This window comes from Triticum aestivum, chromosome 5D, assembly GCF_018294505.1.
Source record: "Triticum aestivum cultivar Chinese Spring chromosome 5D, IWGSC CS RefSeq v2.1, whole genome shotgun sequence".
Taxonomy (NCBI): Eukaryota; Viridiplantae; Streptophyta; class Magnoliopsida; order Poales; family Poaceae; genus Triticum; species Triticum aestivum.
The window spans coordinates 51,528,421-51,600,509 of record NC_057808.1 but is presented as its reverse complement, the minus strand read 5'-3'; the positions used below and the strand labels follow the sequence as shown (position 1 = coordinate 51,600,509).

General features: G+C 44.9%; 1 long non-coding RNA gene and 1 pseudogene across 3 annotated transcripts; both read left to right on the top strand.

The window, feature by feature from the left end:
* The first annotated feature begins 23,023 nt into the window (after positions 1 to 23,023).
* On the top strand, positions 23,024 to 41,198 carry LOC123119390 (uncharacterized). 3 transcript variants are annotated; one of them, XR_006458637.1, is made up of 5 exons: positions 23,024 to 23,424; positions 23,973 to 24,145; positions 24,216 to 24,266; positions 24,340 to 24,421; positions 40,889 to 41,198. It is a non-coding gene; the product is annotated as an uncharacterized lncRNA (long non-coding RNA). The 3 variants fall into 3 exon arrangements; XR_006458638.1 differs by lacking the exon at positions 40,889 to 41,198 and adding an exon at positions 33,454 to 33,906; XR_006458636.1 differs by lacking the exon at positions 40,889 to 41,198 and having other exon boundaries at positions 24,340 to 31,267.
* Positions 41,199 to 41,357: 159 nt separating this feature from the next.
* Positions 41,358 to 45,388, top strand: LOC123120235 (4-hydroxybenzoate polyprenyltransferase, mitochondrial-like; annotated as a pseudogene).
* Positions 45,389 to 72,089: the final 26,701 nt, after the last annotated feature.

The following is a 72,089-nucleotide window of genomic DNA, read 5'->3' as shown; positions in this document are numbered from 1 at the left end:
CAACGTGCTTCCGTTGTGGAGGAGCACCACACCCTGATGGGTGTGGTGGTTGAAAAGGTTCAGTCCGCCAAGAGTGGGCTAAACGAGGCCTTCACTAGCCTGCTAACAGGCTTTGAGGTATGTTATGTAATATTCCTGACCACTTTTCATATGAAAAATATGCATGTATATAGATAGTAGCCCCTGAGACTCTGTTCTCTTTTGAAAAAGGGCGAACAGAGGATCGATAATATTTGCAGGAGATAATGTACTTTTATATGTTGAGAAGCAGGCTTCACTGTTAGCGGCAACCGCCCAGGCCGCCGAAGTATCCGAGCTTAAGCGTAGCTGGGGCTGGCCGATGAGGATCTCGTCCGCTTCAACAAGAGGTTTGAGAAGCACAAGGTATGTTTCGGAATATTTCGTTCATGCCTATATTAATATGTGGATTCTGAGTCGAAGCTCATGCGCTGTTATGTGTATGATTGCAGGCAGTGTTGCTGCAGTCGAGGCCCTTAGGGGTGAACTTGCCAAGGCCAAGGAGCAGGCAATGGTGAACAAAGTGGCCGCTGATAAAGAGGCCGAGGGCTTGGAGTCCGAGCAGGTCATCCGCCGCCGATACGAGGAGCGGGTGACCGAAGTGGAGCAAACGCTCAAGGACGCCGCCAGCAAGTGCGAGTCCCTAGAGGAGAAGAATAAAGCCTAGAAGACCGACCTTCCCAAGGCCCTTCAAGAGGCCGAGGAGGCGCGGGCCGAATCCTGAGCGTCGCGCGAGGAGATCAAGCAGGCCGGACAGATAGCGGCTGGTAAGCCCTTTCTCTTACAGAGTAAATTCGGCAATCAGAAGTATGTCTTGCTTACTCGACTGTGGAGTGCTCCAGATGCCTTTGCGGATCTTCCAAAGAGTGCCACCGACGCCGCACAGTTCTTCCGGGCCCAGGAGGGGCATACGAGAAGCTATTCTGGTCACAGTTCGCGGCACAGGAGCGCGCAACGCTGTGGAATGACTAGATGGTGCAGTTGGCTGAGCTGCATATGATGTCCGGACTAGCCATGAGGAACCTCATAGTCCGGCTGTGGACAGCCGAACCTGTCCCAAGCAGCTATTTTAGCCTGGTGCAGCGACTCGTTGACGTGCTTCCCCGAATTGACGCGGTCAAGCGGTCGTCATGTATACAAGGTGCGCGGCTGGCCTTTGCCCGTGTCAAGATGCACTGGGCGAAAATGAAGGCCGCCGTCGTGGCAGTTGAGGGTCCACCCAGAGGCAAGAACCACCACAAGCTGAAGAGCTATTTTGAAGACGTCCTGGAGGGTGCCCGCTTGATAGAGGGCCAGTGCTCGAAGGACATCATGGCTGAAGCAGCACAAGACAGACATCGTCAATCTCAAGTGGGATTCTAATAGCATCTCCAATAGATGATGTAAAATGGATGTAAAATTAACATCACCAAAAACCACCTGACTACAACAGATGAGGTAAAAACTGTTGACTCTGAACTTAACTGTCGAAACTGAAATTTACTGTGGAATCTGAATGCTACTGTCGAAACTGAACGCAATGGTAGCAGAGAGGCACTTGACATGTAGTTTAGGGAGGGCCTGCAGTTCATCTTAAACCTGCACCCCCCTGAGCCGCTAGCCACCACCGGCCGAACCACCGGCCCCAGCGCCGCCTCGCCGCCCCGAAACAACTCACCACCGCTGCCTCGGCCAGCCCTCTAGGCCCCCCGCCCCCCACCCTGAACCCTAAGATAGATAGTGGGGTACCTCTCCGGCGAGCCCCCGTCCCTGCTGCGGGTGGTTCTTCCTTAACTCCGGCGAGCCCCCCCAACCCCTGAAAATTGACTGACCCAAAAGTCGATTCAGTCGACTTAAGTGTGGCTTAATCGGAGTAGAGCAGCAGCATGAACGAGGGGGAGAGCAGCAGCAGCAGCTGGGCGAGCAAGCGGTCGAGCGAGAGCCAGAGCAGCAGCAGCAGATCCGGCTGGTATGGCCGTCGCCGCCGAAGGGGCCTCGCACTGGGGGAGAGCCGCCGTGGAGATGTCGCCCGCGGCACCGGCTTCAAGGTAGCCGCTCCATGGGGGTGCGGGATGGAGCACCGTCGGCGCCGGGAGGTCGAGTTAAGGAAAAGGTGCGATGCGATGAGTGTACAACCTCTTTGGTGGCGCCGAGTAGGCCTCGGCTTCGTCCGAGGAGTCGGTGAGGATGCTGCGGTTCCGGTGGAGCAGGTTAAGGAGGCGCTGTGGGGATGGAGCAGCCGTGATAGACGAGGCGATCGTCGGAGCAGCTCCTTGGAGGTGGAGGACGGGGCGGCTGAACCGGCGATGACGGATCCTCATCCGGGGAGGTGGACGAGGGACGTCGAGCTGTTCCGGTGGACGACGTCGTCGGGGAAGAGGCTCCGGCTGGGCAGCGGTGATGTGGCGGACGGAGGAGGGTGGGGTTTCGCGGCTGGAGCGGAGAGGTTATGCCGGCCTGGGATTTCGAATGGCGAAAAGGGGGCGATGGGAGGGGTGAAGCATGACTTAGGGACGCGCTTGTCCAAAATGTAGGGTGTGTTACAAATGTACCCCCCACTGATTTGAACTGGCGGCCCTTTCGGCTCAGGTTTAGAAGGGGGATTTCGCGTGTCGGGATTTGGCAGCTGGAGGGAGTTTTCGAGCGCGTTGTAATTTTGGGATAGCAAGGCGCGGGTTGTGAAGGCGCCAGTTTTGGGAGCACGATATCTGAATTTTTGGGATATAACAAGACGCGGGTTGAATTTTAGGGACAAGACTAACATGTAGTAATATTGTACTTGTACGTACCAAATCAATTCGCACTTCCCTCAACCAAAAAGAAAAGAAAAAAAAATAAAACTATTCACACCACACAAAGAGAGAGTCTTGCCCCGTTTTACTATACAAATGCTATTCAAAGCTACTCCCTCCTTCCATCTATATAGGGCCTAATGCGTTTTTCGATGCTAACTTTGACCAAATATTAGAGCAATGATATATGACATGCAACTTACACAAAGCACACCGTTAAATTCGTCTGTGAAAGGTTCTTTCAATGATATAATTTTCACATTGTGCATGTCATGTACTATTAATCTTGTCAATAGTCAAAGGCGGCCTTAAAAATCTCATTACGCCCTATGTAGATGGAAGGAGGGAGTATGAATCCATGTTATGTCCGATTAAATTTTTTCGCTTGCTGTATAATGCATGTAACCTACTCATACCAACATTTTAATGCATTCCAAATGTCTATACTACCGCTGCAATTCGAACTAAATTTGAATTCGTTTCTCTATTTCAATAAGAATCTACAATCATGATTGTTGCCAACTTCAACCATCATAGTTTCCTTGCTATCCGCCAGATATAAATCGGACGGCCTATAATGCAGGATGGCAAGCACACCATCATCGACAGCTCCGTTTTTTTATAAGAGTAGAGATAAAATATATTAAATGTAGTATAACATGTTCATAACCACACCATGTGTATCACCGTTATGTATATTCACACATGCGTCGGTTTGAAACACTATGATAAATTCTTCAAATATCCGAATTCGCTTTTTATAATGAAGTATATATGATCTCTATTCGTCTTTTACACCCACACAACCCTCTTATCTTTGTAGCTAGCGCTAACTTTCTCTTGTGCATGCACACGCCCGCATCCTTCTCACCCTCGCTCAGCATTCTCTAGCTCCATCGCGCAAATTCGTCTTTTCACTTTAGGTCGTTCACCCACGGTGTGTGTAGGCCCCCCAGCTCCTTCTTTACGGCACACATCGATCGATATGCCTCTCTAGCCAGGTGTGCCTAGCACAAACACAAGCTTCCCCTCTTCTCTTGTCACCGTCCATGCCTCACTCCCACCACTCTTTTCATCGTTCTCGTACTCGCACACTCCTCCCCCTCAATATAGTATGTCTCTCGTACCACCTCCTACATGCATCCCTCTCTCTCTATCCTTCTCCTCGTGCCTCATTTGCTTCTAACACACACATGCATGTATACCAATCGATCTCCCAACATATACCTAGATAGACTTTAACTACCCCCCCCATCGATCGACGTACCTCACAAGTTATGTCTCTCCTTTCTCTAACAAAGGGCGATTGATCTTCCTATGTAGTTACGTCTGCTTACCACAGCCACATCGTCCCCCCTCATCATTCGTGCATGCCTCCTGACCGGTCTCTCACACGCACGTGCACAGACAACAAGCAGCCATCTCCTCTCTTATTGATATTGCGGGCGTGCCCTCCGTTTGTCTAGCAAGCCTATCCCACCATTTGTTAGAAGCAACTCCACTACCACCCCCTCCAACACTCTAGCTCTGTCTCTCTCCCAACCTTATTCCTCTCCTGCACATATGCATGGATGCCGATCGATCTCCCTTAATACATGAGGCAGATCGATCTCCTTAATACATGAGGTAGGCCTCTCTCCTCCTCCACAGATATACCAGCCATTGTACCTCTATAGTTAATTGGGCCTCCCTCTTCCCCCACCACACACCAATAGTCGAGCGCTGCAAGTAGGTATCCGTGCCACAGAGACAAACTGCACATGTCTCATCTCATGTTCCAGTAGGCTAGCAACTCTATATCTTTGACGTGGGCACACACAAATTCGATGGCACTCTTTATCGATCGCGTGCGCACACACACACATCATCCCTCTCTTCGATTCTATGGAAACCTCAAGCCGATGATACCTCCACTCTCTTCTCGTGGATCGCCCCCTCTATATGTATGTTATATCCAGGACTCTATTTCACACACATTGCATGTGTTACATTTTTTGATTGACCCCCCCCCCCAAAAACTCTCAAGAACCCACACACTATATCTCTCTAGGTTTGTATCTCTCTCACACAACCCCACGTAGGTGGTGTACGTATACAAGAAGAGAATAGGTGCACCGTGCACGTACTCACGCTTCGTGCCCAGCCACACCCGCGCGGGTACAGGTGGAGCTCATTTCTTTACGAAATGGCAGCTCACGTGCTAATTTGAACGCCTGTAGAGGTTGTTTACCTAGGGAGGTCGTGTACCACGCGTGCACGAAACAAAGTTCGACTTGACGCGTTGCCGTGTTATTTTTAAATAAAGTTATAGCACTCAATGGCACGTACACAGAATATAAAACGATTTTTATGGAGAAAAAGGTAGTCCGCTCACTATATACAATGGAGCCTGCCTGCCTGGTTTGTCGCTCTTCAGAGTATCTCACACAAGGCTGCGGTGGCCTCTCTCTCTCACCATTGGTCACTGATCCGGCCGCATCCCATCTGCCGGGGGAAAGGGAGTGCGGTGGCCTCGCTCTCTCTCACTGTTGGTCACTGATCCGGCCGCATCCCGTCCGACGGGGGAAAGGGAGTGCGGTGGCCTCTCTCTCTCTCTCACCGTTGGTCACTGATCCGGCCACATCTCGTCCGCCGGGGGAAAGGGAGGAAGTGCATCGTTTCTCCGTTTGACGGCGCTGAGGCAGCAAGTCCCGATCTGCGGTACACACCGTTCTCTCTGACCATGCTCCGGCGCGGCAGGGCCTACGCCACCTGCTCGCAGATTCCGCCCGCCGCCGCTCACCTAGTTACATCCCGACGACCTCTAGGTATCCTCTCCGGCCTTGCTCCACTGCCCGTCTTCCCACGTTGCTGCATGTGGATCTTCCATAGTTCTTTGCCCAAAACATAGCTCGTCCGGCGTACTTTCCATATTGCATTCTCGTCCTCACACCGTTTTAGACAAACACAACCGTGTTGTTATCTTCCCTTAGGACAAGGAATACGCTTCTTTTTTGTCGTCGCATGTGTCATCAACTGTTATTGGCTAGTAATTGTTTCCTTTCTACTCGTTGCTATTGCGACCTTTTGGTGAACTGCACAAATCACTTTTTTCTTAAGATTGTTTTGTGCAGTTGTACTAAAATGTCACACGGGCAACGTCTCTACATTTCAGTGCGACTGCACAAAGGGAGATTGGTTTTGCTCTATCCTCCTCATCCAACTCCGAGCCTAATCTTCTCCAACTAGTTAGTCTTAAGAGAGACTGGAAAGGTGACCGGCTTCTATTTGTGTGTTTATTGTTTCATCAGCAGTCCTCTATTATCGTAATCACACTTAATATCTTTGGAACATGGACGCTCAGCTCTATTTTAGTGGAACTGCACAAAATGATCGGAATGTTGCATGCTCCAGACAGCTACTTTTTTCCCAACATGCCTTGTTGATTTAGACAGAGCTGGGGGGACGTTGCTGCCAATGAAAGCATGGATCAATTTTAATTTAACACCTTCTCACAACTCTGTCTTCAGTTGTGATGTAATTATTAGCTCTGATCTGCTAATAATTGACATGCATTAGCAAGGAAGTTAGTTTTTTATTGTTTCCGAAAGAGCATCGATGGCAAGACACGCGAAACAAAAGCTGAAAGCTCACACCATTGTACAATTTCATGTCGCTGGAAAATTATTTGTATAGTACGTCAATTATGTAAACAAATGATGGAAGCTTGATAGCATTGCCAGAAGCCTCTTCATCATCCGGGTCCATGTGCCATGCACAAAATTATACTCCTTCGTTCCTAAATATTTGTCTTTTTACAAATTTCAAACGGGCATATTTTAGAGTGTAGATTCACTCATTTTGCTTCGTATGTGTACTCCCTCCGTTCCTAAATATTCTATTCGTCTTTCTAGAGATTTCAACAAGTGACTACATACGGAGCAAAATGAGTGAATCTACACTCTAAAATATGTCTATATACATCCGTATGTGCCAGTCCATTTGAAATCTCTAAAAAGACAAATATTTGAGTAGTCACTCGTTGAAATCTCTAGAAAGACAAATACTCCGGAGTATATTTAAGAACCGAGGGGGTAGTGCACAACCGCATGGGAGACTCAGCCCGGTCGTTGCGCCGCATTAATAGTGAGTAATGAGCAGTCAAATCATAAGCCCCACCTTTCCCACTGTAAGTTGCTCTGAAGAAGCAACCATCAATACGCTCTTCTTTGAATCCGCTCATACTACTCCATCCGTCACTGTTTATACAGCGCGCTTCAGAAAAAAGAAAAAAAATCTGTGGGACCAAGGCGACTAGCGATCGGCCTGAAAAATAGCATTGGTAGTTATAGCACGGCGTCTATTACTAGAGGGAATAATGCGTACACACATGCATGCAGTGCTTCCACCCCGGGTACACACATGCATGCACTTACTCCACTCCGTAGTAGTACAGTACATGGAGAGAAAATTGTGGACTTGATTGCGGTTACCACGCCCTAATTAATTGAGCATTAAACCAAACGCGTCTAAAGTCTCTCTGGTGGTGGAAATGCATTGAGAGAAATGCATCATAATGAAGCGCGCCCTGTAAACTGTGACGGAGGGAGGAGTAGTATGAAGGTGCAAAACCAAGTACGCGTATGGCCAGTCGGTCAACGCACCTCCTCTTGGCATATCACTGACATGTGGGACAGGAGTGTGAGCAAACCGATCTCAATTGACGGCAAAGAGCCAACCCGCCGTTCCTTGAGAGAGACGAGGAGCGAGAACACACAGACGGGCTCGCACGGAGGCCAAGATATATTCGAGCATGGTTGGTTGATCGATATCATTCATTACATGTTGGGCTGCCGTTTTCCGCCCTTCTCCGGAATAAACGTGTACTTTATCAGAGATAAAAAAATAAGAGTACAGACGCTCCACCATGCGGTTCTAGTAGTAGTACTACTCGTACTACTGCGCTTGGCTCTTCGCCTCTTCGTGAAGTCGAACAATGATGGTACTCCGCATGTTGGGTACTACAGTGTATGCCTCTGACAATCTGACACCGAATGGACTGATGCATGTCCACCGAGGGTAGGTTGCATTAGTCAAAAGGCGTAAGCGAGCTTCACCTTGTCCTGCAAGCTTCTCCTCGTTCTGCGAGTTGACGGGACACACCAAAAAGTAGTGCTAGTCCATACTCCCTCCTTTCCGGTTAATATGGCTTAATCTTTTTTGCGGGTAAATGAGAGAGCTTTATTCATATATAAGCATTCTTAGGACGATCAGCCAAGACACTGGTCACTAGGAAGCGAGGTACCCCGCAAAAAAGAAGTAGGAAGCGAGGTGTTTCATCAAGCCAGCTCTCGGCCACATTCAAAGTGCAGCAAGCACGGTTCGCACGAAGATGCGCCGCACGGTTCGCACGAAGATGCGCCGCAAGGTTTGCTGACCTGTTTACTTTGCGCTTGGCTGTTCGCCTATTCGGGAAGTCGAACAATAATAGCACTAGTAGTATAGTGTATGCTTCTGGCAATCTGACACCGAATTAACTGTTGCACGTCCACCGCCTGAGCGAGGGAGAGCTTGCATTAGTCAAAAGTTTCTCCTTGTCCTGCGAGCCACCGCGCGCAAGCTTCTCCCGTCCTGCAACCTTCTCCTCGTTCGGCAAGTTGACGGGACACAGCAAAGTAATGCTAGTCCATACTGCCTCCTCTCCGGTTAATATTGTCTTAATTTCAAACGAGATAAATACACTGTCTGTCACTGTATATTTGTAAAAATACGGTCAGTGGACTTCATAATACGCTCATTGCGCTCAATATATATATTTTCCGGTGTTTATACGGTCACTAGCTCACCCTGACTGAGTATGTGTGTGCATGCACGTGTAGGTTGAGCACTTGAGCGTGACCGTGTGTGTTCCGTCGTGTGCTCGGACATGCATGCATTAGGGCGTCGCGCGCGTTTTTGCGTCCATGTGTACGTGTGACTGTTGCATACACGTAGGGGGAGTACGTGTAGGGGCCACTAAGGAGCAGTCAAATCACACAGTAAGTTAGTCGGAAGAAGCAACCATCATTTCACTCTTGAATGACACGTACGCAATATAAAATGGTTGATATGGAGAGAAAAAGAAAACCACTATATATACACTAGCAGGAGCCTAAGCTACAAGCCTGCTTGCTTAGGTTGCTCTCTTCACAAGCATAGAACGACGGGCCTGATCCCGCAGCTGGGGGAAGGGAACAATGTTCTGCGTAGACGCGGTCGACATCGGCGAGGGAGAAAACCCACAGTCGGTGCGTCCCAATCGGGGGTCACCGCGGTATGGGCCGATGCCGCGTCCCAACCGCCCTTCTAGCTACAGCCCGACGTCCCAGGTAGTCCATCTTCCTTTTGGAGCCGGCTTGCTCCACTGCCGTAGCTCCATCTCCATGTCGATCTTTCTCTACTTCTACCGGCTTCTACTTGTGATGAGTTTATGTCTCATGAACTAGTGCCAGTACTATTATTCTAATCACACTTCTTCAATATCTTTGCCATCAGGGATGCTCAGGTCGATTTTAGTGGAACTGCACAAAAGCATCGTATGATCCGAGGGTGCCAGCCGTCTTTCCTTCGACAGGTTCTACCTGGCCAGGAAATTAAATCATGTTTAGGGTTTAGGGTTTAAGTCGTAGTGACCCCATCAGTAGTTTTTCTTTCGTACACGCTCTCACAACTTTTTTCTTTAGTTGTGAAGTAAATATTGGCTATGATCTGTGAATCATTGAGATGCATCAGCATGCGTGTTAGTTTTCCTTTGTATTTGATGGAATGTTGTAACGGGGCAACCTTGGAATAGGAATGAAAATGGAGTGGAAAGTTTCCGTTTTTCCGGAGAAAAAATGGAAACGGAGAGAAACCAACGTTTCGTTTCGTTGGATCGCGCCATCGAGCAAAACCAACGTTTAAATCACGTCTGTCGTGTTCGTGTCTCACCCTCCTCCACGGCTCGACCCCACACGGTCGCTCGGCATGCCACTCACCGCAAACCGAGTATACGATAACTTTCCCGCCTGCTTGTCGATGGATCGCGCCATGGAGTACTAGCACTACTGGAAGAGATTGACGAGTTGGGGGAGGACAGCTAGCTGTAGCACGGACTCCCAAGAACTTTTTACATGCATGTTGTAGCCGGCTATTGCGACCTTTGAACGCGGAGCAGCCGCGTGCACCCGGAAGCGGCGCGGGCGACGCTCTCTCGGCCGGCGCGCCGCTTCAATGCCGGCGCCAGTGAGAGGTCGCGTCCGCTCTGGCCGGGCATGAATGCGGCACTGACCGTTTCGGGCGGGAAGCACGCGCGGGTGATGAAGAGGGTTCGGGTTGGTCAGGACCGGCCGTGGCAGCGGTCCGGACGTGCGCAAACAAGAGATGTGTACGTTAATATTGCTGCGTATATAATTAACAACGTAAATAATGTGCCAGTTGGACAAATATGATTGGAGATGGAGATGGAAATGGAATTTTACGTAAACACGGATATGCATGTCTATGTCTATGTGTGTGTGCGCGACGACTCTCGCGACCTGGAAGCGGGGGCGTGTTTTTGATCGAGTTTTCTTTCTTGGTACGTTAGAAAAATTGTCCGCCAGTTTTCGTTTCTTTTTTCCGGGAACGCGCGTATTCTATTTAAAACCACTGCTATGGAGAGATTTTTTTACTCCATTATAGCCTCTTGTTTGATAGAGTTTCTCGCGTCTCGCTCTCTCACCCTCTCCATATCAAAACAAGATGACAGTGTCCACTCTATCTCTCTCCTCACCGGTGGTCACAGATCCGGCCGAATCCCGTCCGCTGCGGGAGGTGAGGAGGTGCAGCGTTGACGTTGTCGCCGTCGGCGACGGAGGAAGCCGATGCGCACCGTCCTCTCGGAGCCGGCGCTGGCGCGGACGAAGATCCTCCGCGCCCTTGTTCGCTGCCGTCGTGTGGGCAGATCCCGCCCGCCCGCCTAAACGACATCTCGCCCACCTGAGGTATAACTTCTTGTACTGGTCCAGCTCCCCAGGTCGCTGCGTGCGGGTTTTCTTCTATGCGACTACTCCCCAGCTCCCCATGCATAGTAGCTAGGGTTCGTCGGCTGGTCCAACATCACCTACTAGTACTATTATAGAGGAAATGCCACTCGAAAAGTTGTCCTGATTTATGCCTCGGTGGAGGTATACATGTTGTTTCGACAAAAAGTACATGGTGGTTGTGCGGTCATTGTCCATATGGTGGTAGTACTATCACTGGTTAAATGAAGAAATGCTTTTTTCTCGGGTATCCTGGTTTAGTTCCCATCAAGATAATTATGATGCTTCTGTTTGTTGGTGTACTTTTCATTAATTCTTATTGACAATTGAGATGTCGTTGCTAACCCTTTTTTATATTTTTGGAAACAGCGATGCGTGTCTCCATACCCGGGCATGTCTTCCTCAATTTTAGTGGAACTGCACAAAATTGGATGGCCATTGTTGTTCCGCCTCACTGTCCTCTGCCACGTGGTTCTTCCTTCCTCGAGCTTGATTACTGAGAAGAAACAGACCACAGTGAGGATTTGTCGAACTTCATAGGTGCCTCACCCAAACTTGATGCCAAATGGATGATGCATCACCACGATGACCTATCGATGCTCATGGTTGCGCCTCATGGTTGCGTCGGCTGGTGAAGCTGATCGATTTTCAATGAAAAACAACCTGTCTTCCATCAGTGCTCTTTGCTTGTTACGCACAAAGATGATATCCTTCGTCAGTTCACCTTGGTTGCGTTGGAGACGCAGTCGTCTTTCACGTTGGTGCAATTTTATCACACAATTGGCTATGAACCAAATGTTTCCTCGAAGAAGGATCGACGTTGGTACTAAGAGCATAAGTTTTGTATTGATTTCTAAGCCTTCTCACAACTTTGTCTCCAGCTCCCCTGTAATTTTATTTGTCCAGCTATTAACTTTGATTTAAAAAATGGTGTGGACTAAAAACCCGGATGGACGTAGTAGCCCTCCATTTTTATTTACTCCGCATATTAGATTTGACTGAAGTCAAACTTTGTAATACTCTCAAACCTTTCCGATAATTGAAATTAAAATTCTTTATTTGTACACACTCTCACACGTTTCCGATAATTTGGCGCATGTGTGGTTGTTCACTTAAGGGAGGGTAGTGTACCACACGTGAAGGACAGGAAGTGCGACCAGGACGCGTGGGCGTGGATCGTTAGTTCATCGGAAGTAGTACTAGTTTTCTTCACTGTACATTAAATAAAGAGTTTCGTTTCGTACTTACACAATTTAAAACGATTGTTATGGAGAGAATAAGAAAACCACTCCACTATATATTAGTCGTATACACGAGAGTACTATATGGACGCAGCTTCATTGACTTAGTGCACCTGCCTTTGGATTTATGACAGGTGGGCCCAAAATGTGGCTGGCTCACCTGTCATACAGCCAAAAGCAGGTGCAGTGAAGGCACCGGAGCTCAGTCCGTACTACAGTAGTATATATATAAGCGGGAGCCTCAGCGCTTGTTCGCTAGGGTTTGCACTCTCCACACGCTCGCCGCACTACATATATGTTACACGCTGGAGGCTCAGCGTTCATTTGCTAGGGTTTGCTATATTCACAGTCTCTCACCCTCTCTTCACCAGATCTAAACAAGACTGCGTTGGCCTCTTGTCTCTCTCTCCCCCCTCACAGCTGGTGAAGGAGGCGTCCGTATCCCGTCGCACCGGGAAGGGGAGGAGGTGCAGCGTTCACTCTATCGCCTTCGGCGAGGGAGGCAATCCACTGCCGGCTGCGCTGTTCTCTTTCACCCAGCGCCTGTGCGGGAGGGCCACCGACCCCTTCTTCCTCGCTGCCGTACGTAGTGTGGGCAGATCCGGCCTCCCGCCGCACGCCTTGCCACATCCCGACGACCCTAAGGTATAAGTTTCTTTGAAACCGTCGTTGCTCTAGCTGCATGTGGATCTTTTTCGATCTGTAGTCGAATCTAGGTCTTGGTTCAAAGAGGAAAGAAGGGTGCGGTGGGCTGGAGCAAGAATCTAGGACGTGGTTCAATGAGGAAAGGAGGGGCGGAAAGTAGTATAGACTGGCTATCCAGCCGCTTTGTAGGTCGAAAAGGGAAAAAGGGGGTAACCCAGTACACACATCTGTAAGGAACCGATCTCTTTGTTGAAAAGGGAAAGAAACTGGGGGGTCGGGTAGTTTGTGCAGGACTAGATTTGCTGCCCTCACATAGGAAGAAGGTTCAAAGAGAACAAATATGGGACCAGCGCATATATGCTGCTTGGCTACATACTCTGCATCACCCATTTATACGTGTGGACGCACATGGTGCTGGCATGTCCCATACAGCTATTTTGCTGTTGTTAATCTAAGAATGCCGCCGGAAAATTGAAGCAATGCCACTGTTAAAAGTAAATTACATTTTTTAACGAATGTTGTTTCAAGAGAATGTCTCTGTTAATATGAATCAATGCAACCGTTTTAGAAATGCTACTGTCCTACTTTGTTTTCCATCCAAGATAAGTTAGATGCTTCTTTCTGTCACCGTTTGTTTCATCCTCCTTTATCGGCAAGTAATTGTTTCCTTTTTTGCCTCTGTTAAAACAGGGCTATCGATTCAACTTGTTGCTATTGCGACATTTTGCTTCGCTACTCGAAACACTTATGTTTTAAGAGTGTTTTGTGCAGTTCAACTTGAATGTCACACCGGTGACTTTGCTTAATTTTGGTGGAACTGCACAAAAGGAGATCGAGATTCGTATTTTACCTTTGTCGGTCTCATGAAAGGTCAGTACAGGCCTTCATCCACATGATTGTGCAGTGTGCTTTGAGATGTTGTGCTACTTGTATTGGTACTGTTTTAAATAAATGTTGAATTGAAGCTATTGTATTGCTGTCTTTTCCCATTAAGTAGTGAACAAAAATGGGACCAACCCAGACATGATGCTTGTTGCTTTGTTACAACAAACTCTGCATCACCCCCTTTATAAGTAGATGGAAGCACATACTGTTGTTGCGCCCACTCTCCCCTGGAACTGTTTATGCTTTTCGTTAATCTAATGCCGCTGGTAAAATTAAGCAATGCCACTCTCAGAATTAATTAACTACTGAATCTTAGTTCAAAACTGCAACACTTGTTAGGAATGGTACTATCCTGCTTTGTAGTTCTTTCTACATGTTTAACCAAGGTATTGTTAAGATAATGTCTCTGTTAAAATGAATCAGTTGCATTGTTTTAGGAATGGTACTTTTCTGCTTTGTCGTTCTTTATACATGTTGAAACAAGGCATTGTTAAGATAATGTCTCAGTCAATATGAATGAATCACACTGATGGAGAATTGCTACTCTCCTGCTTTGTTTCCCATTAAGATAAAGTAGATCAGTAGATGCTTTTCTTCTGGGAGTACAAGTCATCAACCGTTATTTCTCAGTAATTGTTTCCCTTATACCTATTGTTGCTTACAGGGATATCAAAATTAAAGCTCGGTTTTATTCCGACTTCGATTTTAGTTGAACTGCACAAAAGGAGCCAATGTGTCCAAGGCAAACTGCTGCATTACTGGGTCCAGTTGGTCGTTCCACTTTGCAGAAAGAAGCAGTCACTGTTTGCGCTACATTACAGAAGGAATGACCGAGAAGCTTTACAGAGTATTATTAGACACCGGTGACATGACTAGTCTGCAGAGACCATTGGCAATTTAACAACACGTGGAGTGCCCTGGGCAAAAAGTGCCCAAACAAGTACAAGAAGCTACGACAGGACTCCACGATCATAGGCATTACATATTTTGAATGGGAAAAGCTTGTCAAAGTTTAATCATTGATGTTAGCAAGAAGACGTTAGTTTAATATATTGGAATTGGAAAACCTTGTCAAAATTTGCTCATTGATGTTAGCCAGAAGACATGCATTTGATATTTTTGAGTGGGACGCCCTTGCTGTGAGCAGCGTCGAGTGTTTTTTCCTATTCCTGTGTTCAGTTTAGAAGTAAATAGTTACTCTGCTGAGATATTCTTGTGTTAAGAGTTTGTTCTGAATATTGTCTATGTAATGCCAGGCCTTGTGTTTGATTGCAAAGTTGAGCTTGGAATGTTGTGGCATGCGGCATCACGAGCTGTTCACCGTGCCTCCTGAGAATAATGCTTCGTATTGTTTTGCATGTCGATCTAATGCCAGTGATTTGCTTGTTAAGAAGATCATCCTCTTCTGTTGTTTCCGTGCTTAAGAAGTTCATCGTCTGATGTTTCATTCATAGCCTATACGACAAGTCGGGTAGGTTAGACGTGAAACCATATGATCTTCCGACCAACTCATGATATTAGGCCGTGATTGGATCGTCGTTTTCCAACCAAAACCGCTTGTAAAACTGACGCTTGTAAATTAAAGCAGATGGTCTCGGGCGAAGGCGCTTGGTTGGTCGATTTCGACTAGTAAAATATCGGAAGTACTTCACACACGATAAAAACGCTGAACGACACTCGGACGATTGCTAATCCAGCCGTTAGCTGCTGTTTCAGCCTTGCCCATGGATGGCATGATACGCACGTCGTGCATGTATCGTCTGGTAATGTCGTCCATATAGCAGTGCTCGTAAAATATACACTGGTCTCTCAAATTACACGCGTAACCCGCCGGTTTTACTTACAGACCTCGGGCCCTCGGTTTCATTACGCCTGTATTTTACGCGTTGTTTCCGATGACGAGTAAATTACACTTGTATGTTAATACAGGTTTGAAATAAACCAGAGCTCCCAAGCGCGGCCTTACCGTTTCATGCCGTCTCAGTTTCTCGAAGGTGCTCATAGGTGTCCGATGATCCTGGCTTCCTGAATGAGCAGCGGGCGCTGTATCAGACCATCCGTAGGGCCCGCGAGGCCCTCTCCGTTGTCCTTCGAGTTGTTGCGCTCGCCGTGGCGCCGAGCATTGTTAACATCGTCAACGAACATGAGGATTCAGGAGATGACTTTATTTTGACTGGATGACACTAGGGACCCACTAGGGCCATAGCCGTACGTACGCAAGTGCCTCCTTATTATGTACAACTATATTTTTTTTGCTTTCTCCTGGTTTCCTGACATCACGGTCCCACACCATTGTCAACCTATGTAGTCAATATAAACGAGAGAATTGCACAAGGTGCGGCCGACAGCTGGGACCAAGCAGCTCGAGCAGTATTTGTGTTTTTGAGGCGTGAGCACTGCAGAGTTTTTCTTGGCGATGATTTCGTTGTTGTTCAGAGGAGAGCAGGGTATTAACTGGGCGGGCTGTGGCCCGTCTAGCCCAGGCCAGATATCCAGCCCAGATACTAATTTTTTCAAGATGAAAATGGCTAGCCCAGCTATACGTCTTTTTGAGGAATACCCAGGCAAGGTCAACTTGTTATTCTCCGCCCCGCTGGGCTGCAAATCTTTCCTAGGAGGGATGCATTAGGCTTAACAGGAAAATGGGCTTTAAAAAATAATAAATGGGATGTAATTATAAAAACTGGGCAGTAACTATAAAAAATGCACCAAACACGAAATTAGTTTATAAAATATTATTTATGGATTTTGAAAATCTTAAATTTTCATTGTTGCGCGCGCAATGTTTCGTTGGATTTTTACGTAATACAAATTTATATTTAATCTGACTAGAAATTTCGGGATAAAAATATTTCGGATCCCATCAAAATGTGGGAAATTTTATTGAATTCTGTCTTCAACGGTTGGTTGAAATTATTAATCGTTGTCCTAGCTAGAAAATGGGTTGTACTTTTAACAAACTGTAAATGGGCTGTTGTAAATTCCATTAGAATTCAAAAATGGGTTGTACATTCTTACAAAACGCAAATGGGCTATAAGTTCTCTGCCACACACTTGTGGGCCTACTAAGTGACGCGTCCCCTAAAAAAATAAGTTGACGCGTATGCAAGGCTTTGTCAACTTATTATAGTCAACACACGGTTCTAGCAGCAGTGGCCGTTGGATGTCTATCCAACGGATGTCGTGCTTCTTCTTCAATCTCGGATATTCTTAGCTTCGGCCGCCCAAAAAATGATTCCTCCCCCTGACATCTGGGGCGCACCGTTTCGGAGGCTGACCTGTGGGCCTACTAAGTTGGAGCGTACCAAGGGCTTTGTCAACTTAGTCAATATAAACGATTCTAGCTTCAGTGACCGTACGATGTCCATCCAACGGCCGTAGTGCTTCTTCAACCTCTGGTCTTCTTGGTCCAGCCGCCCAAAGCAGCGCCGGTCGTGCCGCCTGCTCCTGCCTCCCGTGGCCGGCTGTGCTGCCGCGGAGGCCTCACCGCCCCCATACTACTCCCACCGCTGGCCAGGCCATCCCTCCACTCACCCACACCCCCTGTTATTCTGCGGCGACGGCAGCCTCACACCGCAGCCGAACCAGTGAACCCTCGTACTCCTCTCCGCGCGGGCTTCCACTGCTGCGTCTTCCCCGGCTCCGCGTCGTCCCCTTCCTAGGCCTCGCCGTCGTCCACCGCCCTGGTGCTCTCGGCGCGGCGTGGTCAACGTGGTCAACGACCGACTTCCATCGGAAGAGTACTGTACGTGGAGAGGCTGACAGCTGGGTCCACGGCGGCCGCAAGGAAGTGCCTCCTTATTACGCGCAAAATAATTATTCCTCCACCTGACAGCGGGGACCCACCGGACGGGCCACCAGTATTTTGCGAAAAAAATCGTTTCCCCCTGACTGCTGGGACCCACCGGACGGGCCACCGTATTTCGCGAAAAAAACGTTCCCCCCGCTGTCAGCTCGGACCCACCGGAAGTGCCTCCTTATTACGCACAAAAAAATGAATACTCCCCCGGCTAGCTGGGACCCACCTTGGTGGGAGGCTGACTTGTGGGCCTACTAAGTTGACGGGGACGAAGGGCTTTGTCAACTTAGTCAATATGAACGATTCTAGCTCCAGTGACCGTACGATGTCCATCCAACGGCCGTAGTGCTTCTTCAACCTCTGGTCTTCTTGCTCCAGCCGCCCAAAGCAGCGCCGGTCGTGCCGCATGCTCCTGCCTCCCGTGGCCGGCTGTGCTGCCGCAGAGGCCTCACCGCCCCTACTATTCCCACCGCTGGCCAGGCCCTGCGGCGACGGCAGCCTCACACCGCAGCCGAACCAGTGAACCCTCGTACTCCTCTCCGCGCGGGCTTCCACTGCCGCGTCTTCCCCGGCTCCGCGTCGTCCCCTTCCTAGGCCTCGCCGTCGTCCACCGCCGTGGTGCTCTCCGCGCGGCGTGGTCAACGTGGTCAAGGAACGACTTCCATCGGAAGAGTACTGTACGTGGAGAGGCTGACAGCTGGGTCCACGGCCACAGCCCAGTTTTTTTGTGATTTGCCAAGTAAGTCGCTTTGTCAGGCCTGTTGGGCTGCAAATCTTTCAAGACGAGGAGAGCTTTCATTCGGCTGGCCGAGAAAATGGCCCATCAGTAATGAGAAATGGGCTGTACATTTTTAAAACACATCAAACCGGCAATTAGTTTCAAATATCTTTTTTTCATTTCAAGATTTTAAATTACATTAATTTTTATGCGTGGAGAATTTGTTGGATTTTATATTGATATACATTTATTTTTAAAATCAGTTTGAATGTGAGTCGAAATTTCGGGATTAAAAACAGTTCGGACCGCACCGAAATATGCAAAATTTCGTATAATTTTTTAACCGTGGCCACAATATGGGCTGTAATGCTAACAAAAAGAATATGGGCTCCAAAAAAACCTTAAGAATTAGCAAATGGGCTGTAAATTATTAGAAATAATGGCAGATGGGCTGTATGCTGTTTTCCACAGATTTGAGGCTTTCCTAAAAAAAGGTTGACGCACAAGCACTGACTGTTGGATGTCCATCCAACGGCCGTCGTGCTTCTTCAATCTCTGCTCTTCCTGCTCCAGCCGCTCAAACAAGCGCCGGCGGGACTGCCTGCTCCCTCCTCCCCGCGGCCGGCTGTGCTGCCGCGCAGGCCTCACCGCCCCACCGTACTCCCATCGCTGGCCTAGCCATCCCTCTACTCACCCACACCTGCTGTTATTCTCCGGCGACGGCAGACGAACCAGTAAACCCTCGTACAGTCGTACTCCCCTCCGCGTGGGAAACAACTGCCGAGTCTTCCCTGCCTCCGTGTCGTCCCCTTCCTAGGCCTCGCCATCGTCCACCGCCGTGGTGCTCTCGGCGCGGCGTGGTCAATGTGGTCAACGACCGACTTCCATCGGAAGAGTACTGTGCGTGGAGACGCTGACAGCTGGGTCCATGGCCGCAGCAAGGAAGTGCCTCCTTATTACACGAAAAATAATTATTCCTCCACCTGACAGCGGGGACCCACCGGACGGGCCACCGTATTTCGCGAAAAAAACGTTTCCCCCCTGACTGCTGGGACCCACCAGCTACACCTTCGCACGCAAAGAAGTGCGTCCGGGCAAAAAAACAAAACGATTCGCCCCCCTGACTGCTGGGACCCACCAGCTACATTTTCGCACGCAAGGAAGTGCCTGACAGTCGGGACCCACCTGGTCGAAGCGTACGTAGCGTTGTCATTCTGGTCGCGAACGTATATGTACATATATACTAGTGGATGTAGAGGCGCGCACGTGTCGTAGTAGTGGCGCACACGTAGCATGTACACGTACGTACAGCGGCCAGGGTGCAAGAAAGAAAATACGGCCACGTATGTGTACATACGGGCGGGGTCTCGAACGCCTACTCGCGCATACGTACGGCGAGGGCTCGTTGACATGGCTGGGTCGGAACCGAGAAACAGCGTCGTCGGCGTGTTCATGGGGAGGCAACAGAATGCGTCGTGTTCATGGGGAGCCAACGGAATGCGTCGTGTTCATCGGGAGGCAACGGAATGCGTCGTGTTCATCAGGAGGCAACGGAACGCGTGGGAGCCAACCGGCTGGGTCGGAACGGAATGCGTGGTCGTGTTCATCGGGAGGGCTTGGACGGAACAGGCGATGGAAACGAGGCATGGCGTACCGCACAACGGAGGAAACGGACCTCCTACATTCGGAACGGGGTCCTGTTGATCGGGAGGGGTGTGGCGTACCGCAAAACAGAGGAAACGGACCTCCTACGGTCGAAACGGGGGTCCTGTTGATCGGGAGGGGTTGGCGCACCGCAAAATCGATGAAACGGACCTCCTACAATCGAAACGGGGGTCCTGTTGATCGGGAGGGGTGTGGTGTACCACAAAATGGACGAAACGGACCTCCTACGGTCGAAACGGGGGTCCTGTTCATCGGGAGGGGTGTGGCGTACCGCAAAACGGGACTCCACGTGATACTGTTCATCTCCACCATCGACCTCCTCCAGCCTCCACGGGCTCCTGTTCATCGAGCCTCCACCGCGCGCTACTCCACCGGCTACTGTTCAACCACCCCTCCACGGGCACCCCTGCACCGTCTACTGTTCATCCAGCCCACCACACCACGGGGGTCCTGTTCAACCACCCCTCCACCGTCTACTGTTCATCCAGCCCTCCACACCACGGGGTACTGTTCAACCACCCCTCCACGGGCACCCTTCCACCGTCTACTCTTCATCCAGCCCTCCACCACACCACGGGGTCCTGTTCATCCAAAGGCAACGCCACCGCTCACTGTTCATCCAAACCCCCACGCAATGCTCACTATTCATCCCAAAGGCAGCATCGATCGGCTACAGTTAGCAGCAGTAGCGAAGGAATCGCTCGATCGGGTTCAGTTAATAGCCATCGATCGATCGCTCTGGTTCAGTAACGCGTAGCCTGCAGTGCAATGGCTCGGGTTCAGTTAGAGCCCAACGCCTCACTCGAGTTCAGTTAGAGCCAACGCCTCGCACCCATGCGTGTACGTGTACGAGAGAAACGCGCATCGCTCGGCCCCCGACCTCCCACCGTAACCGGGAACTCCCCGAAATTTTCTTCGCCCTCGCTTTTACCACGGTTTTTTCCGTCATGGACGGCCCAAAGAATGTCATGCAGCTGCGTCTCCGGCCCGCCCAGGACGAAAAGCCCATTTTCTGTCATGATTTTTTGTCATAGAAGTAGGAGCCCACCACATCTATGATGATACCGGGTTTTGTCACAATTATCGTCATAGAAGTGTCATATGTATGACAGAAAAAAATTTCGTTCGGCCCAAAATGTCATGGATGTGTCTTTCTTTTGTAGTGAGGTGCCGTATGTTCGGTACTTGATCGGTTGGATCGCGAAGACATTCGACTACATCAACCGCGTTAACCTAACGCTTCCACTTTCGGTCTACGAGGGTACATGGGCACACTCTCCCCCTCTCGTTGCTATGCATCTCCTAGATAGATCTTGCGTGATCATAGGAATTTTTTTGGAATTGCATGCTACGTTCCCCAACAGATGAAGGGGAAGAAAATTGAGAGAGAGAGAGAGACAAGGAGTCATCTTCAGCTAAAGATAAGCTTGATATGTATGTGGACCATGACAAGGAGCATGGTGCCAACACCGCCCCCACCCCTGCGCGCAAGCTTATGTTCCTCCACGGGAGCGAAAGAAGATAAGGAAATGGGCATCCCCTGCCCTGCGGAGGCAAAACAAAATGATGAGTTAGCAAAAATAATAATAAGAAAATGACTTAGGAGATCATGCATATGCATGAAATCACTTAGAGTGCGTGGGTTTTGAAAAGTTCTGGATTTTTCTAGCAACGCGGTTCGTATATGTCCTTCTCTCCCTAACTTAATCAAAGAAGACAAGTTGTTGGCACCGACAGTGCGACGGCAGCCACGACATGCTCATTAATGTATTTTCATCTACTATTATTGTGTTACAAATTATTTTGCCCTCGTAGCAAGCACGGGCAAATACATAGTTAGAAAAAAATATACTTTTAATTATCTGCAGGTCTAATTAACTGTGCCTGATTAATTAACTAGCAAAAGGTCCCGTGTGTTGCAACGGGAGAAAAAATCATAATCACCAATGGCCATGACCATATTTTGCTGCATCACCGAGATACACGATCGCTCCCAATTTTGTGAAATCATCAACAATTTTTGAAATCATGAACATTTTTATAAACTTGTGCACATATTCGGAATCATGAACATTTTTCAAATACATGCGCACATATTCAAATTTTCAAACATTTTCCAAAACCAATACTTTTTTTTGAATTCGTGATCATTTTATACTATTCCAAACATTTTTTAAAAATTGTGAACAGTTTTATTGAATCGGTGAACATTTTTAGAATCGACGAAACATATTTTTGGAAATTGTCGGAACAATTTTTGAAATTCACGAACATTTTTTTGAATTAACGAACATTTTATGAAATAGATGATCATCTTTTGAATCAGCGAACATTTTATGAATGAATAAACTATTTTGTAAGTTACGAATAGTTTTTAAATAGTTAGGATATTTGTCCATTCATGACCATTTTTTGAATTGCCAAAATTTTGTTCAATTGCAATAACATGTTTTAATACACGAACTTTAAAAAAAATCATGAACATGTTTTGATTTTCCGAACATTTTTTTTCAAAATTTTGCATATTTTTTAAATAAGCAAACATTCTTTTACTAAATCGCAAACATTTTTTGAATTCACAGGCATTTGATGATTTATTAAAAAAAATATTTCAAAATTTTCATTTTCTTAAATTTTTAAAACTTTCTTAAAGTCCCAAATTATTTAAAGTAGAAAAGGCAAAAACGAAAAAAATGAAATTTGGAAACAGGCTACCCAGACATAGGTCGGCCCGAACATGCGCGTTGCATCTTCTCCCAACGTGCAGAGCGCAGTATAGGAGGTCCCTACTACATGGGCCGGCTCAGGCAAGGATTCCCTTGTGTGAAACATTTTTTATGAATTATAGGTGGCAGTGGTGAGTGATATTTTGTAACTTTGAAGGTAATTTTCGTGACGTACCACCAGAAGCAATAACCCTTTATTATATATATATATATATAGAGAGAGAGAGATTATATTATTGACTTGGTTTCCATATCAATTTGGGGTGTAAAAATCTTTATTTAAAATAAACTAATTAATTATATGAGTAATTAATTGTTGGCTAATTAATTGTATTAATGACTTGATTTTTAAATTGAATCGGTGCTTAGCTTCTAAATTATTTTCGCATTAATAGCTAGTGAGAACGACGTCTGTACACGCATTCTCTTTAATAGTATAGATTAATTGTGATAGAACCCACCTCCCTACCTACCAAATTTATTCAAATTTCCACCGCTGGCCAGGTGGCCCACCATGCCAGCCTCGCACGCGGCCATTACAGTTTATCTCGCTAGTCGTCTATAGCTAGCCAGCCTCTCTCTAGTCCTCAACCCATCCCAAATCTTCTTTGGTTCCTCCCGGCGAGAGTTCCAGCCTAGCCCTCTGGCGGCCGCCGCTAGGGCCAGGGCCTGATGGCTACGGTGTGCGCTGGACCCTGCGGCGCGTTGGAGCATGGTGGCCGACAGCCGACAGAAAGAGTGATCGATACCTCCCCGTTATTTACCTTTGATCTTCCGTTTCCCGATCTGGTTCTTCATCCTTTTGTGTTTTTGTTGGATGAATCTAGTCATTGGGTGCTGTTGCTCGCAGGCTGCGGCCATGGAAGATCCTGGAGGAAGATTGACGCCAGCGGATGCCGATCTTGTACAGAGCAATCGAGGATCCCGTCCCACAGGTTTGCAGATCTTAACTTGTGATTCTAGTACATGTTCTAGATCAGAACTTCTGATCTTCAGCAGCTGGTAACGGAAAAACTTGCACGGTTAGTAAGTTTCCATGCCATGTCGAGTTTTACATCGAATCTCCGCCACAAGAGATAAACATGGCCTGGATAATGATTAATGAATACTAACATATTCTAGTACATGGAGTGCTTCTGTAAGGAAACAACGATCGAGTATGGGAAATTAAGAACACCGTTGTAAGGCTGCTTGTTATCAAGTGAGAGGTTGTGGATTCGATTCTAATCATAGGGGATTTAAGTTCAGGAATCAGGAATTCTTCATTCCACTTCAGTTGAAACTTCAACGTTGCTTAGCAACTCTAGCTAGCAGAGTGGTCAGATAACATATGGATGCAATTTTATTTTATTTTGAGAAGTATACATATGCAAATCATGCTACACTATTATTGCTTGCCTATTAATTCACTGTCGTTACAGTTCTAGTTTATTCACTATTATTCAATTTATTACCTACTTACCAAATTTACTCAAATTTCCAGCGCTGACCTGACGGCCTACCCTGTCAGTAGCCTCGCTCATGCGGGCGTTACAGTTCGTCTCGCCCGTCTATACCATGGGATCGGAGGCCAGGACGCCATTTCCAAATTTCCAAGCATGGTGGCTGGAGCGTGATGTAGGCGTTCCAGGTTTCACGTCACTTCTTCATAGACCTGTAAGCTTCCCACCTCACTTCTTCCCGTGCTGCAGTATAAACTTTGACTGATCGGATTGGTTGGGCACAGGGTAGACGGGGAGTAGGAGGAGCAGGAGATGTGGGTTTCGCAGTGGTGATGGTTCGTTTACCTCTGATGTTCTTATTTTTCCCTTTGTCTTTGTGGACACCGTGGTGATTTCTGTTGCTGGCAGGCTGCAGCCATGGGACGTTAGGATGATCTCGGTGGGAGATTGACGCTAGCGCGGATGCCGATCTTCTCTTGAGCCCCATGAGGTTTGCCTTAAACTGTTGGGTCTAGTGCACATTCTATGGTCAGAGCTGCCGCCTTTTAGCAGGTGGAACTGAAACTTGTACCCAAGTTTCCATGTCCATGACAGCACCATACCGTAGTAAACTTTTCTTTTTGATAGCAAGATAGGAGGAATCTGAAGTCGTACTTGAAGCTTGGCGACAAGAGCTAACATGCTTTGGATAACTAATATCATAATATAGTACATGGAATGATTCTGCAATATTCTTGGTAGGTGGCATAGGTACTAGCAAGGCCAAAATGAAGGCAGTTGCCATTAGCAGAGAGACAAGCGTTGTCATGTTCTCTTACATAGGCACTCAATGAAGCTTAATCTTAATTATCAACATACGGGCAGTGTTGCTCGATCATGTGGGCCTAGCTTGTCATGCCTTATCTTCCACACTTCTACGTCGGTGCATGGCATAAGGGGATATGAATGGCCATATGTTCATCTGTGTGGGGGAAAATCCTCATAGGGCTGAAAATTTTAACATCTCTCTGTGGACCCAGGAGAATTCCATGGGGCCTACCCTTGCCTCCAACTGCTCCCATAGCCTACTTTGTTGGTGTGTGATCACTGTCGCTTGCGCTACTCCAAGAGTTGCGATGTCCCGCTGTATAGGACAGGAATACCATGGCATGTGAGCTAATAGCTGGTAAGTCTTGGTGGTATCTAGTCATTTCCAGCGGATGGAGTCTAGCTAGTGACCCTAGATGGGGCATACCAAAATCCCAATATAATTATCGAGCGGTACCTAGTTTCCGAGCGGGTCGGGTCAAACTGGTGTCTCTCAAGGGTAATATTCTGAGGATTCATTTCAGAACCAGAACACAAGTTGTGATGCTTCAGTCATGAGTTGTTCGGTAGCCGACTGGTGTCTTGCTGGAGGCGGAAATTAGCTTCCCGTCACATGCACTATTCGAGTGGTCCTAGACCCCTTGAGGTCAACTATCGGAACCCTCAATCGGCAATACTTGGGTCTCGAGTGCCCAATTCTCGAATGGTTGTCTATTGGAGGCGTATTGTATTTGCATTGATTTTGGTGCGTAGTCGCGAATGTCGCACCCATGAAGGTCAACCATTGAAACCCCAATTCAAACAAGCACAAGGGCGGGAATGGTCATGAGGTCCACGCAGTCTTCGGGCAAACTATTGTGAGGAAGCAGTCATTGAACGATCTCCATGTCTTCAATTGAGCAAGCATTAAGGTGGAATGACGTGTCATTAAAATCACAATGGGATCTATAGTGGAGGGGCCACATTACATCTTTAGTTTTCAGTTTCAAAGGGCCTCAACCCTCAGGAATGAGGTGCGGCATGACATGGGACCACTTGCAGCTTTTTCATGTTTTCATGGTGTGTGGCGAAGTGGATCGCCATCTTGGTTTCCCCCTCTATAAAGTAGAGGGGCGGGGGTAAAAGTAAAAGGTAATTTAGCCAGTTGTCAATTTTGCTTCCACTCGCCATGTGCTCTAGGCAACAAGCTTGTGCGACCAACATACTGACGCTTGGTTTTCTTTCTTTAATTTGTGCCCGCCCTGCCCCATAGAGCCCACTCTCATGTTCCTTCCATTGATTCCAAATCTTCCTAGATCTGGGCCGCCACTATCGAATTCAATCCTTCCTCAATGAAGAGGGAGTGCTTGAGGAGAAGTTTGTGGTGCCATAGTCTTGGCCCAGGAGGAGCTTCAAGCAGTGGCGATGGTGGCATCAATGAAATCCACTATGGCAAAGGAGGCGACAGGAGGGCTTATCCCCAAGGGCATGCTCCAATGGTGAGCTACTCTTGGATGGCTTTCCCCACTCCTGAATGAATGTTCCATTGATTGCACTCATATCTAAAACTCGCGGCTCTAGATCTAGGACGCCATAGTCTGGGACAACAAGGAGGAGCTTCAAGTAGTGGCGATGGCGGAATGGATGAAATCCACTGTGATAGAGCAGGCAACAGGAGTGCTTCTCCCCAAGGGCATGCTCCAGTGGTGAGCTACTCCGGGGTGTCTTTCCCCACCCCCGACACGGATGAGGTTATTGTCCACACACCCATCTTGAATCTTCAACAAGGGCTGGCACACAGAGTTGTTTTACCGCTCCAAGTTACCACCCTCCCTCTCGTGTGGAGAGCGAGCTGGAATGAACTTCTGGGGGATTTGGAAGAGGCTGAATTTCAAGTCGTTCAGGCACATCTCTCACATGTGCTTTAGTAGGGAAACACCAGGGTTGGAATGATCTCAACCTTCATTGATCGGCGGATATAGACCATTAAGCAAAGGATTCACCTAATGTTTGAGCTGACCAGGCTTGATGATATGACTCGAGAGGTAGAAGCCAGATCCTCAAAGGATGCTTTGATACCCTAAGTTAGGAGATTGTTGAAAGCTGACATTGTCATTACCAATGCACCCCATCAGGGCCTTTCCAGTCAGTTATTGTTTTTCTTTTGATATGGACATCAGCAATTTAAGTAGTCGCCGAGTGGAAATCTTCACTTGCCCGCACCTTCTGGTTTCGTAGTTTCTGGAGACCTTCATCTCTAGGCTCCCCTACCCAAAAACAAGGGAAACGGCCAAGGTTCTTAAATGGTGCAAGCACGCAAGGTGTAGGTGCCTCCGGCATTGGTGATAACATAGGCGACGCGGCTCAGGCGAAGGAGAAGTAGAAACATGTAGATGGCTCCCATGTTCAAAGACGGTGCGACTCCTCTATTTGTCTTGCCTGGGTTGTACCAACTGTCGCTAAGATATAGAAAACTAATGCACCACTGGGTAGGATCGGTGCAGCTCTGGTGAAGGGTAATTCCTCAACATCACCAACGACGAAGGTTGCCTCCAAGGTGGCGCGGTCTACCAGGTAAGTTGCCAAGTACAGACCTGGGTCTCGTACTCTGTCATCCATTGGCAGCACGGAATGATACTGGTCTTGTTGTGATTTTGGTAGTCTAGCAAAGAGGGGGGCTCGTACCGACACATTGAGTGACGAATGGTCCAGTCAAGATGTTGGCATGCCAGAGCCAATTGTTATGCCATTGTCATCCCCGAGCCTCTTGAGTTCCTTCTCTACTATGTACCACTCAGCCACACAATAGTTTGTCGAGCTCAAAGGGCTAGGAGAGTGTCCTTAATTCTGATCAGGGCACCAGTGCAAAGGGGTTGGACATCATGCCTCCATCCAATCAGATGGAGAGGTAAGGTACCTAGCCGATCAAGGATTGATGGGATGAACTATAGTTACCTCCATCGCCCAGCAAGTTGGTGGGGCTCTCATCCGTCTAATGTCCAACAGGAAGAAGCACCATTGGCTCTGCCACCGTACCACAAGATGGAAGTGCACACGTGGGACCCCATCGCTCACTCATCAAACAGAAGTGTTGGGAGCATCCCCCTCCACTATAGTAGAGTGGACACAAGATACTGGTGGTAGCTTGCTGGATTCACCCATCATCTTCCCTCGGGGTGATCATTTCAGGATCTTGAAATGAATCAATATGATAGGAGCCGAGTCATGTGGGTGGCGACCAGCGAGGAGGCGAAGCAATTAGAACTCCATCGGCTCACTCCCGATCATGTTGGAGACCGCGAAGGAGTGCACCAACTTGGTGAAGAGAAAGTTCTAGCCTGTCACGGAGGTATGCTCTCTTAGCTTGTATATTTCACACTTGGGCCGCAGAAGATCGCGCGGCAAGCTCGAGGAGGAGTTCGAGTCAATGAGGATGCACAATAGGATCCTTAAGGAAGAGAAGGTTGAGACCGTGAGTGGACTAAAGAAAGCGCAAGAGATTGCCAAAGGTAAGCCCTTTACTCATGTCATGCTTAGCCACGAGTTGCTATGGGTGTTGATCAAAGTTTTGAATAGCTAGCTATCGCCCCACTATAGCAGTCTGAGCAGGGCGCACTAAATAATCGACTATTTGCTTCACGCACAATTGTCCAATAAAGTTACGATATAGCTGATTTGGAGGACCATCGCTATTTGTCATAGCCCACCTTTTAAAACAATGGTGTTCATGGTATGTGAATGTACTTTGTAGAGGCCAACCACGTGATAAAGGTCTTGAATGCGATTGTTGAGATACCTTATGCTCCCCTCTTGGGGGGGCTAAGTGAAATTCGTAGAGATTTTTTGGATCACCTCTAGCAGGTGCTTAGGCGGGTAAAAGAGCTGAAGGACGTGAACCGGGTAGTTTGCAGTGCCCTCTAGGAGCGCGGATCAACGCCTGATTGTGTGGACACGATCATAAGCCTCATGTACTATGGGCCCAAGTAGGTGATGAGGTGAAGAAGCTGTAAAGGGTGGCTTTCGAGAAGGTTCCCACGTGGCGCTTATTGTAGCAAGTCCCACTACCATGCGATCCCGCTGATGGAAATGGTGATGGCTTCACTGTTGAGTTCCCCGAGGAGAATGTCGAGGCCTTGTTGAAGTAGACTAATTCTGATGATGATTTTATTGATGGCAAGTCTAAATAGGGTATGACATAATGAGTGCTAAGGTTATTGATGGTCTTAACCTGAGATCTATCAAAACCTTTGTTAAGCGCTGCTATTGATAGTCAAACTCATGTAACAATGGTTAAATCTCAAGACCACGGTGTTGTTGATTAAATCAAGTGTCTTGGTGTAGAATACTAACAAGAGGAACCATGACAGGTAGAACATCAAGAACAAGTTGTGATGTCATTTCTAAAAACAAACCTGATTTTATTGGGTTCTGAGAGACAAAGAGGCAAATCATTTATGATGGTTTCCTGTCTAGTGTAAAAACAAACCTAGCTCTTTTGGAAGATGAGGATAGATGTGTTTATGACATTGAGGAGATGATGGCAGTGGCCACTAACTAACACCTGACTTTCATTGGGTAGCCCTTTCTGGTCACATGATGAGCTTGTCAGCAAGGAATAGAATGAAGCTTTGGAAAAACCCTTCTTTGAGAAAGTAATCTAGAAAGCTATCATTGGCATATATGCACATGTGGCTCCTAGCCCTTACGACCTAACTTATGTTTCTATCAAACCATTTAGTATTTGATTGAGAATGATTTCATGGCTCTTGTTAGAAGTGTTCAAAATTGCGAATTTGATATGTCTACACTTATTTTTTCTCTCATCATCTTGATTCCCAAAGAGACCAATGCTAAGAATCTTTAGGCCCATTAGTTTGATCAATTGCTCTGTTAAGATTTTTAAAAAAGATATGATAACAAGGGTTTCCCCTGCGGAAGAAAGCCTTTATTCCCTAATCAGAATGTTTTTATAGGCATATTCATTTTTACAGAGTGTTGTTAGTGCGCATGAACTTATTCATGAGTTTCATAGACCTGGATTTGAAGGTATATATATTTAACACTATATTATGAGAAAGCCTATGTTAGTGCCGCTGGGACTTCCTTGTGAATATGCTAACCACCAGAGGCTTTGCAAGTAAACGGATTAGTTGGATATACAATACTATTGCTCGAAGTTCTTTTTATGTGAGATTAAATGAGGTAAATGGACAATACATTATGGGTGGAAAAGGCCTTAAGCAGGAGGATCCTCTCTCCCCCATTTCATTCAAACTAGTAGGTGACTTGTTTTCAAAATACATGCAAAAGCCATTAGTTGTGTGATCATATCTTGATCATGTCATCAGCCTCTAGTACACTGATGGAAACATCCTATTCATTGGTCCCTCCATTGATAATGCAAGAACCCTTAAGGGTTGTTTTCCTTCTTTGATATGTTGTCGGACATGAAAATCAACTTTAACAAAAGTGACCTAGTTACTATTAATATGGATGAAGAACATTATTCTAAGATCTTTTCTCGAATTTTCTACTGCAAGATGATTTCCTTTCCTCTTAAGTATCTTGGGTTTCCCTTGCATTTTACCAAACGTAGGAGGGAAGATCTCCAACCTATTGTAGACAAGGTCATTACAAATATTCCTTCTGTGAAATATAAAACACTGAACTATGATGGGAAGCTTGTGCTTCTCGGAATTATTATTGCTACCATTCTAATGTATTTAATGTAAATTCTAAGTTCCCTAATGAGTGAAAAATGTTATCACTTCTAAGATGTCTCATTTCTTTGGGGTAAATTTGGAGTTTCACATCAATACCACGTAGCTATTTGGGGACGTATCTCTCATTGTACGGATTTTGGTGGGATGGGGGTACCTAATCGGAGAGCCCTTAATTTTGCCTTCTTATCCTCTTGGCTTGGTGGTGATAAGAACTACCAAGTCCCTGGTGGATAGAACCTCCTAAAATATTGACCAGTTTATGATTTGAGGTGTTTGTCATGGGGGAAATGAAACTACACAACACCTCATTTTTTATTTGCATGCTCTTTTGGTCTTGCATTTATGAGAGTTTTGAGTGTGATAGGCCTTAGTGAATGGTTGGTATTTCAAATGTCTGGACTCCTTGGAAAAAATGATGTTTGCAGTATGTTTGATGTTGCTTCCTTGTGGAGTATTTGGACCTTACGTATTGAGATATCTTCCCACGGAAACGTATGGTCAGATGGCAGGTATTTCTAGGAAGAATGAGCATGTGGCTTCATGATTGGGAGATCATGTGCGATAGTACACAACTACCATGTTGGATCGTTGAAGAGGCAAGCTCCTTAGAATCTCATGGGAAGGATCCTACCTGTGGTGAAACTGATGAATAGTGACATATCTTCCTATGTGCCATAACCAACTGGTTTGAGGTCACTGAGAAATGCATTTGGTGATGTAGTTTGCACGTTGTGTATCCTGATGTCTCTAGTTTTCGTTTCCTTGTGGCTTGTAAGAAATCCTATATGGTTTTCTTAAATTCCGGTGCAGCTACTTTCCTCTTTTTCCTGAGCATTGTATACTGTTTTGATTGTGGCCTCGTTTTCAATAAAATGGGGATGTGGGGAAACCCCTTCCATTCAAAGAAATGATTCTGCAAGGATAACACAGATCCTTCGCATCTTGTTCGGTATATACCAATTGGTAATATCATTTCAACAAAGAATATTTCATTAGATCCACTCTAGAGAGAAGTTTAAAATGGTATGGCATATAACTCTTGATTGCAAAATTAATGGTGTTTTATTAAAATGCATAGAGACTTATAAACCGGGATAAAGGGAGTACGAACTTTGTATAATACTTGATTGATGAAGTACCAAACAAAGCAAAACAATACAATGTCATTTGAAGCTGAAAGTTCAATTTACAGGAGGGTGGCAAGGTCATTTGTGTTTCCTATCAACCTTAGAGGAATATATATTCTCAAGTTGCACAAAACAAGTGTCAAATAACTAGTCACATGGCTATTTATGGTAATTCTAGCAATTGAGATTTTTTGCGACAACTAAAATAAATCATTTTATACCAAAAAAGGCCACAAACTTTAGTGTGTGATAAAACAAAAGTTGTCATTATCAAAAACAACAAATCAAATAATATGTTCCTTTTATTAACTCAAGGGCAATCAATTTAACACAATCAAAAAAACTTTGAGGCATCAATGTATAGATGTACTATATCATTGACCCATGAAGCAATCGGCTTCAATCTCTTGCAACTCATGAAGCACATGATTGCTTATTTCCATGAAATCAGTGGTAGTTGTCACACAACCAAAGCACCGGAAGGACGGAAGAATGCACAAGTAGGTTAGGTTGTTTTGAGGAGAGTCAAAATGGACAAACATATAGTGCATCGCGGAGTGAGAACAAAAGGTGCAATTATGTGAACACAAACCAATATTTCATTTATTGGAGAGAGGACACTTTTGAAGTGTATATGTGTGGATTGGGTAGCCCTTTCCATCAGTTTGGACTTTTAGTTGCATTGGCTCATGCATGAAGTTTGTCATAATATCAGATCCTAAGGTCTTGAGTTCAAGTTCTGGCTTTCGCCTTATATGTGTTAGCTCGTTGCCCCCCTATGTGTCCATGTATTATCCTCTTGAGCCATACATATGATTCTATTCATGTGTTGACTTTTCGCCTCACACGTGAGAGGGGGTATTGAAGTGTATATGTGGATTGCCTAGCGATTCCATAAGTGTTTAGAATTTTGGCTGTGTTGGCGAGTGCATGAAGCTTGTTAGACACAAACATTGTGGAGGTATCAATTTGTCGAAACCCTAATGGCCTACAAGGGAACTTTGACGATGATTAAGACTCTACATAAATCAGATGAAACTTCCGATGTCTGATAAAAGAGCAATGGTTTGTAATTATGTATGCCAAATTCCTGTGAAATTTGTGTAAAATTATTGCATTAAATAAAAATAACCCAAGTTGCAATTTAACAGTTCGATGCACTCAAGACATAAGCCATAAAGCACACCCACAGAATAAAATTCATATTTTTGGTAAAAAATAGAAATTACCTAGACAAAAATGCAATCATTCACATTGAAGCACAAGAAAGTCCATAACCAAATCTTCATCGGCGGCCCCTTCCTATTGACAATTCTTCTAGCCAGCATACACCTTCACAACATGTTTAGCGCATGGTATGGATCGTCTTTGATGGTGTGCTTCTGAAAGGTTGTCCGTGTAGTGCAGGAAGTGCCAAATTCAGTATCCTGGAGGTGAGTGATACCGCCATGGTGCTCGGCACCCACATTCTATTACCCTTAACCATTCATGATGGTTAGGAGGTTGGTGAAGTTAGGTGGTTGGATGTTCATGATGGTTTCATCAGGGTTGATCTCATTCCATGAGATGCAGACATTAGTGCTTGTTCCCAATAGGATAGTCATAAAAATCCTTAAGCATTAGCTCATTGCTATGGAGATTCAAAAATGATGTGTAAAAAGTAAATTGGCTTCAATCAAAAAATGTTAATTGGCTATTCTCAAATGCATTCGACTACAGTCGTTTCTTCAAGTAAACAATGTAGAGGAAACTACTACATTCAAATGCATTTCAGAATAGCCAACTGACAATTTTTTTATTGAACCAATTTATAGTTTGGTCTGCATTTCTAGATCTCTGTAGCACTGACATAATGCTTTGGGATTTCTATGATTATCTTAATGCAGAAAAACAATGGTGTCGGCTTCTCGTGGACTGTGATCAAACCTTATGTCAACATAGTAAACATCCAACCACTAGACTTTGCCACCCTCCTAACCATCATGAACAATGAAGGGTACTAGGATGAAGCTTTAGAGCACCGTGGCAGCATTGCTCACTTCCAGGATACTGAATTTTCCACCCTCATGCACTTTATGAATACCTTGGGAAGCATGTCATCAAACACAATCATTGTGGCACACTCAATATGCTGATGAAGGTGGATGGTGGTCTGAAGAATGGTTGACGGGCAAGGGACTCCAATGAAGCTTTAGTTATCGACTTTCTTGAGCTTGAATGCGAATGGTTGTGTTTCTGTATGGATTATTTCTATGGTGTACCAAAATGATGAATTTTACTTAGTGGGTGTCTTCTGTGGTAGATTTCTCAAGTGAATCGTTAAATTCTTAAATTTCAAACTTAAGTTGGTATTTAATGCAATAATTTTACATCAAAATTATAGGAAGTTTACATAAAACATTGCTCCTTTTCTAAAACTAGAACTTTCTATGATTGGTTAAAGTTCTAATACTCGAGAAATTTTTCCAAGCAAGCCATTATGGTGTTTCAGTTGCTAAAATCCCAAGGAGACCTTAATGCATGGCACATATTAAATCCAAAATTATAATTATCAAAGGCAACAAAGCAAATAATATGTTCATTTTATTAACTCAGGGGCGATAAATTTAACACAATCTAACTCAAAACACTTCAAGGCACTATATCAATGACATAGTTCAAGCAATTGGCTCTAATATCTTGCAGATCATGAAGCACACGATTGCTTCTTTCCATGAAATCGGTGGTAGTTGTCACATAATCAAAGCACTAAAAGGAAGGAAGAATGAACAAATGTAGATTAGGTTGTTTTGATAAAACAGTTGGAGTGTATATGTGGATTTCCTAGCCCTTTCTATCAGCTCAATCTTTGGATTGTGTTGGCTAGTGCAAGAAGGTTGTCATGGTATCAAGCCTAAGGTCTTGAGTTCAAGTGCTGGCTTTCGCGATTAATCCCAAAATTGTTGTTTCCCCTCTGTATCACGGTGTAGTCCTCTTGAGACTTACCTCTAATTCAATTCACGTGTTTACTTCCCATGTCACACATGAGAGAGGGTGTTTTACTGTATTTGTGGATTGCCTAGCCCTTTCCATCAGTTTAGAATTTTGCTTGCGTTAGCGCGGAATTTGACGATGATTAAGACTCTACATAAATCATATAAAACTCCCATTGTCCGATAAAAGAGTAATGCTTTGAGGTGTTGTATGCCAACTTCATACAAAGTTCGTGCAAAATTATTTCATTAAAAATAACCCAAGTTGAATCTGATAATTTACTGATGCACTTGAGACATATGCCACTTGAGACATATGCCATAAAGCACACCCACTAAATAAAATTCATAGTTTTGGTGCAAACTAGAAAGAACCCAGACAAAAACACAATCATTTACATTGAAGCATAAGAAAGTTCGCCATCAAATCTTCAACGGTGGCTCCTTCCTATCGACAATTCTTCTTACCAAAATCCACCTTCAACAATGTTTAGCACGCGGTACCTAGGGATTGTCTTTGATGGCGTGCTTCCCAAAGTTGTCGATGATATGCAGGATATAGTGGCAAATTCATTATCCTGGAGGTGAGAGATGCCGCCATGGTGCTCCGCACCCTCATTCTAGTACCCTTCACCGTTCATGATGGTTAGGAGGTTTGTGAAGTTAGGTGGTTGGATGTTCACAATGGTTTCATAAGGGTTGATCTCATTCCCTGAGAAGCAAACACTAGTGTTTGTCTGTATTACAATATTCGTAAAAATCTCGTAGCAATATCTTAGTGCTATGGAGATTCATAATGTCCAAAATATGAACTGGGTTAAATAAAAAAATATTAATTGGATATTCTCAAATGCATTCGACTACAACCGTTTCTTGAAGTAAACAATGTAGAGGAAACAAGTGCATTCGAATGCAATTGAGAATAACCAATTGACAGTTTTTTATTGAACACAATTTATATTTAAGATCGCATTTCTGAATCTCCATACCGACCTAATGTTTTTGGATTTATATGGTTATCTTAATGAAGATAAGAATTGGTGTCAGCTTCGCATGGACTGAGATCAACCCTTATGACAACATAGTAAACTTCCAATCACCAGACTTCACCACCCTCCTAACTATCATGAACAATGATGGGTACTGGAATGAGGCCGCAGAGCACCGTGACAGCATCGCTCACCTCAAGGATACTGAATTTTCCACTCTCATGCACTTTGTGAACAACCTTGGGCAGCACATCTTTAAAGACAATCCATGCGGTGCACTCAACATGTTGTTGAAAGTGGATGCTGGTCATAAGAATGGTCAACATGCAAGGAACACTAATGAATCTTTGGTTATCGAATTTCTTAAGCTTGAATGTGAATGGTTGTGTTTATGTATGGCTTATTTCTATGGTGTACCAAAATGATGAATTTTATTCAATGGGTGTCTTTTGTGGCTGATGTCTCAAATGTGTCATTAAATTCTCGAATTTCTAACTTGATTTAGTATTTAATGCAATAATTTTACATCAAATTCATAGGAAGTACACATAAAAATTTTCCAAACTTTTCTATTGTTTGATAATGAAACTGCCTATGATTATCTAGAGTTTAAATCCTTGGGAAAATTTTCCTGGTAGTCCAGTCCATTAGGGTGTTTCAGCTGCTTAAATCCAAAGTAGACATTATTACATGGCACATCTTAAATCCAAAGTTATCATTATCAAAAGCAACAAAGCAAATAATATGTTCATTTTATTAACTCATGGTCGATCAATTTAACATAATCTAACTAAAAACACTTCAAGGCACCCACCCATTGATGTACTATATCGATGACATAGATGAAGCAACCAAATCCAATCTCTTGCAGCTCGTGAAGCACACAATTGCTTCTTTCCATGAAATCAATGGTAGTTGTCACATAACCAAAGCACCAGAAGGATAGAAGACTGCACAAGTGTAGGTTATGTTGTTTTGAGGAGAGCCAAAATGGTCAAATATATAGTTCATGATGGAGTGAGAACATGAGGCCAATCAATTATGTGAACACAAATCGATATTTCATTTAATGGAGAGTAGACACTATTGAAGTGTATATGTGGATTGGGTAGCCCTTTTCATCACTTCAGACATTTGGTTGTGTTGGCTAGTGCATGAAGCTTGTCATGGTTTTAGAAACTAAGATCTTGAGTTCAAGTCCTGGCTTCACAATTTATCTTAAAAAATGTTGCCCCCTTTGTCTACAAGTATAGGTCTCTTGAGTCATAGCTCTGAGTCTATTCACGTGTTGACTTCCGTGTCACAAATGAGACGAGGTGTTGAAATGTATGTGTGGATTGCCTAGCCCTTCCCCATATAAGCATTGTTGAGGTGTCAATCTATCGACAACCTAATGGCCTACCCCTAATGACCCACCAGGGAAATTTATGACGATGATTAAGACTCTACATAGACCATATGAAACTTCCATTCTCCGATAAAAGACCAAAGGTTTGCAATGTTGTATGCCAACTTCCTATGAAGTTCCTCTAAAATCCTTGAATTAAAAATAACCCAAGTTTCAATCTGACAATTTACTGATGCACTTCAGATATAAGCCATACAGAACACCCACTGAATAAAATTCATAGTTTGCTACAAAGTAGAAATAACCCAGACAAAAAAGAAATCATTCACATTGAAACACAAGAAAGTCCATAACCAAATCTTCATCTATGGCCCCTTCCTATTGACAATTCTTCTGACCAGCATCTGCCTTTCAGCAACATGTTTAGCGCGTTGTAGGGATTGTCTTTGATAGTGTGCTTCCCAAGGTTGTCCATGAAATGCATGGTATAGTGGCAAATTCAGTATCCTGGAGGTGAGAGATGCCGCCATGGTCCTCCGCACCCTCATTCTAGTACCATTCACCATTCATGATGTTTAGGAGATTGGGAAGTTAGGTGGTTGGATATTCACGATGTTGTCATAAGGGTTGATCTCATTCCATGAGAACTAGACACCAGTGCTTGCCTGCATTAAGATAATCGTAAAAATCGTGAAGCATTAGCTCAATGCTATGGAGACTCAAAATGATCTATGGAATATAAATTCGGTTCCATAAAAAATGATTGCATTTGAGAATAGCCAACTGGCAATTTTTTATTGAACCTAATTTATATTTCAGTCTGCATTTCTGAATCTCCATAGCACTAACCTGATGCTTCAGGATTTCTGTGATTATCTTAATGCATACAAGCATTGGTGTTGGCTTCTCATGGAATGAGATCAACCCTTATGACAGCATAGTAAACATCCAACCACCGGACTTCACCACCCTCCTAGACATCATGGACAATGAAGGGTATTGGAATGAGGCTGTAGAGCACTGTGGCAGCATCACTCACCTCTAGGATACTGAATTTTCACTCTCATGCACTTCATGAACAACCCTGGGAGCATGTCGTCAAAGACAATCCATGTGGTGCACTCAACATCTTGTTGAAGGTGGATGCAGGTTAGAATAATGGTCAACATGCAAGGTACACCAATGAAGCTTTGGTTATCGACTTTATTGTGCTTAAATGTGAATGGTTCTGTCTTTGTATGGATTGTTTCTATGGTGCAGAAAAATGATGAATTTTATTCAGTGGGTGTCTTTTGTGGCGATGTCTCGAGTGCATCATTAAATTCTCAAATTTGCAACTTGAGTTGGTATTTAATGCAATAATTTTACATGAAATTCATAGGAAGTTCACATAAAACATTGCAAAACTTTGCTCTTTTGTCTACAATGGAGTTTCTATGATTAGCTAGAGTTTTAATCCTCGAGAAATTTATCCTACCATTAGGTTGCTTCAACTACTTAAATCCAAAGTAGACGTTAATGCATGGCACATCTCATATGTAATGAAACACTCAAAATTATACTCCCTCCATTCCTAAATATAGGGTGTATAGTTTTTGGCACGGAAATTAAACTGGAGGGAAAATTTCACAAGTTTTTGGCATGGAAATTAAAGAACGCACATGGAGGATAAAGAGATCTTATAATGTTTGAAAACATGTTTCACTCCTAAGATATCCAACAACAAGAACAACAACAACAACAACAACAACAACAAAGCCTTTAGTCCCAAACAAGTTGGGATAGGCTAGAGGTGAAACCCATAAGATCTCGCGACCAACTCATGGCTCTGGCACATGGATAGCAAGCTTCCACGCACCCCTGTCAAGAGCTTGTCCTTTGGTGATACTCCAAAACTTCAGTTCTCTCTTATCGGACTCCTCCCATGTCAAATTTGGTCTACCCCGACCTCTCTTGACATTCTTCGCACGCTTTAGCCATCCGCTATGCACTGGAGCTTCTGGAGGCCTGCGCTGAATATGCCCAAATCATCTCAGACGATGTTGGACAAGTTTCTCTTCAATTGGTGCTACCCCAACTCTATCTTGTATATCATCATTCCGGACTCTATCCTTCATCGTGTGGCCACACATCCATCTCAACATACGCATCTCCGCCACACCTAACTGTTGAACATGTCGCCTTTTAGTCGGCCAACACTCAGTGCCATACAACATTGCGGGTCGATCAACCATCCTGTAGAACTTGCCTTTTAGCTTTTTTGGCACTCTCTTGTCACAGAGAATGCCAGAAGCTTGGCGCCACTTCATTCATCTGGCTTGGATTCGATGGTTCACATCTTCATCAATACCCCCATCCTCATGCACCATTGACTCCAAATATCGAAATGTGTCCTTCTGAGGTACCACCTGCCCATCAAGGCTAACATCCTCCTCCTCACATCTAGTAGTACAGAAATCGCACATCATGTACTCGGTTTTAGTTCTACTAAGCCTAAACCCTTTCGATTCCAAGGTTTGTCTCCATAAATCTAACTTCCTATTTACCCCGGTCCGACAATCGTCAACTAGAAACACATCATCCGCAAAGAGCATACACCATGGGATATCTCCCTGTTTATCCCTTGTGACCTCATCCATCACCAAGGCAAAAAGATAAGGGCTCAAAGTTGACACCTGATTCAGTCCTATCTTAATCGGGAAGTCATCAGTGTCGACATCACTTGTTCGAACACTTGTCACAACATTATCATACATGTCCTTGATGAGGGTAATGTACTTTGCTGGGACTTTGTGTTTCTCCAAGGCCCACCACATGACATTCCGTAGTATCTTGTCATAGGACTTCTCCAAGTCAATGAACACCATATGCAAGTCCTTCTTTTGCTCCCTGTATCTCTCCATAAGTTGTCATACCAAGAAAATAGCTTCCATGGTCGACCTCCCAGGCATGAAGCCAAACCGATGTTTGGTCACGCTTGTCATTCTTCTTAAGCGGTGCTGAATGACTCTCTCCCATAACTTCATTGTATGGCTCATCAACTAAATTCCACGGTAATTAGTACAACTCTGAACATCCCCGTTGTTCTTGAAGATTGGTACTAATATACTCCTTCTCCATTTTTCTGGCATCTTGTTTGCCCTAAAAATGAGGTTGAAAAGCTTGGTTAGCCATACTATCGCTTTGTCCCCGAGGCCTTTCCACACCTCAATGGGGATACAATCAGGGCCCATCGCCTTGCGTCCTTTCATCCTTCATAAAGCCTCTTTGACCTCAGACTCCTGGATTCACCGCACAAAATGCATGCTGGCCTATTAATATCCTAAGATATCCACCTCATAGAATATCTTTTTCTAACTTATGCATGTGTGCCTATTCATTGGTGTATTTTCGTCACCTTCTATCCAACTAGTGGCAGCGCGATCTATTTGTGTACATCGCAAGCACCAGATAACGATGGTTCAAGATAGGGAGAGGATGATTGCAGCATCGCCAAAAGTAGAAAAGCACAGCTACACCTAGACCTAATTTATGTGATGGCTATATGGAAAGAATGTAATAGAAGAGTATATATTTAGGCAAGCTTTTTTTATGAAATAGCATATATGCGCGCGCGCATACACATACACACAACATGTCCACATATAGTGCATGACATTCCACTCTAACATTCTTGACATGTCCAAAAGAACTTCTAAATCCGAGCCAAAAGAAAAAAAGTTATAGCATTTCATCACCAAACACTATAAAATAATGGCAAGACAATAAGAAAATCTCTAATTACAATAATTGCAAGAAAACACACTGAAATAGTGTATACTTATTTTTCGACTATATAAGAGAATAGTTGTCTGTAATTTAATCCTTCATTTCGTCCAGCGCAGACCTTGGTCGAGCTGATCTATCCTTAATTTTTGCTTCCGAATGGAAGTTAAGTAAATAACAATTGCGCCCTTGTCAAATGTCGTAGAAACGTACTAACATTTTCCTTCCATATGCCTATGCCCCCCAGGTACAATTCATGGGTGTTAGTAAAAACCTGCAGACGAAGTTAGTGGCACGCCTACCGAAGAATCCCCAATAAAGAATCAAAAGGTTGATGGTTGATCTAACACCACATATGCTTCCACGGTGAAGAATGTGCTCGGGTAGATGACAGGGGAATGTCGGTCCCAGTTCTTCGATATTTGACAAAAAGGATGAAGTAGTCATCGACTTAATTTCTTCTCCAGAGCATGAATGATGGATTGATCAACTCGGCCAGTTCTCCTCTAGATGAAATGATGTATGAAGAAGAATGCTATGAACTTCCTTGCAGTTACTGAATAATGATATATTTTTAATTGTCTTGGCATGTTAATTTCGTCTTGCTTGTTGTTGAAATGGTATTAAAAACCTTGTTTTCATTGGGACTTAAACAAGTTATTTTGGAGATATCAAGAATGTTAAATTCTGGAAGGAATGTACTCTCATTGTTCGACATGCTGTTTGTGCATATATGCTTGGCACTTTTTTTGTTTTAGGCAGAGGAATTGACATCATTATTATGGTAAGTGTGCGATGCATGTGAGGGTGTTTCTATTTTCAAGCTAAGTTAAGAATTATTTATTTTCTTTGTAGGCAGAAGCAATGAACATCTCATATTGTAGGCATAATTCTATTTTTGAAATATTTCTTTCAAGTTGTGCCATGTAGGGATGTTTATTTATTACTAGTTTCTTGCAGTTGGTCGGATACTTTTGTGCTCCTTTTGTGTACCAATGCTTCCGTTTTATTGGTGGGCTTTGTAATATTTATAGCAACATTGTCTAGAATTAAGTAACCATGTGTATTTTCTGGGTCAATGCTCACTTTAGCTTGTAGTCTCCTTCCACAACCAAGGTGTCTAGCTTGCATGTGTCTATAAGAGAGCGAAAGTGTTGTTGTTATTTCTCCGGTGCTTCTAGGGTGCTTTCTTATCCCCTCATGCAGAGGTTCACATTTTAGGTATGTAATACACACGTAAAAGGTTTTACAACCATAGTATTGATTACAGAGAGTGATCACTTGAATTACTTCTGATGCAAATTTTAATAGCCTCTAGCATATCTTGGCCTGACCTTCAACCGGCTTGGGAGCTTTGTTAGGATGGGCTGCTATCGAAGGCAGCCTAGATCCTGCAGTCATCCTTGCACTGTATACTGCTGGTATATGCATATCAGGTATTTTTCTAGTGGTGTTCTTTCATATGTAAATTGATTAAAAACATCTTATCGAATGTTCGTCATTTTTGATGGTGGTATCTGAAATTCTGAATACACCCAGGACAAAGAAGATGAGCTCAAAGTAGGTATAAGTCCACAACATTAAGGTTTGGAGATTCGGCAAAGCAATGGATGAGTGCCTTTGGTGCTGCATCAATTGGCAGCTGGGCGCTCAGTGGCTGGCCACACTGCTGATCTTGGTTGATTATCAGACGGCAGAGTGTTCTATGAAGAATAAACTGTTTTTGACATAACATTGACTACATACTTTAATCATGTGGGATAGGATAGAATGGCCCTACTACCCTCTTCTGACAGCCGCAGCTTCACAGTTGGCATGGTAGATTTCAACCGTCGACTTATCTGATCGCGGAGATTGCAACAGAAAGTATGTTTCTTCACATTGAAACCATGGAGATTTAGAACAAATGGTGTGTTCATTGGTTTGTTAATTAGACGTACCATTACTGGAATTTACTGGAATTTTGTTCGGGTGACTTGCATCGTTATACATATGTCTAATCCCTACTCTGCTGGTTTGTCTCAAATAAGTGGTTTGGAGCTCTGGTATTTACTGGAGTTTTGTTCGGTTGACTTGCATCGTTATACATACATGCATACATAGGTATATTTTTCTGTAGGATTTTGATAGTTCTGATAGAACCAGTACATATTTATGACTAGTACGAGAAGGACAACCAGACTATTTTAACCTTGTGATCTGCTAGATGTAGTCTACTACAGACTGAACATCTGCAATTTTTCTCTCTCTCTGCCGTAACATGTGCTTTTCTCAGTTTATTTTTTTTGCGGGGTGAAAGGGAGTTTTATTCCAAAATTATAGGGTTATAATCCCAAGCCAACTGCTCCTCACAACATGGAGGACTCGAGTTCAACCATACTGCAGTACAACACTCGGTACGGCTATAATGTGCCAAGATATGTGCTACCATATGCTGCTCTCTACCAATTTTACAAGGAACAAACTCCCTAACAACCAAGTGAGCTTTAATCTCAGCGCCAAGATGACCATAGGCTGATCTGGATAGTGTGTTACCAGTAAGAGTTGCCAATGCATTTGAAGAATCCGATTGGACCCTCACCGACTTATCTGAATGTTGGATGGCCAAAGCCATGCCTTGCATGATTGCATGCATTTCCGCTTCAAGGGCGTCATTACAATGAAAGATGTACCTATATGCCGCAAAGAACATAGAACCATCATCGTTCCGCGGTACCATTCCGGTAGAAGCGCGCCCGTCCTGGCTCGAAAAAGAACCAGCAACAGAGAGGGCTACCCAACCAGCTGGAGGCCGAGGCCATGGTACAGGTGTTGACAACCTTTTACTACTCACCACACGGCCTTCCTCCGAAATTGGCATCTTCCCTTTTATTATTTCTTCCATAGTAAGATTTCTTGCTAAATGAAGTGACTTGTAATAGCTATCCAAATAGTCAACTGTAGCATGAACCGGGGTCTCACCCTTTCCATGAGTCATGTCGTTCCGTAGCTGCCATATTCGCCAAATGTTCATAATCACCAAGTCCCAGTATGTTCTGAACACTTTAATAGTAGTTGCAAGAGCCAATCCTTCCCTGAATCAATTAGTTGTGCATCATCAGGCAATGGACAAATCTTGCGTGGACCTTCCCAGACTTGCCGAGCATGCATATGCATGCATGTTATAAGGGCATGAAAACTACTATCTTTCTCCTTGCCACTTATAAATCTTCGGAAATGTTAAAAATCTGATGTCATACTTTTGCTAAAAATCTGATGATTAGATTTGCCATGCGAAAAAAATTCCATGCTTGTGTATAAGAATTGCCATATTCTATGGTGAAAATTGTCATGTAGCATAAAAAAATCAACAGAAAAATTGCCATGTTGGAGCATTTTCCTTAATTTACATATTTTTATAAAGTTTAAAGGCTTTTCATAAATTATAGAGATCTTAGAGCAGTTAACTGAATATATGATCATTTCACACAAATTAGGGCATTGTGTGTGAATATTAGAGCATTTCCCTGAATTTAACTTATTACATTGCATTTTTGCTGAATTTATATATAGCTTTTCATTCATTATATATGTTCAAGCAAGCACAAACTAGTGCACTTGCCCTGCCCCAGGCCCCAGCAACATCAACACGCTCTCAGACTCAAGCAGCAGCAACACATCTCAAACTGCTACATCTTCAGTGCCTGCATGCACAAGCTAACAAGTTTAAACCTCCTAAAAAAGATTTGCAACTGTTGATGTTGTGCCATCTTTAGTCCCAACTCAACATCTGCTGTCAGAGAGAGAGATAAAGAGGGGCAAACAGGAGAAGCGATGCATCTTCAGTGCCAACCTATTCCTGTTCACATGTTGTTCTTGTTGTCTAAGATGTAATTGCCCTGTTTTTATGTTCGCCAATGTTGTCACACATCTATGGAAATGCCAGGAATATTTGTTGTTACATTGCTATGAAAATGCCAGAAATATTTTTGCTATATGTACAACATTATCATCTCTCGTCTCCCATATCTGCCCCAATAGCAGCAATCGCTTCATTCTTCTCTTTCCGTTGATCTTGTAGAGCAACAAGAAGCTCTTCTCTTCTTGTCTGTTCTTGAGACCGAGCCAAACAGATCACTAAGAAACATCGTCAATGTCCAATCATGTCATTCAACATACCCACACCCACTGGTATGTTCATTTGTCTGAACAGAAATCAATCAGAACGGACGGGGAGAAAAAAGCAGAAACCCAGAAGATTGTAGCATGTCTGCATTTTTGGCCTCAAACGGCCGCAAGGTCCAAATTAGACTAGGACTTTTAGATGAAATTAGACTAGGATTTGATGGTTTAGAGTGCTAATTTTAGGGAATCAAATGTTAAGTTCCGATTTGGCTAACCTCTACAAGTTCAAGGTTTAAAATGAACCTTACTTGCTAAAACAAAAAGTTGGGTGCAAAGCGTGGCATGTACGTCCATGGCTATAGGCCAACTTCCAGTGGGATGTTTGGAAAGAATCAAATGAGGATTTAATCGGTAAATCAAAAGGGAACCCAGATAATACTAGGAGTAGCTCTGAGAAAATGGAAATATGTATACTATGCTTTTAAAAAAAGAACAACTCGTAAGCATCAATGATGTGAACTGTGTGTTGCGCTAAGCATAGATACAGAGCTCTTTGATCTGGGCTTTGTAGGATGAATATAGATTTAAGGGGGAAATGACAAATGGTATGGATCATCAGGACAATTCCCGCCACAGCGAATGATTAAGCTGTAACACGTGCAAGTGCCAGAAGATACACAATTTTTCAGCAAAAAACATTTAGCCAGTAAATGAAACCCTTGCAGTAACACTAGAGTAACCTGTTTGTTTGTACAAGAACGAATCAGAAAACGTTATCTACCAAACTTAACAGCACAAAACTTTTCCAACTAGATCATTGTACTGTCATAACACAAAAATGGCATATCAGCAACAAGCACATAAACACCAAACCTTCAAGCTACTGTAAAGCAACTCTACCGGTTGACTTTCGATGCATTTCCACCAAAAGAAAAAGATGCAACAGAGAAAAACAAACATCTTCTCTATCAGTCGCTCATGCTTGCTTTCTTGATCGCGGTAAGGTTCCTTTTGAGAGAATTGACAGCAGATAGCATCTGTAGTTTCTCCCCATCGTGTTTTCGATTCGTCTTCTTAGAAGATGTATCATCTGGATTCACCAGAGGTAATTCCTCCATAGGCGGTTCACTGTCCAATGTGCCTGCATCTGCATGTGCACCCTTCTTCCTGGCTTGTTTTCGCATGAAGGTGGCACTCCTGCGCAAAAGCATTCACGGTAAGCATAAATTAACACTATGGAGATCATGCAGATTATACACTAGCAGGATAGGGATATGATGATTATGGAATCTGGTGGCACCTCTTATTCTGGGGATCAGTAGGATCCAATGCAAATAGATGATTCGCCAACATGGTTTGAACCTCGGGTCGTCTGTGCTAATATCGATCACATGAAGTTTGTCCTCGACACAATCCTTGCCCTTTTTTGCCCTTCTTACTCTTGCACTTTATGTTGTAACCCTTTTACACCAATGGTTGTATCCTGGTCAGCAGCAACCAAGAGCTCCAACTCTTCTTTAGTTGCTTCTAGCTCAAAATGTTCCTCTGCAAGCTTCTTGTCCTTTCCTTTCCCTTTGGTCTTCTTCACCTTCTATTGCTTGATTGGCTTAACTTCTTGATCATCCTTTTCATCTTCAAAGAAATCATCATTTCCATGAGCACTATCTTCCTCACTATACTCATCATCATCCTTTGACGACCTCTTCCTAGCTTTACGCTTCTCCTTCATTTTTTCTTGATGCATCTCCCAGACAATCTTCGTCTCGGTGCTCTTTCTCTCAAGGATATGTTTGCTGAGGTCCTCAAACTCCACGTTGAATGTTATCTCCATGTCCTGGTCATCAGTTTTTTCCTCATCAGATTTATCTCCTTGTAGTAAAAGAGCCAATCTTTCCTTGTTTGTTAACTTTCTTTTCCCTACACCATTTGGCAGAGACTCGTCACTGAAATGGTCTACATCATCATCTAATGCAAAGTCATAACTTGGTAAAAATATTCTAGGGTCATCTAACTGCAACAGAAAAAAATTGATAGGTGGTCTATGGACCTGTATGTTATTTTTATTATTTCTAGTGTTCCTTGTACCGAAGTAAATAGCATAAATCGACCACAATTAGGGCTAGGGTTCCAGAAAACTACCACTTATTCAAAATTTCCAAAAACATACCACAAAGTTGGTTTTTGATTTCAACAAACCCAACTGACCATGTGGTTTAAAATTGATCCGGTTTATGACAGGTCGGGTTTGTTCCTAAACAAACCGTTTGTTTTACTGGTTCTTTGACTGTTAACTTACATCTCGGGACCACATGTAATCTCTCTCTCTTCCTTCCTCTTCTCTTTCTTCTCTCCCTCTCTTTCCGCTCACAAAATGGAATGATGAGCTGATCATGCAGTTTTACTCCACTGCCCATTTCTATCCAGCTGGGAGGATAATATGGATGTCTGAGGGTACTAGGTACCAGTCCATAGTTGAAGAATGGGCCAAGCTGATAAATGCCCCTGAAGAACATGAAGATGACTTGGATGTGTATGCCACCAAGAAGAAATATCACAACACTATGGCCAACATGTACAAGGAGATCCCAGATAAAGCTTTGGAGACTCACAAGCTTGGATCAGTACATTACCTGTTGTCTGGTCTGCCTACCATCAAATGGATCCTTAGGCACACATTGCTACCCAAGTCAGGAGGTCACAAGATGATTAGAGGACATGCTATCAATTAGCTACACTTGTTTGATGTGCCTCAGAAGTTCAAGGTCATGCATCTGATTGTAGAGACAATAAAAAGGACAACTGCTGACCAGAAGAGAAGCTGTGGATATGCTCCACACATTCAGGAGCTCATAAACTCCAAGATGGGCACATGTACATACTTGTTGGACAAGGAGCACCTTCCTCTGCATCCTGATTTTGAAGATAACACTGTTGTGATGAATGAGGAAGAGCCCACATCTGTGCAAGCACATGAGAAGAAAGAGAAGGCAAGGGCAGAGAAAGCTGCAAGGATGCCAACTGTTGAAGAGGCATCTCAAGTGTTCTTGAAGACCAAGCAAGATCAACTTGGATATCTGATCCAATCCACTTTTGAGGATTGAGAAGGGCTTGGCCACCCTGACTCAAAACCAGGAGAGCTTGGAGAGGATCATTGAGCAGAAATTCTATGATCTTGACGTCAAAGTAACTGAGATTCAGTCAGCAGTTGAGCAACTTCAGGAGGAAGTGGAGGAGAAGAAGGGCAAGTCAACTACAGATGCTTTTGCTAGAGTGCCCCGAAGCCAGAGGTCTGCTGCAGTGCCAGTCACAGATACTAGAGCCACAGCATCAGCACCAGCAGCTACAGCTCCAGTGCCACCTCCAGCAGCCACGCCACGAGCTCCAGCTACATCAACAGAAGCGTTCGTCCTTGGAGTCATCTCTACACCACCTCATGAAGGCCAAGCTTGAGAGACGGTTTAGCACTATGCATTTTTTTAACTTTTTGGTAACTTGTTGCCAAAGGGGGAGAAAAATGTATAGATCATAGGCTTCGAGAGAGAGTGTTGCTTTTTATCTCTCTTGCTATTTTGGTTGAACTTCTCGATTGTGTGCTTGTGTGAGATATTTTTTCTCCTTGCTTGATCATGTGTTTGATCATATGCTACCCTTAATGCTTGTTGGACGATATTATCTCTTATATCCTTATATGATCATTCACTTGCTTGGTGATGAGTGCATGCTTTGAGTTTCTATCATTTTGAGCGCTCCACCAAGATGTATGTGACATGGAAGACACTACAAAAAAATACACTTCCGTGATGATACATGTTTGTCACAGTAGGTCACGTTTTCTGTCATGCATGTACATCCATGACAAATTTATGACAGAATCAAGATAGTCATACCTGTGCTGTCGTAGAAGTGTTCCATGACATTACCAAAATTATCATCACGGAAGTGTCCACTTCCATGACGATAAATCGCGCGTCACAGAAGTGCTTTCGTCAAGGGTGACCGACACGTGGCATCCACCGTAACGGAACGCCGTTAAGCTATCGGGTCCGGTTTTGGATCCGATAACCCGTTAACAGCCCCGACCAATGGGGATTTTCCACGTGTAAAATCATCATTGGCTGGAGGAAACACGTGTCGGCTCACCGTTGGGACAGATGTCATCCACTCATTGGACCCAAAGCGCCTATGATACGTCGACACGTGGCACGGCCCAACAGAGGCCCATTCCTGTGAAAAGGCCGGCCCGTTTGACTTGGTCAAAAGGTGGCGGGCCGGCCCACGGCAAGCCTGTTAACGGCCTGTTCGCATATAGCCCATTTACAGCCCGCTAACCCAGGGCCCGTTTACGGCCTATCCGAATTAGGCCCAGTAGCGTCATCTGGGCCGTCCAATATAATTCCAGCCCGTTTTAACTTCCGGCCCATGTATGGCCCATGACGTCTTTTGGCCCATATGAGGCCCTTAGTAACCCTCGGCCCATTAACGGCCCGTGGTAAAACTGGCCCGTAATGAACAGTGTATCACTTTATACCCATTAACGGCCCATTATTCCGTTGGGCCGTTTCCAGCCCATGTTATCTTTCGGCCTTCTCAGGGCCCATTTATTCTTGGGCTCATTTCCAGCATTCGTTTACTTTCGGCCCGTTACTGTCATTTTCTGCTTGTGGGCCAAATACAGCCCGTGGTTACAGTCGGCCCGTTTGTGGCCCGTTAATACGTTGGGCCGTTTTCATAGCGTCATCAAATACGGCCTATTAACGACGGCCCGTTATGGTCGGCCCATGAACGGACGATTTCAACTCTAGCCCATTTACGGCCATAATGTGGTCTGTTATTGGCCCATGTTTGGCCAACCGATCATACGGCCCGTAGAAGGCCCATTGATGATACGGCCCGTAGAAGGCCCATTGTGTCTACGCCCCGTAGAAGGCCCATTGTTTCTACGGCCCTTAGAAGGCCCATTGTTTCTACGGCCCGTAGGAGGCCCATGTTAACTACAGTAAATATGTAGCCCATTGTTAATGTGGCCTAGTTTTAAAAAATAGGTTATTGCGGCCACTAGCAAACCGCGGAAAAAGAACTGCACTGACTACAAGAAAACAAATAAACAAGACAACGGAAATAAATAAGCAAGCAACTTACGCTAGGCTATCACGGCTATTACACATATTACATCCACTGGGCATCAAAGTTCGCCACAAGTGCAAATATAGGGAACAAAGCAGCATATAAACGCCGCAGCAAAACAAGTCCAGAACTGAAACCACTTCAGAAGAGCTCAAGAAACAATATCCTGGGTACCCATAATGCTGGCAAGATGCTTAGCAAGCTTATTAACTTTCTCTTGTTTGGCGCTTAAATCCTCCAGCACTTGCTGTTGCACCAGAAAGTATGCATCTGAATTCTGCAGGGACTTCCTCAGTCCTTCGGCTTCCTGTCGCATAACATCTGATCGATGTCTTTCAACTTGAAGTTGAGACTCAAGAAGCCGAACTGATTCAGGCAGCGAGTTCGAAGAGCTGGTGCCAGCAGTAGTAGCCAGTAACTCGAACACTACATCAAGACAGGACTTTGGGGTTGTCTCAGTGTCTTCAATATAGTTTTTATCAGCTTTCTTGGAGAACAACAGGGATGTCTCACTATCTTGAACCTGATCTGCATTACTTCCTTTACCATTGCATAACGGGGTACTCTTCTCCAATATTTTATCCGCGTTCTAAAGGAGAAACAAACAAACACATCACAGGTTTACAATGTAGTATATGAAACTCATTTTGGTAAACCAGTTCAGTAGTAAGGTGGACAGGATAACAGCATGAAACAAACATATATCTATGTAGTATGGTCACTGTATGGTCTATATCATTCTAGTTTATGTTGCCAAATCAAGATAGATACAGTTCGAATCATATCTATTTAAGACAAAGCAGCATAGACAGAATATAAGTGTGGGAAACTACACAGCAATAACAACACTTGTAATGTGCATGGCATGAGAACATAACTGTTTATTCAATTGAAACTGAAATCAACATAGAGCAAGTTACAACAGCAAACACGTTAAAGAAACAGGTTTAAAACATACCTGTTGCGCCATTGGAGTTTCAATTGCATCCTTCAAATTTGAAATTAGTTGGTATGAGTAAATACAGTGATGCAAGAGCAAAGTAGTATGAACCATAGCTACGGAACCTGACCTGAGAACAATTCTTCTTCTGCTTTAAGCGTTGACTTGGGGTTCGGAGTGGTGGTCCTCGTGCTTTGGGCACTGCAGTTGCCTTACTAACTGCTCGTGTTTGGGTGCTCTGTGGTGGAGACGGTGTTGTGTCAACGGGAACTGGGTTACTATCTGCTGGGGTTGGGGTTAGAAGGGGTGTAGCTGGTTCTCTGTCCAACTGGGTAGGGGTACAATCTGCGTGAGTCTGGGTTATGTGTGGTGGGGCTGGTTCTTGGGCAAGTACAACCGTGGTTCTATCTCCATCGACAGGTAGCACGATCTTTTCTGAAGACCGTGTTTTTACTCCCACAGATACTGCCATCACCCCCTCCAATTGAAATGGCTGATAAACAAGAAAAGTAATTGAATGTACAGACATTGTAAGATAGACAGGTGCAATGGATAGTAGGGAAGAAAACAGGGCATGAAATAATTCACATTTATGTTGTCTAACCAAACAGAATAGCAGGACATAATTTCAAATATATGATGGCTAATTAAACAGGATAGCATGACACAATTTCACATGTATGATGGCTAACTAAACAGGATAGAATGACATACTTCAAAATATGATGACTATGTAAACAGGATGACATGATATAACTATACGATGTGTCTATTAAAGTGGTTGGCATGCCATAAATCACAAACATGCCGTCGATGGAAACATGATGGCATGATATAATTCACGGATAGAATGACATAATTCAAAATATGATGACTATGTGAACAGGATGAGATGATATAACTATATTATGTCTTTAGAAAATGGGTTGGCATGCCATAATTCAGATACATGCTGTCTATGTAAACATCATGGCATGATATAATTCAAATATATGATTTATATACTAAGGAAGTGAGCAGAGGGCAATCGCATATATGATGTGTCAACTAAGGAGATGGCATTCAATATCGTGTATATGATGTAAAAACTAAGCATTGCAATACAACATATGCATGATATGAGTAATATAACCCTGCCAAGTTTGAGCATACACCTCAGGGGGATAATAGGACTGGTCATCTGCCTCTGAATCCTCCTCTGAAGAGCTATCTGTAACCAGCAACATATCTGCTTCACCAGGTAGCATTGTCTGCTCTGAAGACCTTGTTTTCACTCCAGATTTCTCCATCACCAATTCAAATGGCTGATGCACAGGAAGAGCAGTTGAATATACAAACATTGTCGACAAAAGCAATGAGAAATACAAAAAAAGGACGGCATGATATAATTCACATATATGACGCTTGGCTAAACAGCATGGCATTGCATAATTCACATATATAATGCCTTGCAACAAGATAGCATTGCATAATTCACATATATAATGTCTTGCAAAAAGATGGCATTGCATAATTCACATATATGGTAATTAGACACTAAACAGGTGGCATTCACACAAATCATGTCTAAACTAAGCAAATGACATAGCAATGCAAGATACCATACGCACGATATGAGCAACATAACCCTGCCAAGTTAGAGCATGCACCTCGGGGGGGGGGGAATAGGACTGGTCATCTGTCTCTGAATCCTCCTCTGAGGAGCTATCTGTAACCAGCAAGACATGCGCTTCGTCAGATAGCATTGTCTGCTCTGAAGACCTTGTTTCCACTCCAGATTTTTCCATGACCGTGCCGAATGGCTGATGCACAGGAAGAGTAATTGAATGTACTAAAATTGTTGACAAATTTAACACGTAATAAAAAATGATGTCATGATATAATTCACATATAAGATGACTGGCTAACCAGGGTGGCATTGCAAAATTCACATATATGATGCCTGGCTAAACAAGATGGCATTGCATGATTCACATATACGATAAAGAAACTAAACAGATGGCATTGACACAAAGCATGTCTAAACTAAGCAGATGACATCTTTGATGTATACAGTAAGCAATGCAAGGCACCATATGCATGATATTACCAACATCAGCATGCCAAGTTAGAGCGAAGACCTCATGGGGTAAATAGGAGTGGTCTTCTGCTTCTGAATCCCCCTCAGAACAGTTATCTTCCTCTTGATTACGATCCGAAATGGGTGGAGGGGGGCTGCCTTTGCGCCCACCATGGAGCGACGTCTGCATGAAATTTTATTGCCACGCAAGGCTCGTCTCTTTTGCTCTACATGTTCAGTTCCATTGTGTACAATAACTGACATGCATAGGAATAAAACATAGTGAGATTATGTAAGGAGTGCATGCACAAATCCAGAGTGAAGGTAGCAAACTGTGGATAGACCCAAAACCAATGATAGCAGGCAGATAATAGCTTTAGTTAAAAAATACAGATAATGGCTCCTTTAATGTTTGTTTGCACCCAACATGAAACTCATAGTAGACACCCGAGATTAACCAGATAGTAGACAGATAGTACTGATTGCTGCCCCAATATGTACCCCACAACCATTTAAAAACTCAAGTTTCAGCATAAGTTTGGACCTGAGTCGGAGTCTAATAGGTGAACACGATGATAAAGTAGCATGTCATCATATTAAGCGATGCATAACGTAAGCAGACACGGAAGAGTGCGACCTCTCTTGCGGACCCGTGTAGTCCTCAAGGTCATCTGCTCAGTTGATGATGGTAATGCAGTTGTCGTGGCTGCCGGCGGCGGGGAAGAAGATCTGAGGCGGCGAAAGACAGTCTGGAGAGCGGATCCCTGCTGTGGTGAACCCTTCCGTCGTTGGAGCAGCTGAGCTGGGGTGGAACACAGCACCGCAGGAGCAGGACAAACCACACAAGGTTTTCTTTGACACATATCTGTAACAGAAGTAATTGTGTAAGGGCTTGTTTGAATTTGAGGATTCTAACAATGCAGGGATAGGAAATAGACAGGAATAGGATAGGAATGCACGTGCAAAACAGAGAATTTAAAAACACAGGATTTCTGCCAATCTGGGTGTTTGGTTCACAAGAATTGGAAGATCACAGGATGCAAAGAAGCATGGTGAGATTAAGTCAAACCACAAGAAGTGTACAACCTCTTTGGCGAAGCCATGTCGATCTCAGCGTGATTGGGTTGGCCGGTGAGGATGCTCCGGCTGACTTGGCTGTCGGAGGAGGGGAAGAAGATCTTAGGCGTCTGGAGATGGAGCCCGAGGTACTGCTCCGCTGTGATGGAGGGTTTCGTCGTTGGAGCAGCTCCGGTGAGTTGTACGACGCCGAGGCTGAAGCAGGACAAGAGAGACAACGTTAACCTGAGTGGAATTCTAATAGCATCTCCAATAGATGACGTAAAATACATAACCACAAAGTGCTAGATGTATACATCAGCCGCTCATCTCTGAACTTAACTGTCGAAACTGAATTTAACTGTCAAAACTGAACTTAACTGTCGAAACTGAATTTTGCTGTCGAAACTGAATTTTACTGTCGAAACTGAACGCACTAGAGGTGAGGCTACAAGTCAGTCAACTGACTTTTTCATCTCTGGTCAGTCGATTTTGCAGCCGTTGGATACGAAATCAAGGGCCTGCAGTTCATCTTCAACCTCCACCCCCCTGAGCCGCCAGCCACCACCGGCCAAACAGCCGCCCCCGCCGCCCGCGGCCGGCGGTGCGCCGCCCCGCCCGCCCCGAAAACACTCCCCACCGCCGGTCCGCCGCCGCCCCGGCCATCCCTGTAGGCCCCCCTGTGCTGAGCTTTTTCTCCGGCGATCCCCACGCCACCGCCCCACCACCATCGGGGACCACCGCCCCCACCCTAAACCCTAAGATAGATAGTGGGGTACCTCTCCGGCGAGCCCCCCTCCTCACTGCGGCTGGTTCTTCCTTAACCCGGCGAGCCCCCCACCCCCTGAAAATTGACTGACCCAAAAGTCGACTTAGTCGACTGAAGTGTAGCTAAATCGGAGCAGCATCGCAAGCAAGAGCAAGAGCGAGAGCAGCAGCGCGAGCAAGAGCAAGAGCGAGAGTAGCAGCGCGAGCAAGAGCAGACCAGGCAGGGGACCGAGAGCAAGAGCACATCAGCAGCGCGAGCGAGAGCTAAAGCAGCAGCAGCTCCTACTGATGTGGACGTCGCCGCCGAGGGAGCGACGTCGTGGAGGAAGTGGCCGGCGACGCTGCCGTGGATGGAGCCGCGCCGTGTCGGCTCGTGACCGAGCGCCGGCACCACCGTGAGATCGAATCAAGAAGAAAATGCGGCGATTAGTGTACAACCTCTTTGGTGGCGCCGATTAGGCCGCAGCTTCATCCGAGGAAACGGTGATGATGATGCTCTTCCGGTGGTGCAGGTGAAGACGACGGTGTGGGAATGGAGGTGGCGCGAAAGACGAGGGGAACGTCGGGGCAGCTCCTTGGAGGTGGAGATGGGGTGGCTGAACCGGCGGGACAACCAGATCGACGACGGATCCTCATCCGGTACGGTGGATGAGGGACGTCGAGGTGTTGCTGTGTACGACGTCGTCGGGGAAGAGGCTCCGGGTGGGTGGCAGACGGAGGAGGGTGTGGGGCTTCGCGGGTTTTGCCGGCCTTGGTGTACGAATGGGTGGGCGGATGGGATGTGAGTGGGGAACCATGGCTTAGGGACGCGCTTGTCCGAAATGTGGGGTAAGTTACGAAAGTACCCCCACCGATTTGAGGCGGTTCTTTCGGTTCAGGGGTGTCACGGGCATTTCGCATGTCGGGATTTCACAGGAGGTGGGAGTTTTCGCGCGCGTTGTAATTTTGGAATAGCAAGGCGCGGGTTGAGATGGAGGGAGTTGTCGGAGCACAACGAGACAAAATATATCTTAATATTTCGGGCTAACAAGGCTAACGTGTACTGTACCAAATCAATTCGCACTACAAATGTCATTCAAAACTTTGAATTCATGTTATGTTCAATTAAAATATTTCGCTACGTGTATAATGCATGCAACCTAGTACTCAAATGAACGTTTTAGTGCATTCCAAACGTATATACTACCGCTTCAATATGAACTAAATTTGAATTCGTTTCTCTATTTGAATAAGATCTACAATAATGATTGTTGTGAAGTCAAAGTATTTGAATTAGTTTCTTTGTTTTAGTAAGATCTACAATCGTCATTATTGTCAAGTTAAACCATCGTTTGTGTATTATCTTCACAGCACACCACATGATTAGTCTCGAGTTACATATGAACTATGTGTACTATATGAACTCGAACTCGATTTTTTGAATCCACTTTATGTTGATTTCAAATCATAGTACATTTCAAGCTCTAGCTAGATCTTCACAAACTAAACCATGTCTCATATGTATAATGTGTTTATCACATTATGTATGGTGCCCCGCCCCCTACGCCTACAAGTATTTAGATGTGAGTTGCAAACACCACACATTACCACAAATTCAAATAAAATGTGAGAATGTTCGATATATAGTATTGTTTAGATTGTTCGATATTTAGTTGTAAGCTGCAAACGCCACACATTATCACAAATTCAAATAAAATGTGAGATTGTTCGATGTATAGTATGGTTTAGATTGTTCGACATTTAGCTGTGAGTTGCAAACGCCATGCATTATCACATTATGGTATAACATGTGCAAAACCACAACACGCGTATCACCGCTATATTCATGCATGCATATGTTTAAAACACTATGATCTCCTATTCAAATATATGAATCCACTTTCATATCAAATTATGATCTTTGTTAGTCTCTTACACCCACACAATCCTCTAACCTTTGTAGCTACCACTAACTTTCTCTCGTGCATGCACACGCCCTCCTCGCCCTCCCCCTCCCTCGGCATTCTATCCATCGCGCACATTCATTTTTTTCTTTAGGTCGTTCTCCCACAGTCTCCACAACTCCTTTCCGACACACACTGATCGATAAACCTCTCCAGCGATGTCTGCCTACAACATACACACGCACCTTCAATCTCCTCCTTTATGTGTCCTTGCCTCGTGTCTCTCATACGGTCCCACACACGTGTAAACTCTCGCCCCTCTTTTCATCGATCTCACAACCGCACACTCCTCCCCCTATCTAGCTAGTAGCTGGGCTTCTCGCACCACCTCCTAGCTCCATTCTCTCTGTCTATCCGTCTCGCCGGGCCTTATTTGCCTCTAACAAATGGACGTACACCGACCGATCTCCCGCTATACATATAACTAGCTAGGTCCTTATAACTCGTTTTTCCCCACGCGTCGATCGATCTACCTCATTAGTTATGTCTCTCCCTTCTCCGACAAACAACAATTGATCTACCGATCTAGTTAGGTTTGCTTACCAAACACATGGTTCCCCTTCATCATCCATGGATGTGTCCCGACAGATCTATCATGCACAGGCACACACAGAAACACATCCCCACTCTTATTGATAATATTGCAGTTCCACCCTCAGTTTATCTAGTAGGCCTCTCCCACCATCTTCGAGAAGCAACTCCATCACCCATCCAGCACTCTACCCCTCTCCCTCCCTCTCTCTCTATCTGTCCCATCCTATTTCCCGTCCTTCAGTTATGTATGGATGTCGACCGATCTTCCTCAAGACATAGCTGGGTCTCTCCTTCTCAACACATATACGAGTCGTTCTACCTCTATAGTTAGGCCTCTGCCTATCCCTCCCCCACCCCCTCCCACACACACAACGATACATCGAGCGCTCTAGTCATGTCTCCCTGCCACACATAAACTTGACATGTGCCCTCTGACGTTCCGGTAGCTAGGTCAGTCGCCCTATATCTTTGACTTGCACATACACACAATTTCGATGGCTCTCTTCATCGATCTCGCACCCACCCACTTGATCCTCTCTTCGACTCTATCGATATCTATGAACCCTCCTCTTCTCGTGGATCGCCCGACCCTCTATATATGATAGGGATAGGCCTCCATTTCACACACATTGCATCAAAAATTTGTTTCAGATGTCATCGACACATATTCCCACAAATACATTCACGAAATCAACCTCCCCCCCAAAACAAAAAACACTCACGAACCGCACAAGCCATTTGTCTAGGTTTGTATCTCTCACACACACCCACGTAGGTGGGGGACGTGCGCGAAGAGAAGAGGTGCACGCACGGCGCACGTACTCCCGTCTCTTTCCCAACCACACCCACGCGGGTACACGGTGTTGCTCTTTTGATGTGTCCCGTCAACTCGCAGAACGAGGAGAAGCTTGCTTAGTACGCCATCTCCCCCGCCCACGGGCGCGGTGGCTCGCAGGATGAGGTAAAGCTTGCTTACGACGCCTTACGGCCGCTCCCTCGCCCACGCGCGCGGTGGCTCGCAGGAGGAGGAGAAAATTTTAGGGCCCGTTCGATACAAAGGATTTTCATAGGAGACTTCAAAGGAACAAATTCCTATGGAAAATTTTGCTAGGTTGCGTTCTGGATAGAGGAAACATGAATAGTGAACCAAAGGAATTTTTGTCCTCTAGCGCTAATTCCAGAGGAAAGTAAAAATCTACCCGAAGTTCATGTTTTGGGCGGAAGACCGAGGCAAGCCCTGTTAACAACGTGAGGAGCCTGGGACTTGCGCTGCACATCCAGATTAAAAATTTACTATTGCTTGTACTAGCGTTTGGAGACAAAGGCAGCTAGTGTTCATTGCTGAATAAACTATGCATCAGGCTATCCTTCATGTCAGATGCAGTAGGCTAGCTTCCTGTGTTTTTCGCGCGGTCACCCGAACACATTTTTTCAGGCTTCCCTTTGTTTTCTAGATCCTATGGTTTGCTCTCGTCTTCCTTTTTCATTCCTACATTTTCACAAATTCCTATGTTTTAAGTCCTTTTGTTCCGAACAGAGCCTTACTAGTACTCCCTCCATTTACTCCTCGTCCCTACCTTGGTTATAGAGATTATCATATTGTTTGGAATATATGTCCTTTAGTAGATTTCAATATGAACTACTAGTACATACTCCAAACACTGATGTATATAGACGTATTTTAGAGTGTAGATTCACTCATTTTGCTCTTTATGTAGTCCATATTGAAACAGACGTAATAGTATGCACTCTCCCTTGCCCCTCGACCCTCGCCACGTGGTGGACGTGCAGCAATTCATTCGGTCTCATATAGCCAGAACGATATATATACTTCAGTACCATTATTGCTCGACTTCCCAAAGAGGTGAAGAGCCAATCACAAGGTTAATAGTTTGGAGATGCCAAGCGCAAGGTTTATAGGAGAACGAGTAGTAGGTGTCGTGTCATTTATAAATAAAGTTCTTTTTCTTCAATGGCACGTACGCAATATAAATAGGTTCATATGGAGAGAAAAGGAAACCGCTCCACTATATACATAGGCAGGACGAGCCTACACGGTTTCTTGCTGGGGTTGCTCTCTTCAGTTTTCACACTCTCTCGCACAAAACCACTGTGGCCACATCTCTAACATCCCAGCGGATCACGTCCGTCGGGGGAAGGGGTGGATGCTTAGTGTAGATGCGGTCGCCGTCGCCGACGGCGAAAACCCACTGTCGGCACGTCCCGATCAGGGGTCCCCGCCATTCTCTCTCACAAAGCCGATGAGGTTGCCTTCGTCCATTGCTCACTGCCGCGATGTGGGTAGTTGCCTCCTCCCCCCGCCCTCCTCTAGGTTGAGCTACGTCCCGACATCCCTCAGGTACAACTCCCTTTACAGCCGGCTTGCACCACTGCTCCAGCTGCCCACATCACTCCATGTGGATATTTCTCTACTTCTTTTCCCCGCACATACCTCTACTGGCTTCTACGTACTGTATTGTTGATGAGTTTATGTCTCATCAACTAGTCCGAGTAATCTTATTCTAATCATGCTTCTTCAATTTCTTTGCCACAGGGATGCTCATCTTGATTTTGGTGAAACTGCACAAAATGATCCGATGGTCAAAGGGTTGCAAACTTCATTTCTTAGGAAGCGCCGACGTTGCCAGCAAATTAAAGCCTGGTTAGGGTTTATGGTTCAAGGGCTAGGGACTGCATGGATCGTTTTTTTTCTTCAGCTGTCTCTGTTTCAATGGCTAGGGACTGCATGAGTAGTAGTAGTACTGTACGCCTTACGCCCGCTCCCTCGCCCGCGCGCGCGGTGGCTCGCAGGACGAGGAGAAAATTTTACTACTCCCTCTGTTTACTCCTCGTCCCTACTACCTTGGTTAGAGAGATTATCATATTGTTTGGAATATATATGTCCTTTAGTAGATTTCAATATGAACTACTAGTACATACTCCAAACACTGATGTATATAGACGTATTTTAGAGTGTAGATTCACTCATTTTGCTCACTATGTAGCATAAAGTTGAGACACTTATTTTGGAACGGAGGGAGTACATATTTGCTATGATCTGTCAATCATTGAGATGCAATAGCATGCATGTTAGTCTCCTTTGTATTTGATGAAATGTTGCAACGGGCAACCTTGGACGCAAGATACATGTAACAGAAGCTAGAAGCTTCATAGCATTGTACTATCTCGCTGATAAATTACATTACGTACTATACAAGTACTTCCTCCATTCCTAAATATAAGTCTTTGTAGAGATTTCACCATGAACCACATACGGATGTATATAGATGCATTTTAAGTGTAGATTCATTCATTTTGTTCCATATGTAGTCCACCTAGTGGAATCTCTACAAAGACTTATATTTAGGAATGGAGGGAGTACTATGTAAAGAGTTAGGTGTCGCACGGTGTCCAGAAAATATGGTGATAGTGTGAGGTGGGCCATGTAATCACTGAGCCTGCGTGTTTTCACTGCTCTTGCACTCCTCCGCCGTAAGAATGGAGAAAATTGTAATATAGTAGTACCTCCTTTCGCCGAAAGTGTGGGACATCCAGCGGTCCTACCACCTCAGTAATAATGACCAATCAGCCGTCAAATCACATAGACCCGACAGTAAGTTGGACGGACGAAGCAACCATCACTCTTGAATCCGCTTCTCCCTTCAACGCAGGCACCAGTGAGAGGTCGCGTCCGCTCTGCCCGGGCATGAATGCGGCACTGATTCTTTGTAGCGGCGCTAACCGTTTCAGGCGGGAAGCACGCGCGGGAAATGGAGGGGCTTTTGGTGGGCCAGGCTGGTCAGGAGCGGGCGTGGCAGCTGTCCGCCTGTCCCTACCGGACGCCCGAAAACGAGAGGATGCACCGACTCTCGCGACTGAAATCGTACACTACACACCATCTCTCTGTAGGAGTAGGTCGATCTGTCGCTCTATCTAACACACACATGCTGTTAAACACACACACACACACACACACATGCACACGCACACGCACACACAGGTTCATACAATAGGAAAATCGTGCGAGTGCGAAGCCACAAGAAGTGAGACAAATGGAGTACGTACAAGAAGAGAAGAGGTGACGAATATTCCATCAAACCTGGACTGAGGAGTAGTACTCCCTCCATCTAGGTGTTAAGTCATCCGACGGAAATCAGATATTCCCAAAATGTTTAGGCGTCGTCCATTAACTTCGCATCTCAATCCCCTCCCGGCCTCGTTTCTAGCGAGCGTTATTACTTGGGGAGCGTTTGGATCCTTAGCAAGAACAACTCATAGCACATCCGGGCAAGGTTAGGCGTTTGGAACTGTTAAAATATGTTAGCTTTTGTGGGCCAGCTAGCTTGGGTGGACTAGAAAAACCTTGCTAGCTCAGGAGAGCCAGATCGGCTCGCTTCCGACGTCAAACTTCGCGTAGTAGTAACATAGACTAGTAACATATGCATGTTGTACTAGTCCAAGTTACTCACCACTATGACCAGCCTAAGCAATGTAACCAAACGCTCCTTACTCTGCCTTGTTATCTCCCCCGGAAACCCAATGCATGGAGCGCAACTATGCGTTGATCAGTCAAGAAATCAAAGTCGGCTTGCATGCGAGTTAATACGTGGCCCTGCATGGTAGCTAAAACGACATCTCTTAGTTGTTTGGATTAATTGTTGCGTTTAGAGACAGAAATCAGGGCTTTGATTGGAGGAATGACCGGTCAAGTTTCTCCTTCTCCTCCAATCTGCTTGCACCTTGGTCCCGCTGCACCTTCTAACGTGACTTATTACACCTAGACAGAGGGAGTCGTACGAGATACGGTGGCACACTGACTTAGGTCGAATACAAGTGCCCAAAATTGTGTGCATGTTATAATAAGGATTCACTTAAAATAGTACGTGAGCGAACAGAGGCATCAATTGGACAATGTTCCCGAACAGTAGCGAGATGTGTGAGGTAAGATACACCACTGGCGCTTTTAATTTTTCTTATTAATTTTTTTGTTTCACCCTCTGACTGGTGGGACCCAACGTACTACGTGGAGAGAGGTAACGTGACTCAGGCTTCATTATTTCTGCACCACTATGGATAGTCTTACCACCAAAGCCACATGACACGATTATGATTGAAATCCCAATGACTCCCACACACACACAAAAACACGGCATGCTTGTCACATGAATGCAGGAATGTATAAAAGGTTATTTTCCTCTCGTTGAACATAACGGGAGGGTTGTGTAGCTGGTTAGCCTGTTCGCTCATCAAACTTGAGGTGTGGGGTTCGATAACTACACTTGAGCATAATTCGTGCCAGGAGGATTCTTTGACTGGTCAAAATGGATAGATACGGAGCTATACGATCTCGTAGTGACAGTGTGGAAAGCCTGGGCACCGCCTAAGGTGAAGTTCTTTGCGTGTCTTACCATTCAGGACCGGATTTGGACCACTGATCGCCTAGCACGCCGGGGTTGGCCGAATTGTCATCTTTGCCCCCTCTGCAAACGGGAGCCGGAGTCTGGACTACACCTCTTCGTCAAGTGTCATTTCACCCTTCGCCTTTGGAATTTGGTCAACGGGTGGCTAAACCTTGACAACCTTGACACTTCGACATGGCACCTTCGGGACTCCATTAAGGATTGGTGGGTGAGCCAATCGAGTTTGTGCACTCCCAACAGGAAAGCCATGGCATCCCTCACCATGCTCATCGGATGGACCATTTGGAATGAGAGGAACGCACAAATTTTCCGCAACAAGAGCATGCCACCCCCAATTCTGCTAAGCAACATCAAGAGTGAAGCCCTCACCTGGGTCACCGCCGGGGCTAAGAAGCTAGGTACTATAATACCGGGAAAGTAACACCACTATCTATTTGTTGGGCTCGTGTAAAAACTCTATTCTCTCTTAATTAATATATGAGGCAAATCTTTTGCCTCGGTTTGAAAAAAAATCACCTCATCACGTATAAGCTACAGCCTCGACGCTTGTGTTCTAGGGTTTGCACTCTTCACACTCTCTCCAGTATATATATACACGTTGGAGCCTCGGCGCTTGTAGTTGCTCTCTTCACACTCTCTCACCCTCTCCAGATCCAAACAAGACTTCGTTGGCCTCTCTCTCTCCCCTCACTGCTGGTCTGCTTGTAGTTGCTCTCTTCACACTCTCTCACCCTCTCCAGATCTAAACAAGACTTCGTTGGCCACTCTCTCTCTCTCCCCTCACTGCTGGTCAAAGAGCCGGCAGGATCCGTCCGCCTGGAAGGGAAGGAGGCTTAACGCTGTCGCCGTCAGCGAGGGAGGGAATCCACTACCGGCGCAGATGTTCACTTTCACCCAGCGGCGGGGCGGGAGGGCCTCCGACCCCTTCTTCTTCGCCGTTGTACGTAGTGTGGCTCGAACGGCCTCCGGTCGCCCACCGAACCACACCCCAAGAACCTTAAGGTATAATTTACTTATTCCACATGCATTGCTCTAGCTGCATGTGGGCTTTTTCCGCTTCTGCACTCGAATATAGGTGTTGGATCAAACAGGAAAGTAGTGGGGAAAGTTGTATACCATGAATCTAGGACGTGGTTCAAAGAAGAAAGGAATGGGGGAAAGTATAGTGGGAAAAGTTGTATAGCATGAATCTAGGACGTAGTTCAAAAAGGAAAGGAAGGGGGAAAGTAGTGGGGAAAGTTGTATCGCATGAATCTAAGACGTGGTTCAAAGAGGACAGGAATGGGGGAAAGTAGTTGGGAAAGTTGTATAGCATAAATCTAGGACGTGGTTCACAGAGAAAAGGAAGTGGGGAAAGTACTAGTACATACTGGCTATCCAGCACCTACGTTGGTCAAAAAGGAAAACAATGATAAATGCAGTACACACATATGTAACGAACTGATCTTTTGTTTTGGGGGACAAGGCTGTAGAGTTTGAGCAGGACTAGATTTGCTGTGCTCACATAGGGAAAGGTGTCTAAAGATAAAAAAACTGGGACCAACACAAATATGCTCCTTGGTTGTTTGTTCTTTGTTGCAACAGACTGTGCATCACCCCAGTACGTTGGTAGATGCACATGGTGCTGGTGCGTCCACTGTCCCCTGCAACTCTTTAGTTGTTGTTAATCTAAGGCCCTGTTTGGTTGAAAACTGCCTAGTCCCTACCTGCTTGGTTCCAGGGACTAAACATGGACTAGAGGTTATTAAATGACATGCTAAAAGACCTTGTTACCCCTAGTAATGAACTAATAGAGACAAGGTGCGTTGCGTGGCAGGGTCAACTGTTGGAAAAAGTCCCAAAAAGACACTCTCCCTCGGGGTCTTCTTTCTTTAGTCCCAAATGCCCACTTTTAGTCCCTAAAAGTCCCTCCTGTTTGGTTTAGATGGGACTGACACGGAGTTTTTTAGTCCCTCCACCAAAATGTCCCTGTAAACAAGCACCCTCTAATAATGCCGCTGGAAAATTGATGCAATGCCACAGTTAAAAGCAAATCACATGTTTAACAAATTTTATTGTTAATATAATCTCTATGTTAATATTAATCAATGCCACCATTCGAGAAATGCTACTGTCTTGCTTTCTTTCCCATTTAGATAAGGTAGATGCTTCTTTTTGTTGGCTTCTATGTCATCCACCGTTATTGACCACTAGTTGTTTCCTTTGCACCTCTGTGTAAGCAGGGTTATCTACTTCACCTTGTTGCCATTGTGACCTTTTGTTGCACTGCACAAAACACTTTTGTTTTAAGAGTGTTTTGTGCAGTTCAACCAAAATGTCACACCGACAATGTTGGTTGATTGCTTGATCTTAGTGGAATTGCACAAGAGGAGATCTTACTTCCTATGTGTGTTGGCAAATTTGGTTCAGATCTTCTTCATGTGAGTTGTTTGAATTCCGCGTCATGAGTGGTCAGTACTAGCCTTCTTTCACATGATTCTGCAGTGTGCTTTCATATGTTGTGCTACTTGTACGGTAATGTTGCTTGATTTTAGTGAACTGCAGAAATGGAGACAAGACTTTCAATCTGTATGTGCACCGCAATATCCCATTGAGGTAAGATAAGGATATTTCACAACTGTTTGCCTGTATTTTGCCACTTTCATCAGAAAATTAATGTCATTGTTTAGTGCTATACTTGTGCAACCTAATTGACATGCCAAATCTTACATTGAAGGCGAAGCTTGTCTGTTATTGAACCAAGTGATGAAGGGTTAGAACAAGCGGAAGAAAAACAAAAATCAACTCCTGGTGCTGTAATGAAGCACTGGAACTGTGATGACACAAGTAATGATATAGTTTTGCATCTTAATTTATTGCTATGGCTGGAATGAGCAATTGTTTTGCCACTGATTTGATGCCACTCTTAATGTAATACGTAATTATCTCTACTTGTGCAAACAGGGATCTTCTTTGAAGATACCATATATTTTAGTGGAACTGCACAAGAAGATGTTGGAAACATTAATCTAATCGAGGAGTATATAGTAAGCATGGCCACCACAGTAGATAGCAACAGATGGTTCCGGAGAAGTGCTTCATCTGTATGCTCTGCACAATAAGCCTCCTGACAAAGGTTGGTACTCGCCCACTGATTTCATCCATATGATTGAGCTTTGTCATCTCTATTGGTGTTGTGCTACTGTTTAGATACTGTCATCAAAAAGTGGTATTGTCCTTGAGAAGTGCTTCATCTGTGTTGTTTTAAATATTTCCTTTCCTTTTTTTCGACCTAACAGGGATGCTAGCATTTAGTTATCCTCTTGTCTTTGAACAACAGGATCATCCTCCTCTGAAGAAGAATATGGAGTAGGTGAAGTGACTAGTTCCGATTATGCCAAGATGAAGAAGCCCTGCCTATCTTCTCATCAGAAGGAGCAGTTGAAGGATGGTTACATTACGCCCCACAAGACCAAACTAACTTCAGCTCAGAAGGACTGAAATCTCCATTTTCTTGTTGTGATGCGCGAGTGCAATGTTGTTCTAGGATTCTTTCCGGTGAGTTCCATTTTTTTAAAGTGTGCTCTACATGGACCATGTAGGTGCCTGTTTAAACTGTCAATTCATAGTACAGTTTGCTTTATACTAATCACTTTTTTTGTATTTGTGCAAACAGGGGTGCTCAGCTTGCTTTCAATGGAACAGCACAAAATGTTCATGAATACATCGAATCATTCATTTCCACCACAAGAAAGGAGGTGCCGATAAGTTCAAGGTGTTGCAACATATAAGGGCGAAATCATACAAGCTACGCGCGAATTGATTTTGGTGGAACTGCACAAAAAGAACAGCTGGTTTATTTAGCACAAGGTGCCATGTCAATGTCCGAACTGATGGCAAACCCTGCCCATTCCACAATCGTAGGCATTTGATATTTTGGAATGGGAAAACCTTGTCAAATTTTGCTCATTGATTTTAGCAAGAAGACATGCGTTTGATATTTTCGAATGGGGCGCCATTTGCTGTCAGCAGCGTCGATCCATTTTTTCTTTATTCTTTAGTTGTGAAGTAAATATTGGCTCTGACATGTGAATCACTGAGATGCATAATCATCGATTGTTTTGAATGTTCTCTATGAATTGCCAGGCCTGTGTGTTTGATTGCAATGTACAGGAACGCTAAAATGCTGCTCAAACTCTTTGTACTCCTTCTGTTCCTGTTTACTTCGCACATTGTGAAAGTGCATACTTTTTCTATAAGATTGGTCAAAGTAGAGATACTTTGACTGCAGACAAAACTTGTATGCAGACTAGAAAGGACCGGAGGGAGTACATGTGAAACTGCTGCAAATGAGGTAATCACCCTGGGAATAATGCTAGTACGTATTGTTTTGCATGTTCATCCAATGCCAGTGATACAAGAATTCGAACTAATCGAAATAAATTCATTCATACACGGTCGGATTTCATATAAACATGCCGGATTTCATTACATTTCATACATTCTTCAACTAAAAAGGGGTGCGCTGGAGGTATAATTAATTAACCGAAGCTACCCACCTGTGTCCGGCTGAGCCGAACAGAAGCTTCAGTGACTTAATTGCAGGTGCAGTTGCATAACTGACATGTGGCCCAGATGCCTGTTGGGCCCACGTGTCAGTCTGCCAACTGCACCAGCAGTTAAGTAGAAGCAGCGTCCTTCTCCAACATAGCTGGCTCGCCAACTACCTCGCCAGAGTAGCCGCCTCGGCAACCGCGTATCATTAATGTGGGCGGCAGAAGGACGAACGGACGGCACTTGTGTCGTTTGAAGGCGGGGCAATCGCATGCACCGGGAAGCGGGGCGGGCAGCGCTGACTGTTTCGGGCGGAAAGCGCGCGCGGGCGAGGGAGGCGGTCTGGGTGGGCCAGGGCAGTCAGACTCGTGCTTGACAGCGGGTCGGTCCAGCAGCCGGACATGCTGGCTCGCCAGCTACCTCGCCGAGCTGAGCGACGACAATCAGACGATGGACGTAGCTTCCGACCAGGAGCCGGCGCCACTGTCCAAGCCGGTTCATGCCGTGTTCACCATAGAGCAGGTGCGGCCGCACTTCGACGCCCTAATGGCGGAAGAGCTACCAGCGCAGGAGGACCTGTGCTGCAACCTCTGTCTCCTCAATGAGCGACAATGCCGTCGCGGACATGTGGCCCTATGATCCTGGCTTCCCGAATGAGCAGCGGGCGCTGTATCAGACCATCCGTAGGGCCCGCGAGGCCCTCTCCGTCGTCCTTCGAGTTGTTTCGCTCGTCGTGGCGCCGCCGTCTCGCGGTGTCAACATGGTCAATGGACATGAGGATGAGGAGATGACTTACTTGGAGAGGATGACAGTGGGGACCCACCAGGGCCATAGCCGCACTCACGCAAGTGCCTCCTTATTAATATATAAAACTATAAATTTTTTTTGCTTCCTCCTGGTTTCCTGACATCACGGTCCCACACCATTGTCAACCTATGTAGTCAATAAATGAGAGAATTGCACAAGAAGCGGCCCACAGCTGGGACCAAGCAGCTCGAGCAGTATTTGTGTTTTTGAGGTGTGAGCACTGCAGAGTTTTTCTTGAGAGATGTTTAGCCCAGATATTAATTTTTCTCCTCTGAACAATGGCGAAAACATCGCTGCAGCTATTAACTGGGCGGGCTGTGGCCCGTCTAGCCCAGGCAAGATATCCAGCCCAGATATTAATTTTTTTCAAGCTGAAAATGGCTAGCCAAGCTATACTTTTTTTAGGAATACCCAGGCAAGGTCAAGTTGTTATTCTCCGCCCCGCTGGGCTGCAAATCTTTCCTAGGAGGGATGCATTAGGCTTGATAAGAAAATGGGCTTTAAGAAATAATAAATGGGATGTAATTATAAAAATTGGGAAGTAACTATAAAATATGCACCAAACACGTAATTACTTTATAAAATATTATTTTTGGATATTGAAAATTTTAATTTCATTAATTGTTGCGAGCGCAATGTTTCGTTGGATTTTTAAGTAATATAAATTTATATTGAAATTATATTTAATCTGACTAGAAATTTCAGGATAAAAATATTTCGTATCCCATCAAAATGTGGGAAATTTTATTGAATTCTGTTTTGAACAGTTGGTTGAAATGGGTTGTACTTTTAACAAACTGTAAATGGGCTATAGTAAATTCCATTAGAATTCAAAAATTGGCTGCACATTCTTACAAATCTCAAATGGGCTATAAGTTCTTTGCCACACACTTGTGGCCTTACTAAGTTGACGCGTCCCCTAAAAAAAAGAGAGTTGACGCGTATGCAAGGCTTTGTCAACTTATAGTCAACACACGGTTCTAGCAGCAGTGGCCGTTGGATGTCCATCCAACGGATGCCGTGCTTCTTCTTCAATCTCAGATATTCTAGCTTCACCCGCCCAAAAAATGATTCCTCCCCCTGACATCTGGGGCTCACCATTTCGGAAGCTGACCTGTGGGCCTACTAAGTTGACACGTACCAAGGGCTTTGTTAACTTAGTCAATATAAACGATTCTAGCTGCAGTGACCGTACGATGTCCATCCAACGGCCGTCGTGCTTCTTCAACCTCTGGTCTTCTTGCTCCAGCCGCCCAAAGCAGCACCGGTCGTGCCGCCTGCTCCTGCCTCCCGTGGCTGGCTGTGCTGCCGCGCAGGCCTGACCGCCCCTACTACTCCCACCGCTGGCCAGGGCATCCCTCCACTCACCCACACCCCCTGTTATTCTGCGGCGATGGCAGCCTCACACTGCAGCCGAACCAGTGAACCCTCATACTCCTCTCCACATGGGCATCCACTACCGCGTCGTCCCCGGCTCCGCTTCGTCCCCTTCCTAGGCCTTGCCGTCATCCACCGCCCTGGTGCTCTCGGCGCGGCGTGGTCAACGTGGTCAAGGAACGACTTCCATCGGAAGAGTACTGTACATGGAGAGGCTGACTGCTGGGTCCACGGCAGCCGCAAGGAAGTGCCTCCTTATTACGCGGAAAATAATTATTCCTCCACCTGACAGCAGGGACCCACCGGACGGGCCACCGTATTTGGTGAAAAAAATGTTTCCCCCCTGACTGCTGGGACCCATCGGACGGGCCAACGTATTTCGTGAAAAAACGTTCCCCCCGCTGTCAGCTCGGACCCACCGGAGGTGCCTCCTTATTACGCACAAAAAAATGAATACTCCCCCTGCTAGTTGGGACCCACCTTGGTGGGAGGCTGACTTGTGGGCCTACTAAGTTGACGGGGACGGAGTGCTTTGTCAACTTAGTCAATATGAACGATTCTAGCTCCAGTGACCGTACGATGTCCATCCAACGGCCGTAGTGCTTCTTCAACCTCTGGTCTTCTTGCTCCAGCTGCCCAAAGCAGCGCCGGTCGTGCCGCATGCTCCTTCCTCCCGTGGCCGGATGTGTTGCCGTAGAGGCCTCACCGCCCCTACTATTCCGACCGCTGGCAAGGCCCTGCGGCGACGGCAGCCTCACACCGCAACCGAACCAGTGAACCCTCGTACTCCTCTCCGCTGGCAAGAATTGTTGCTCATGAGTTGTCACTCAAGGACAAGGAAGAGCTGCACAAAAAGTCAAGTGGTGCTTACAAAGCCTCCTGTGAAGCTCCCACATCATCAAGTGAGAAACAAACCTTCAATGAAGAATTGAGCCTAATGGTGAAGAACTTCAACAAGTTCTACAAGAGTAGAAGCAAGGAAAGAAGTTCCAAGTCAAGGTCCTACAATGACAAAAGATCTTCTAGTCGTGAGCATAATTGCTACAATTGTGGAAGACCCGGACACTATTCCAATGAGTGTACGGCTCCCTACAAAAGAAGAGACGATTCTCCTAAGAGAAGAAATAGGAGAGAAGAATCACCACCAAGAGAGAGGAGGAGTAGAGATGATCGTTATGAACGAAGACCCTCTCGGAGAAGCAAGGATTCGGAGAGGAAGGACAAGTCATCTAGGAGCTACACAAAAATAAGACATCAAGCTCATGTTGGTGACTGGGTATCCGGCTCCGACTCCGACCATCACTCCGAAAGAAGTTATCACTCCGACTCCGAATATACTCAAGATGAAGGTGTTGCTGGTCTAGCACTTGTGTCAACCAACTCCTACGACATATTTGACTCACCAAATGAAGGAATTGTGAGATGCTTCATGGCCAAAGGTCCAAAGGTAACACACCCCGAGTATCTTGATTTCAATAGTGATGAAGATGATTTGCTAGGAGATGATGATTTACTTGTTGACAACTCTAGTTATGAAAACTTTGATGAACTTGCGAATGATCATGGTAATTAAGATAAAACGAATGATGATGATAAGAAGAAGAAGATCGAGCGTCTAACTAAAGAACTAAACACTCTTAAGTTAGCTCATGAAACTACCTTGGAAGATCATCGAGAACTTTTAAAGACTCATGAGAAGCTACGCTTTGAAAAGCTCAACCTTGAGCAAGAGCATGAGTTCTTAAAAGAAATCAATGATGATCTTCGCAAGAAATGTTCTTCTTACATTGCCAAGCGTTTACTCTTGTCCACTTACATGCCACAAGTTAAATCTAGCAATAAGAACAAGAAAGATTCTTCCTCTAGTAGTAACAACAATCATGCTAAATCCAATGTTGTTGCTTCTAGTAGTTCTCTTGATTCCACTAATGATTCTCTTAGCCAAGTTACACTTGAGCAAGAAAATAGCTTATTGAAGGGAATTATAGAGAAAGGTGTTTACAAGAGTCTTGCCGGAAGTAAGTAATTTGAGGAAATTGTGCGCAAGCAAGGAAGACACCGGAAGAATCAAGGTGTTGGTTTTGAACGAAAGTTCAATGCCAATGGAGTTGAGTGGGAAGAAGATCAATACCCCAAGACGAAGTTTGTTCCTCAACAAGAGAAGTATGATCCTACTTCTTTCCAACGAACACAAGCTCAAGATGATCTTCCACCACAAGACCACAAACAAAAAGGCAAGGACAAGCTTCAAGAGGAGATTGATGCATTTGAAGAAGATCCTAAGGCCTTGGTCAAGTGGGTTCCCAAGACTACATCAAGTTCTACTTCATCAAGTACGACTACAACTCCAAGGATTCCCATCAAGATGGTGTGGATCCCGAAGAAGAAGAACTAGAGAGTTCTTGAGGGTGACTCCGCCAACATACTTCACTCTCATCATTTTGGCAATGACAAGTGCAAACAACTTCCATATCTTGCACTAGTTCAAGGAATCACAAACCCTCTTGTTGGTAAGACAAGGGACAAGGTAACCTAATGCATTCATGGACATCATCTTGTGTGAACATCACTCTATGTCTGTGCATATCCTTGCTTGTTCCTTGTGGGACTAACACGTGTAGGTATTGAAAGTGCAACTCACTCCAAAGGATTGCTCCGAATGATCTACATCAACATTGAGCACCAACATATTCAACACCTACATGAAGTCACCATCGACAAAACCCAAGGTTAGTTCATCCCTCTTAGGGGGATATCACATCTAGGGGGAGCTTTACTCTAAT